At 35.4% G+C, this 72,089-nt stretch overlaps 1 protein-coding gene across 1 annotated transcript; it reads right to left on the reverse strand.

The window, feature by feature from the left end:
- Positions 1–42,836: 42,836 nt before the first annotated feature.
- On the reverse strand, positions 42,837–43,511 carry TGIF2LX (TGFB induced factor homeobox 2 like X-linked; the record flags this gene model as incomplete). Its single annotated transcript, XM_079123621.1, has 1 exon — positions 42,837–43,511. The coding sequence occupies one exon, from the start codon at positions 43,509–43,511 to the stop codon at positions 42,837–42,839; it is 675 nt and encodes a 224-aa protein (XP_078979747.1).
- Between the last annotated feature and the right edge of the window lie 28,578 nt (positions 43,512–72,089).

A 72,089-nucleotide genomic window follows, 5' to 3' on the forward strand; every position in this document is an offset into this window, starting at 1 on the left:
AATGAACACTTTCACTATGACCATTTAGGATCTAAGTTTTAGCGGGTACAGCAAGAAGATTAAGACAATTATATTTCTTTTTAACTTTTGCAATATATATTTTATACTTTATTTTGTAAAGAATTACCTCCTTAGGATCAAATTATCCTGGCTATTAATGTGGCAGTGTATAGTTTAATAGCTTAGAATGGCATGTGTGAAAGAATATATTACCAATCCAATGGTATTTCAAGAAAGCAATCTTTTATTTTTGTACTAGGAACTGAATCCAAGGGCACTTAACCACTGAGCCACATCACCAGACCTATTTATTTATTTATTTATTCATTCATTTTGAAACAGTGTCACTAAGTTGCTTAGGGTCTCACTAAGTCGCTGAGGCTAGCTTTGAATTGTGATCTTCCTGCCTCAGACTTCTGAGTTGCTGGGATTATAGACAAGCACCATCATGCCCTGCTGTGTCATACACTTTTAATCAGTGGTCTTGGCTTTGATTTAAATTGATTTGCTGTTCTGAATAGTAATCCCATCTGTTTCTAATGCTTTACTACCAAGGGTAATACTCCTGTCTGTGATAGTAGATAGCTTTCTATGTATGACTTAAGCACTGTAAAATTCTGAATTAATTTCATCACTGAATTTTTTTCTGTATATTTGACCCAGACTTTTCTTCCTAGGATGTTTGTCTATGTTTGTAAAGTAAACTAAAACTAAATGATAGAACCTTAGTATGATTCTATTTTTCGTCTCAAAATAATTACTATGCATTTATTTAAATCTATAAATACAGAATTATAAAGAGTTCTTATTTCTTTCATAGTGAAATAAGTTATCTAAATATATTAGAATTCTAATTTTTTAAGTATAAATTATGTGGATTTAGAAACAACATGTATCCCATTTGTTTACAATAAAAAAAAATTATGTGGATTTAGATGGTATAAAGACCCAGTTTCAAATTCTTACTTCTTAAGTCTGTGCAAACTGGAACAAATAGCTTCTCATTACCTCTATTCTTGTATATGAACAGTGTAGTAAAACTTTTAGTATTATATTACTTATTAAAGGAAATAAGGCACACAAGAAGCAGTGAATGCAATGCCATACATGTTGTAAACATTCATTAGTTAATTATAATTATTATTATTAATAGGCCAAACAAATTTGATTTATAAAAATGACATGTGTAACTCTAAAACATGGGGGCTGAGGGGAGCAAAAAGATGAGCTGAGAAGTACATTTAGATTAAGAAAAACCTTAGTTTTAAAAATAATGGTTAAGCTACCTTCATTGTTTATAAACGATAGTGTCATTTATAGAACTTTCAGGTTGATCGATACAAAATTTGCACTATTTATTCTTAAAGGTCATTATAGTACATGTCTATCTTTTCTAATGAAATGTATCACATTGTAAAATTCATAAAAGAAAATGTATAGAGTAATATTTAATGAATAATAATACATATAGGATATCTGTCCTTACTCCCAAATATTCATCAGAGATTGCAGCAATATAAAATAAGCAATATGATATATAAGTGTCTAAAATGAAGGTCAGGTTAAGCAATCATAGGTTTACAAACCAACTACCAAGTGGTCTGTTTATTTTGGTTATAGATTAGTCGTAACTAGATGGAATCAATAATTGTTCAATTGCTTTCATGTTAACTTGTTAACTGTCATAATAGTAAAAATGTCTTAAATCGTTCTATAAATCATAAGACACAACTTACATGAGAAAACTAAGAAGGTATTGATATCCATGATCCTATAATTTTATGCACATTTATTCCATTGGTTTACTTTCTTACCTAAAACCCTACCTAAATATCACTATTATTTTTGGTGTTGGGAGAAAATACTTGCACTCGTTATATAATAGATATTCAATGAGTGTTGTTTCAGACAGATTTTTTTGTTGCTCTGACCAAAAGACCACCAAGAAGAATTTTAAGGAGGAGAAGTTTATTTTGATGTTATCAGTCCACAGATAGCAGGCTCCATTCCTTTGGGCTTGAGGTGAGGCAGAACATCAATGTCAGTAAGGTGTGATAGAGAAAGGCAGGTCAGGATATAGCCACCCAGAAGCAAACAGAGAGAACTCCCTTTACCTTGGACAAAATATAAACCACTAGTGCACACTCCCATCATTCCATCTCCTCCAGCCATACTGTGCCTCCATACAGTTACCACGTAGTTAATCCCAATCATTTCACCTCTAAACTCTCATGAATTGTCTCACAAAAGAGATTTTTGGGGGAAACCTAATATTTAAGCCATAACATCCCCCACCCCCCTGACCCCAACAGCTCATGTCCATCTCACAATGCAAAATACCTTTAGTTCATTTCCAAGAGTCCCCATGTGGTGGAAACAACAAGATGGCACTTGGAAAGTAGAAAAAAACAAACTTTATTTTACACCAGTGGACCTAGAGGAGATTAGCACTCCAAAATTCTGAGCCCTGATCTACAGTTTCTCACAATATTTATAGGTTATGTGACATCATCTTAGACCCATCCTAGCATTGGGGTTTTTTCCTCTCTTTTTAAAACAAATCTAATCTATGCAGCTGAAGGCCTGTGCAGGGTCTCTAACATAAAGCATGCTCACAGAAAAAGGTAAGAAGAAACAGCTCTTTTCACAGACATCTGTTACATTTAAGGAGGGAGTAGTCAGACTCTGAATGCAGTTATCGACAATGTAAAAGGTAGGGACCCTCCTGGGGCAAGAGAGGTGAGGGGAACTGATCCCTTCCCCAGGCATTGAACTCTTATCGTAATGTTTTTGTAATTTCATTTCACAACCAGATCTGATTTTGCCACCACACCCACAGTCTCAACAGTTTCATAATTGTCCAAAAGTCCAAGTCCAAAGTCTCCTTTGAGACCCAAGGCAAACTCTCATTGTGAACTCCTATAAAAATCAGAAGCAAGTCATATGTACCCAATATACAAAGGTACAGAGTAACATTTTCATTCCAAAAGTTAGAAATAGGGGCATAGAAAGAAGGAATGCAACCAAAGAAAGACTGAAATCCCACCTGGCAAACAAGTCCTTAGTTGCATGTCTAGCATCTGGAACATCTAGCATGATATCACAATCTCTCCAAAAGGCTTGTGTTGCAGCCCACATGGCCTCTCTGTTAGCTAGACTGTGCTTGATCCCTGCAGCTTTTCTCTGCAGACATTCCTCAGTATTGCACTGTAGTTTCAGCTTCTTTCACACATGTCCACATATTGATCTATCAGGGGCTGCCCACAGGGATTCCACCTGGCTGCACTTTGCTTTGCCCCGAAGGCCTTCCTTCGAAATCCTAGTGGATGCTTCCATGATACCCTAACTCCAGCATTTTGCATTCCTGCAGAACCAGCACCAAGATGTTGCCAAAGTCTACCACTATCTGGAGCAGTCACAAAGCCTTCAGGGACCATAGCTAAAGCAGCCACTGAGTGCCTGCATGAATGAGCATGGTAAAGCAACTTCCTAGGCTCATTTTTTCAAGCAGGGTGCCCCACTGGTATGTGCTCAAAGGAAAATTTTTACTTCTACTCCTTTGAGACTTAAATGGGTGTGGTCTTGCCAATTCCTGAGATAACCCCTAGCCATCTTTCCTATTGTCTCTAGGCAAAGCATTTCTTTAGTGACTGTAATGTCTTTAACTATCACACATTCCTTAACCCCAGTTTTACTCAGTTTTCTGGACAAACTAAGTTTTTAAAATCTTTATACTTTGCTTTCTGTTCCTGATTATTACAATAAATCTGGTTAAAAGCCACCAGCAATATATGTGGAACTGCCTGAATACCATGCTGCTTAGAAATTTCTTCCACCAGATTAAAGAAGTTCTTTGCCCTTAAATTCAGCCTCACAGAAAGTCACAGGACATTGGCAAAATGTAGAGGACTTTTTAGCCAGAACAAAACATGAATAACCTGTAGTCCAATTTCCAGTAGAGTCTTCCTTCTCCTCTGAAACCTCATGAGCCCACTCTTTAATATCCATAATCAGATTGGTATTCTTATCTTCTGAAAGCCCACCAGAATCACCCATTAAGCTCCACTTACACCAATCTAAAACTTTTCCTGCTTGCATAGCTGAACTTTCCATAATTCTTCCCATAAACTCCCAAAACTTTTGAACCACATAATTAGGTTAGTCAATAGCAACAACTTCACTTCTCAGTACCAATTTATGTTGTAGTCAGTTTTTTCACTGCTGTGACCAAAAGATCTGACGTGAACAATAGAGGAGGAAAGGTGTATTTGGAGGCTCATGGTTTTAGAGGTCTCAGTTCACAAATGACTGACTCTATTCCCTGGGGCTTGATGTAAGGCAGACCACAAAGCAGAAGGGTGTGGCAGAAGAAAGTGGCCCAGGACATCACATCAGGAAGAAGAGAGCAAGAACAAGAATTCTTTTACCATGGACAAAATATAAACCCTAAGTGCACGCTCCCATTAACCCAACTACTCCAGCCACACCTTACCTGCCTACAGATACCACCCAGTTAATCCCTATCTAGGGATTAATTCTCTGATTAAAGTTCTTATAGCCAATACATTGTCTCACACATGAACTTTTGTGTGACACTGAATAACTAAACCATTACAAATGTCTATTTTGTCAGAGTTTGTACTCTTGGAAAAAGGTATTTACTAAAGGATGTCATATATATTTATGGAATCTCCAAGAAGGCCAACAAAACAACTTTGGAGGCTATGTAGCCAGAAAACAGTCTCCAAAATGATCCTTGTAGAGCTGGTCTGGTTAGGCATTACTACTACTATAACGGCTAGAGACCAAGTGGTAATACATACAATAGTTAGAAAATCTGAAGCTGGAAACACAGGATCCATATCACCATTCCTACATTCACTGAACTCATATGTTTCCTGTTCCTTCATATCATTAGCTTCTTAAAAAAATATGTTAGGGCTGGGGAGATAGCTCAGTTGGTAGAGTGCTTGCCTTGCAAGCACAAGGCCCTGGGTTCGATCCCCAGTACCGCAAAAAAAAGAAAAATATGTTGCGGAGCTACCCCGCCCAACCAACACACTGAGGTTGGACACCTTCACTGAGTGACCTCGCCTGACCCCCACATGGGGCTTCTTTATAGGCTGGTGCAGGCATTTTGAATTATTCCTGAGGGCATGGCCATCATCATTGGAAGGGCAGCTCCCTTCCTGAGACACCTACAGGAGACTGGAGGACCTTTGACAGGACCCAGGAGTCAAGAAGAAGAGGTATTGAGAGACCCGGGACCAACTCAGAGCCACTGGGTAAGTCTGTCCCACTGGGCAGGCTCCCCCAATGGGGCAGTAGTCACAGAACGCAGGGAACTTAGTGGAGTAGAGTGGCCCAGTGAGCCTACCCCATTAGAGCCGTTAACCCAGTCAACCAGGAGCATTGCAGAGGAGGGCCACACAATCAAGGGTTTCGACACAGAGTGAGGGTCCCAGGCCCAGGCAGCAGGACCAGACCGCAGGCAGCTTCTAGGAGGAGGGCCACACAGCAAGAGGCTTCAGCCCAGGGTGAGGCTCCCTGGTCCAGACAGTAGATCCGGTCTCCAGGGAATGTAGCAGAGGAGGGCCATGCAGCAAGGGAGTACCTCACAGGGCCAGGCTCCCCAACCCAGGCAGTAGGTCCAAACCCCTGGGAACATCGCAGAGGAGGGCTGCCCAGTCCAGGCGGTAGTTCTGGACCAAAGGGAACTTCTCGGAGGAGAGCTGCCCAGCTAAACTTCCCCACTGGGTGAGTCTTCCCCGCTGGGCGAGGCTTTCCCACCAGGGCAGTAGAACCAGAGACACAAGCCCAGATCAGACGTGCCCCAGTCTGCAGTCTAGACCCCCTTTGGCTGACTCAGTCAACAAGTGGAGGAACCTATGCCCACTGACAGAGAATATCCCCCACCTGAAGGCCACCACCCCTAGAAAGGCAGCTTCCTTGAAAGGCCAAATTTAAGAATTATTGGGATTGAGGAGCACCACATTATCAAGTTCCTCCAAGACTTCAGGCTACTGAAGGCTAGGAGGTGAATTACTGGAAATATACAGGGACAATATTAGTCAATAGAGGAAATCTACAATATCCCAGAGTTTCACTACTAGAGGGGTAGATACCTGAGCAATATGAGAAAACAAGGAAAGAAAAGGTCCCAAACAAACCTAGATGCTACATCAATAAAACCCAACGACAGCATGGCAGAAGAAATGTCAGAAAGGGAGTTCAGAATGTACATGATTAAAATGATCAGAGAAGCAAACCATGAGATGAAAAAGCAAATGCAGGCTTTGAATGACCGCACCACCCAACAGTTAAAAGAGCAAATACGGGAAGCAAAAGATCATTTCAATAAAGAGTTAGAGATACTAAAAAAACAAACAAACAAACAAAAAAAAAACAAATCCTTGAAATGAAGGAATCAATAAACCAAATTAAAAACTCCATAGAAAGCATAATCAATAGGATAGAACACGTGGAAGACAGAATTTCAGACATTGAACACAAAATAATTAACCTTGAAAATAAAGTTGACCAAATAGAGAAGATGGTAAGAAATCATGAACAGAATCTACAAGAATTATGGGATATCATGAAAAGGCCAAATTTAAGAATTATTAGTGTAAGGAATCTGGCTTCCCCCACCACCTGTCAATCTGCATTCGCCCACCTCTCACATTACAGGAATTTCCGGCTTACGTTGCCGTAATCTTCCTGCCTCCCATGTTATGTTCTAATATGTCATTGGTCCATCAGTCAGTCTGTAAGAATTCTCCTCTGCCATTGGTTCCTCTCAGCCCACGAAATTCCTATGTCTGAGAGAAACCTTGTGCCATGTTCTCTCCTTTCTTCCTTCCCTTTCCCCCATGCAGACATGAATCATCTGCACAAAATAAAAGTTCCTTGTGTGAGACCTGTATCTGTGGAGCGTTTCTGGGAGCTAGCGACGAACCATAACTGTGCCTTAACGCCTAACAATTAGGATTGAGGAAGGATTAGAGAAACAAACCAAAGGAATGAACCAAATTACATTCAGAGGGAAACCAATATGGATATCAGCAGATTTTTCAACCCAGACCCTAAAACCTAGAAGGGCCTGGAACAACATTTTTCAAGCTCTGAAAGAAAATGGATGCCAACCAAGAATCTTATACCCAGCAAAACTTAACTTCAAATTTGACAATGAAATAAAATCCTTCCATGATAAAAAAAAAAAAGCCAAAATAACTGACAAAAAGAAAGCAGTCGCTACAGAACATTCTCAGCAAAATATCCCATGAGGAAGATATGAAAAACAATGAGGTAAATCAGCAAAGGGAGGAACTACCCTAAAGGAACAGCCAAATAAAGGAGAAACCAAGTCATGTCAAAAAAACAAAAATGAGCCAAATGACCAGGAATACAAGTCATATCTCAACAATAACCCTGAATATTAATGGCCTGCACTCATCAATCAAAACACATAGACTGGCAGATTGGATTATAAAGAAAGATTAAAAAATATGCTGCCTGCCAGAGATTCATCTCACAGAAAGAGATACCCACAGACTAAAGGTGAAAGGATGTGAAAAAATATACCATGCACATGGACACAGCAAAAATGCCAAGGTATCCATCCTCATATCCGATAATGTGGACTTCAAACCAAAGTTAGTCAGAAGGGATAAAGAAGGACATTTCGTACTGCTTAAGTGAAGCATAAATCAGCAACACATAACAATCATAAATATCTATGCCCCAAACAGTAGCTCATCCATGTACATCAAACAAAACCTTCTCAGTTCCAGGAATCAAATAGACCACAACACAATAATACCAGGTGACTTTAACACACCTCTATCACTACTGAATAGAACTTCCAAAGAAAAATTGAACAACAAAACCATAGATCTTAATAACACAGTCAATAATTTAGACTTAATGGGCACATATAGAATATTCCATCCAACAAAGAGCAAATACACTTTCTTCTCAGCAGCACATGGATCCTTCTCTAAAACAGACCATATATTATACCACAAAGCTACTGTTAGCAAATACAAGAAGATAGAGATATTCCCTTGTATTCTATCAGATCATAATGGATTGAAATTAGAAATAAATGACAGAATAAAAAACAGAAACTACTCCAACACCTGGAGATTAAATAATATGCTATTGAATGATGAATGGATAACAGAAGACATCAGGAGGAAATAAAAAAATTCTTCAAGGTAAACGAGAACAAAGATACAATATATCAAAATCTCTGGGACACTATGAAAGCAATACTTAGTACATTTATTTAATGAAACTCATTCAATAAAAGAAGAAAAAAATCAACAAATAAACAACCTAACACTACAGCTCAAAGACCTAGAAAAACAACAGACCAACTCCAAAAGTAGTAGAAGACAGGAAATAATTAAAATCAGAGCTGAAATCAACGAAATTGAAACAAATGAAACAATCAAAAAAATTGACAAAACAAATAGTTGTTTCTTTGAAAAACTAAATAAAATTGATAAACCCTTAGCTACACTAACAAAGAGAAGGAGAGAGAAAACTCACATTACTAAATTTCGGAATGAACAAGGAAATACCAGGACAGACAAGAGTGAAATACAAAACATAATTAGAGCTACTTTGAAAATCTCTATTCCAACAAAATAGAAAATCTTGAAGACATCAACAGGTTTCTAGAGACATACGAACTACCTAAACTGAACCAGGAGGACAATTTAAATAGATCAATTTCAAGTGATGAAATAGAAGAGGTCATCAAAAGCCTACCAACAAAGAAAAATCTGACCAGATGAGTTCTCAGCCAAGTTCTGCAAAACCTTTAAAGAAGAGCTCATTCCAATACTTCTCAAAGTATTTAATGAACTAGAAGAGGAGGGAACCCTCCCAAACTCATTCTATGAAGTCAAAATCACACTGATACCTAAACCAGACAGAGACACATCGAGGAAAGAAAATTTCAGACCAATATCCTTAATGAACATTGATGCAAAAATTCTCAACAAAATTTTAGCAAATCGCATACAAAAAATATATTAAAAAGATAGAGCACCACGATCAAGTGAGTTTTATCCCAGGGATGCAAGGTTGGTTCAACATCTGGAAATCAATAAATGGAATTCGCCATATCAATAGACTTAAAGTCAAGAATCACATGACTATTGCGATAGATGCAGAAAAAGCATTTGAAAAAATACAGCATCCCTTCATGCTCAAAACACTAGAAAAAATAGGGATAGTGGTTACATTCATTAACATTGTAAAGGCCATCTTTGCTAAGCCCACGGCCAACATCATTCTAAATGCTGAAAAACTGAACACATTCCCCCTAAAAACTGGAACAATGCAGGGATGCCTTCTTTCACCACTTCTATTCAACATTGTCCTCAAAACTCTAGCCAGAGTAATTAGACAGACCAAGGAATTTAAATGGATACAAATACAAAAAGAAGAACTCAAACTATCCCTATTTGCTGATGACATGATTATGTATTTAGAGGAACCGGAAAATTCCACCAGAAAACTTTTAGAACTCATAAGTGAAATCAGTAAAGTAGCAGGATATAAGACCAATGCTCATAAATCTAATGCATTTTATACATAAGTGATGAATCATCAGAAAGAGAATTTAGGAATACTACCACATTCACAATAGCATCGAAAAAAATAAAATACTTAGGAATCAATCTAACAAAAGAGGCGAAAGACCTATACAATGAGAACCTACAGAACAGTAAAGAAAGAAATTAAAAAAAACCTTAGAAGATGGAAATATCTCCTATGTTCTTGCATAGGCAGAATTAATATTGTCAAAATGGCCATACTACCAAAAGTGCTATACAGATTCGATGCAATTCCAATTAAAATCCCAATGACATACTTCACAGAAATAGAGCAAACAATTATGAAATTCATCTGGAAGAATAAAAAACCCAGAATAGCTAAAGCAATCCTCAGTAGAAAGAGTGAAGCAGGGGGTATCGCAATACCAGATCTTCAACTCTATTACAAAGCAATAGTAACAAAAACGGCATGGTATTGCCATTTGCTTGATCAACCAAAATAGACAGGTTGATCAAGGGTACAGAATAGAGGACATGGACACAAACCCAAGTAAATACAATTTTCTCATACTAGACAAAGGTGCCAAAAATATGCAATGGAGAAAAGATAGCCTATTCAACAAATGGTGCTGGGAAAACTGGAAATCCATATACAACAGAATGAAATTAAACCCCTATCTCTCACCCTGCACAAAAATCAACTCAAAATGGATCAAGGACCTTGGAATCAGGCCAGAGACCCTGCATCTTATAGAAGAAAAAATAGGTCCAAATTTTCAACATGTCAGCTTAGGATCAGTCTTCCTTAACAGGACTCCCATAGCACAAGAAATAAAAGCAAGAATCAATAACTAGGATAGATTCAAACTAAAAAGCTTTCTCGCAGCACAGGAAACTATCAGTAATGTGAAGAGAGAGCCTACAGAGTGGGAGAAAATCTTTGCCACTCACAATTCAGATAGAGCACTAATTTCCAGAATATATAAAGAACTCAAAAAACTCTAGGCCAAGAATACAAATAACCCAATCAACAAATGGACTAAGGAAATGAATAGACACTTCATAGAAGAAGATGTACAAACAATCAACAGACATATAAAAAATGTTCAATATCTCTAGTAATAAGAGAAATGCAAATCAAAACCACCCTAAGATTCCATCTCATCCCAATTAGAATGGCGATTATCAAGAATACAAGCAACAACAGGTGTTGGCGAGGATGTGGGGAAAAAGGTACACTCATACGTTGCTGTTGGGGCTGCAAATTAGTGTAGCCACTCTGGAAAGTAGTGTGAAGATTCCTTAGAAAACTTGGAATGGAACCACCATTTGACCCAGCTATCCCACTCCTTGGCCTATACCCAAAGGACTTAAAATCAGCATACTACAGTGATACAGCCACATCAATGTTCATAGCTGCTCAATTCACAATAGCCAGATTGTGGAACCAACCTAGATGCCCTTCAATTGATGAATGGATATAGAAACTGTGGCATATATATATAATGGAATATTACTCAGCCATATAAAATAATAAAATTATGGCATTTGCAAGCAAATGGATGAATTGGAGAAATCATGCTAAATGAGATAAGCCAATCTCAAAAAACCAAAGGATGAATGATCTGGCTGCTAAGTGGCTGATGACACATAATGGGGGTGGGAGGGGGGCAAAAATGGAGGAAGGAGGGACTGTATAGAGGGAAAAGAGGGGTGCAAGGGGTGGGGGAGAAGGAAAATATAACAGAATGAATCAAAAACTATTACCCTAGGGTAAATGTTTGATTACACAAATGGTATGCCTCTACATGTACAAACAGAGAAATAAGATGTGTCCCATTTGTTTACTGTAAAAATACATTTAAAAAGAAACAATAAATAATCATTAAAAAAAAAAAGGAAAAATATGGGCTGGGGAGATAACTCAGTTGGTAGAGTGCTTCTCTCACAAGCACAAGGCCCTGAGTTCGATCCCCAGTACTGCAAAAAAAAAAAAAAAAAAAAAAAAGAATAAAAAAGAATAATATGTTGCAAATGTATTACACTGGTGGAGTTTTTTTTTTTTTTTTTTTTTTCTTTCTTTGTGCCTTACCTGAGAGGCTTGGGAAACTGTTTTGGGGTTGCAATTGTGAGAGTTGGTTTCTGCTGCATTACGTAGGGAATTTCCAAAACACTGTAAAGATATTTACAGATTCTCAACAACCAAACTGAGTTATGTGCAACAGGTGCAGCCATCAATTGTTCTCCCTGGCTTTTGCAGTCATCAGCATTGGGCACTGATTGGAATTAATAAAATAATCAAAGGATGGAGCTGAGAGCACCCAGAAACCACTCTGGACACAAGGACTCACACAAGAGATTTTATTAAGTCAACAGGCAGTGTGTACCCACAGGGTGAGAGAGAGAGAAAGAAAATGAGAGAGAGTGATAGCGAGAGTCAGAGTCAGCGTGAGAGAGAGCAAGAGCAAGATCGATAGCAAAAGAGAGCTAGTGAGAGAGAGAGAGTGAGAGTGAGGAGGAGAGACAAAAAGAGAGAGAAAGAATGGTGGAGCCATTCTTAAGTTGTGGAATTTCATGGGCTAATAACAACAAACCAACGACTGACTAGGAAGTTTGTGGGCTAGCAATCTAGGTTGTAAAATGGTGGGGGGAAGGGAGAATAATGGCAGCAGCAAAATAACATTTCCGATGCTAATAGAAGCATTGTCAAGGATGCCACATTTACAATTTATTTGGTTTAAAGGATAGTTCATGGACCAAGATTCATGTTTTGAAGTGACAGCTAAGGAGACTGATTTTTTCTTTATTTCTGAATGAATTTTTAAAACTTGTCATTTTTTCATAGTGCATTTCAAAATCAAGATACATTTTAGTGTCACCCAATGGGAAAAATAGATACTTTGGTTGAGGGAGACTTATAATAACTGAGTTCTTAACTACTTCGAAATAACATATTTTGCACTGTAAGTTTATTGATCACTTTTCATAACATTCAGGTAACTTGCCAAAAACTAAAATAGGAAAGAGATTAATTACATGGAGAGCACAAACAGCACATTTAGCGCATTTTAAAAAAATATTTTACTATTGTCATTGATATCATTTTTTTCTCTTCCCATTGTCATGCTTTCATATTTGGATTCCATGCTAATGGTGTTACATGCAAATTTTGTGATAGATGATATAGCTCCAATCCATTCTTTTCTGGAAATACAGGAAACCTAAATCATTTCTTTTTACTTTTCACAATTTGACATGATAAACTGGGTGAAATTAAGATTGTTTAATGTACCAAATATATACACTATTACCAATCTTTGAACATATTTAAATACTTTACTTCTTAGGAAATTATTCAAATTTAGGCTTATTAGAAGACTTGAAACTTTTACAACAGAATTTTGAGCCTATTTAATCTAATTCTACATTTTAATCTATTGCCAAGCTAAAAAAATATGAGCATGTTAACCTTGGTGCTATGCTAACAGTAATACCTCAAATACTCCTGCTCAGTTACGCATGTTAAGGGAATAGCTGTCATGGTGTTAACACTACCCAAAGTAGTATAGAAATAGATTTTAATCTTTCTCTTATCTAGTCTGTGGCATGAAACTGCAATGCCATAATTCTGTCTGAAGTTCAAGAAAAACTCGGCATTAGGTATTAATTATACTGTTTTAGTTTCTAAGGTATCACTTGTTTCAGTGCATTGTATATTTGTATCTCAAATAAATTAACTGTGACTGGTCTAGGGAAGCAATATATTTAAACAGATGAAATGCAAAGATTCTGTATGGAAAAAGACCATGGCACAAAAGGGAAATAAGTAGAGTAGAAGTGGGGAACCAAGGGGAAGAGAGGAGAGTAGGCAAAGGTTAAGAACTGAGAAATGAAGTTGACCAAATTATGCTAGGTGCATGTGTGAATATACGACAATGCAAACCAATTTTATACATAAGTGTAGTGCATCAATCAAATATAAGTAAATAAATAAATATAAAGGAGACCATTAGAATAGAAGAAAGGGAACAAGGGGAAGGAAGTGGGTAGTGCTGAAATTGAAATGGAGAAAATTATATTATATGCATTAATGAACATATCAAAATGAACCACACTATTATGTAGGTATAATGCACTAAAACCAAGAAACAATACAACAGCAAAAAAATGAATTGTACATGTGATAACTATTACATTTGAAGCCTAGCCAATTGAACTAAATTCCCATTAAAATACACACACACACAAACATGCAAACACTGATATATATGGGGAGAAGGAAAATGGTGAAGAAATGCAATAGAAAAAGGAAAAATGTAAAGTATGAGTGTTTAAAAAAGTAGATTTGTAAATTATTCTTATTTAAAGGGATAATATAGCATTTTTCAGAGTTGCATGTACTGATAATAAAAAGTTGGTATAATAAAAGATAAAGTAGATTCAGGAATAAGTCCTTTTGCACCACAGGTGATGCAGGGTAGTTTATTGCTTGTGTAAAGGAATATATTGGTCAGACCGTAGGTACCCCTCATCATTTTTCAGTCCTTTCTCCTTACTCCAACTAGAAATACGTCATCCCTGGGCAGAAGGCATTTCAGTTTCATATCTCTTCTGAAGGAATTCATGTTGAATACTTGACATTCTAATTAGCAGTGTACCAAGACATTCTGGATATATAACAGCCTGATATGTTTTATTCCTGTTGTTGGTCAGTTTAGCATTCTGATAAAAAATAATGGTGGATTCAGAAAATCTGTTAAATCTTTAAAAATAAGAAATAAATTTTACTTAATAATAAGTATCAGCAAACTGGAATGTCAATAAATATAAAAATCACTTTGTATACAATAAAAGAAAAATCCTACAGTTTTAATTAGGTTTGTTTTACTATACACTAGTTCTATATAGATGATTTCTGTCAGCAGCTAACTGTGGAAAATATTTATTGTACAAACAGTCATTGCATGCCCTTTTTATGGAAATAAAATTGTAGACAATGTCCTGGAACTAATATTTTATTTTGAAAATAGATATATTGTATGGCTTCAAACTCTTGCTTACTGTGATGTCTTTTGTCATAGTTGGAGAGAGGAGAGAGAATTAAATACTCAGTAATAAGTATTCCAGCAAATGGATGCTACCTAGAAGTATTCCCTCAAAAATATTCAAGTCAGAAGAAATTTTGAAAAAAAAATTCAACAACACTGGCAGACAAACTAACTGAAAAAAATTCTTTAACCTTTACTATAATCATTTAGCATTATGTTATTTTTCACTTTTTTGAAATGTGTTGTGGAATAGTCTAAGCCTATCAAAGAAAGTATAGACAGGAATATAAGGAATACTCTTCTATGTGCAACTAAACTTAAGACATCAAAACATATATTTTTGAAGTTTATAGCATAACTATTTTCTTTTTATTGCACTGCCTTTTCCTTAGAGGTAATCAGTATAACTTGGTGATTAGCATTAACAAATCTTTCTTTATTTTTCACTGCACTTGTATATGTCCCTAAACAATAAGTAGCATGTTTTGAATGTTTTAATATTCTTTATTTATAATGGTTTATGTATTTTCTGCAGTATGTTTTTAAATTTAGCATTATCTTTGTGATAGTCATTCACTTTTATAGGTGGAACACTAGCTCATTTTCAGTATTGAATAGAATTAATTTTTTTTTTTGGGGGGTACCAAGGATTGAACCCAGGCGCACTTAACCACTAAGCCACATTATCAGCCCTTTATTTTTTTAATATTTTATTTTAGACAGAGTCTCTTTAATTTGTTCAGGACCTCACTAAGTTGCTGAGACTGACTTTGAACTCACAATCCTCTGCCCCAGCCTCCCCAGCCACTGGATTACAGGCATAGGGCACCATGTCCTGCTATAGAATTAAATTTTATAACTACAACAGAATTCATTGATCTATAGTTAATGTACATTCACATTATTTTCAGTTATTTATGATTATCAAAATACTTATACAGATATTGTTAAATATGCAGTCCATTCCTGAACATGTGAGGACTCTCTAGGACTGAACTTGTAATTATTTGTAGATCTTACACTTAGATTATGCTAAATTATTTTCAAAACTTTAATAGCTGATTATTTTCCTCTAAGGAATTTCTAAAAACTCCTCTAACTCCAAATTATGACTAGGACTAGTATTTCAGACTTCTGAATTTAGTGTCTGTTTTTTAATTTGCTTGTTTTTGATACTGGTGGCTGAACCCATCAACACTTTATCATTGAGCTATATCCCCAGTCCTTTTTAATTTTTATTTTGAGACAGGTTCTCCTTAAGTTGCCAAGGCTTGCCTCAAATTTGTGTTCTTCCCTGCCTCAGCCTCACAAGTCATTGGGATTATAGTTGTGGGTTACCACACAGAGCAAGATTATACTCAAGTGGTTCAAAATCAAAGCTGTATTAAAACATATATACTTACTGGATATTAGTTTTAATTCAGAGCTGAAGGCAAGTGGATCACTGCACACAGTTTACATAATTGTTGATTTCATTAAACAGGAAGGAGAGAATAGTGATAGCATCCTTTGGGTAAGAATTATAAAGCAGTAAATGGTACCTTATTGATCTGGGTACTACAGTGAGCAACTAGGACTCATTCCGGGTGGAAATCCTCTGAAGCATTGTGCAGAATTTGTCTCAGAATTTGAGGTGGGTGATTAAAAATTGTTCTTGAAGAAATCAAATGATTAGACTTGAGCTAAGCAATCTTTCAGGGCTTCGTAGTTTTTAGTGGTAAGTTACAGGCTTTAAACTGGACTCCACTAAATGTGTACAGCAATTGTCAAAAAGAGCTCATTCTGAAATCAGAGGTTGATCAAGAAGATAAGAAAAAAAAAAAAAAAAAAGGATGCCAAAGTGTGTATTACCACATCCCTCCCTTTTCCACATCTAAAATAATTCCTAACCCCTACAGATAACCACTCAATAATTTTTGTATAGAATTATAAAATGTACTATGCAAAGTCAAATAAAAACATATATGGGTGATTTTCCTCTATTTCTTACATAAATCCTGCTATGGAACAACATCTTCTGTATTTTTCCCATCAGTACATGACAAAAGTCCATCTTTTTAAGCAACTGCATTGTAGGAATGTACTATCAGTACACAATAGATGTTTAATTGATTATTTTTTCAATAATTTATATTTTACACTTGTATTTGTCAACAATGTTTATAGTTTTTTAAAATGCATCTTTGTAGAATACCTTCAGGAATGGGACTGTAGAATACTATAGTAAATGAATTTGCAGTTTTGACAGTTATTCTCAAATTATCTAGTAGGAGATCATAACATTTCATAACCCACAGACAAAGAATGAAGAAACCTGCTTTCCTGCAGCTTCACCAACTTTTTGTATTATCAAGCATGTTTGTTTTTGTAAATATCACAGATAAAGTATTATTTCAATGAAGATTTAAATTGCCTTTCTTCCTTATGAGCAAAATTAAATGTCACATGTTTTATAGTTTTATGTGTTAATAAACTTTTCATATGTTTTTATCAGGTTGTTTGTGACTGCTTATTTCTCTGATATATAGATGAATGCATGCATGCATGAATGATGACCTCTGGTATTAACTACACAACCTTTTAACTTTGTTATGATGTTTTATACCATGGAGTAATTTTCATTATATTTTGTAGTGAATATTTGAATTATTTTTCTTCTCTCTGTATTTTGAGCCATAATCATGAATGTGTTTTTACACCAGGACTAGAAATTACTTTCTCCTATTTTCACCTAATACATTAATTGGTTTATTTTGTTACATTCACATATTTTATCTAGTGGAATATTTTCCAATAAAAATGTAGAAATGCAATTAGTTATCCCAATACCCGTTATTAAATTATTCATATTATCTTCTAGGAAAATACATTAATCACTCGTTTTATTCTTCTCAAGATTTAGGCACATATATGCATTTGATTTATATTTCTGCATAATAAAATTTCAATAACTTGGTGTCTTAAAACACAAACAATTTGTTTCCTTATGGTTGCCATTTTTCATGAATTTGTATGTGTTCACAAGGTTTTTGGTGTCTTTTTTTTTTTTTTTTTTTTTTTTTTTGGTGCCAGGCAGGGATTAAACTTATGGACACTAACCCATTGAGCCACATCCCCAGTCATTTTTTGTATTTTATTTAGAGACAAGGTGTCACTGAGTTGCTTAGTGCCTCGCTTGTGCTGAGGCTGACTTTGAACTCGTGATCCTCCTGTCTCAGCTTCCCGAGCCACTGAGATTACAGGTATGCACCACCACACCCCACCTCCAAGGTTCTTTACATCATTTTATATGGTCGAAGTCAAAATATTGCCTGGGCTATGTTCTCATCTTGAGGCTCAATTACAGTTCTGGTAAGTTCCATCCGACTGTTGGCAGAATTAATTTTCTAGAGCAGTAGGACTAGTATTTCCACCGTTATGTTAGTTGTTGGCTGAGGAATGCTCTTAGCAACTAGAGGTCACTCAGGTCCTCACCAATGGCTCCAGCAAGGGAGAACCTCCCAAGCATCACAACCAACACATGCCGTAAATCTCTCTGACTTTCCTATCTGCAATCAGTTGGAGAAATAGATAATCATACAATATTACACTTAACTGAATATTAACCTTTTATTTGCAAAATCCCTTTGTAATGTAATATAGCATAATAATGAGAACAATACCAGGATGGAGACCACAAGAAACATTTCAAGATTATCCTACTTCCCATATCCACCTAAATCTCAAGCAGATATAAGAAAGTTTTACTAAGGAATTTCTTTGATGGTTAACACATTATTTTTACTTTACCATTTCATAGAAGATACAGGGCTTAAATGATGTTAGTTGTGTGCAAGGGCTCAATATTAACTACCCATTCTTCTCAGTTTCAATCCCTTATTTCCTGGTCTCTGAATTCATTCAAACACAGTGATCTTACTCAGTGAGATCAGGACACGATTTCAGAAAAGTGGGTCTGTCTCATTGCTCTAGTCCTATGATCTTCTTTATTTTTGGACCCTAGAATTTTAAAAAAATTTTCTTAAACTACAACTATGCGTTTAGATATGTTAGTATGATAGTTATTTTTAACTGAAATTTTTAGTTTTTTTTTGTTTTGTTTTGTTTTGTTTTTTAGTGTTGATTGAACCACTGAGCCACGTGCCCAGCCCTATTTTATATTTTATTAAGAGACAGGGTCTCACTGAGTTGCTTAGCACCTCGCTTTTGCTAGCCTCAGCCTCCTGAGCTGCTGTGAAATTTCTAGTTGTTGTAGAAAGCTTTTGGTCTGGTTGTAAGGCTATCATATAACACAAAATCTTCAATTATATAATTTTACTTCCCTTATTACCTAGACTATTTATGTTTACAGATGTATACTATGTTGCATTTATTAAAGAGAAATGTAGGCAAGTGATAGATGAAAATTCAAAGATACACTATAAGAAGAGTTATTTAATCAAACCCATGTTTGCAGTAATATAGATTTTAGTTGCTAACATTACCAAATTTCAAATGCAGATGATTGTATAATTCTTTTCCAGTCAGTATTTCAAGTCATTTTTTAATCTAATACTGAAAAAACAAAGTATCTGTTTGAGTGAGTGAAATGGCTATTTTCTATTAAAACGCATTTAAAGAGTGTTTACCAGACATATCATCTCAATACATTTTCAATTAGATAGCACCTTGGAAAATACTGTAGTGACATATGTACATACTTGTACCAGCCCTTTCCATCACACATACAAAGGCATACACTAGCAATTAATATATAGTAAATGTTTTTTAAGTTTTATCCTACAGAAATATCCAGTTTCTTTTCTACATGTGACCGTGAAAAGCAAAAGAATAAGAAATAGTTTTTTTGATTAAAATTACTAGTATTATAAGAAAATTTTCTCATTTCACATATCATCTTGAGCTATGTGAAACTAATTTAGTAGTTTAAAGAATGCCATTTAGGCAATTTCATATGGTTCAGTGTACTTATTATAATATCCAATAAACATTTATTGGTAACACATATATCTTTAATTATTTTAATAGTGAAGTTTCTTAAAATCATACTGAACACTTAACATTGATAACTCTATTTATATTATGTCAAAGCATTAATGTGAAATGAAATATTCAAAAAATTCTATGCTTATTTTCTCCCTGACAAAAACAGTAACTTTGTGTATTTTCTAATATTTAAAACATATAATTATAACTTTAGGATAGTTTGACTAAATATTGTTTTGGGTTCTGATTCATGGTCTAAATAATTTCTGGTCTATATTTTGGCCAGCACAATGATCAAGAAAGGTTTAAATTTTAATTCTAGTGTTATATTTTAGAAATGATATGTCCTTCAAAAGTTCATGTGTAAGATAATGCAAGACAGTTCAGAGATGAAATGATTACATGATGAGTATTGTAACCCAATCAGTGTATTAATCCACTTATGTGGATTAATTGGGCTGTAACTGTAAGCACATAGATTATGGCATGAATTGGTAGGTCACTAGGGACATGCCTTAGGGATTTATACTTTTTCCTTGGTGAGTAGAGCTTTCTCTCTGCTTTCTGATTGCCATGTCCCCAATTGCTTTCCTCTTCATCACCCTTCCACCATGATATCCTACCTCACCTTGGGCACAAAGCAAAGGAGTCAGCCACCTATGGACTGAGAACTCTAAAACTATGAGTGCCAAATAAAGTTTTCCTCTTCTAAAAGTATTCTTGTCGGACTGGGGATATAGCTCAGTTGGAGAGTGCTTGCCTTGCAAGCACTAAGGCCCTGGGTTCAATCCCCAGTACCGCCAAAAAAAAAAAAAAAAGAAAAGTATTCTTGTTAGGTGTTTTGGTCACAGTGGTGAAAATGATGACTAAAACAAATCAGCATTAAGAAGCAGGGTCCTTACTGTGACTAAACAGACCATGTGGCTTTTGAACCATTTGGAAATGCTTTGCAGGGGGAAGAATTTTTATAAGTTTAGAGATGCAGGTTGAAAAAGTTTTAGTATATTGTAAGCAGAGCTTAATGGGTGATTCTGGTGGAAGCACAGAAGACCAGAATGCTAATAAGACTTTGGAAAGTGAAGATTGGGATCATGAAGTTTCAGAGGAGAAGAAAGACTCTATCGGAAATTGGACTGGTTATGTTATGTTCTAGTAAGAAGTTGTCTACATTTTGCTCATGTCATGAGACTTTCTGTGACAGTAAATTTAAAGGCGATAGATTAATTAATCCAGTAGAAGAAATTTCAAGGAAGCACCAAGTTCAGGCAGTGGCATTGGATATTGATGGCAGCATTTAGCCAAGTTTACTGTGATAATGAGAAGCAGAAAGCAAAGCAGAAAATTTTGAAAGACTTGCAGAAAGGCCAGAATGGTGTGAGTAAAACTGGGGCTTAGGAAGGTGTGGGTATTAAAGAGACTATAGCCACTAAAGAAATGCTATGTATTTTAGCCAGAGACAATAAGAAAATGGAATGGCAGCATCTCACAAATTGGCAAGATCCCATCCATCTCAGGCTCAAGGATACAAAAGCCAAAATTCCTTTGAGAAGAGACCATTGAGTTACCCTGCTTACACAGGGAGGTCTAGGAAGTTGTTTCACTATGCATAGTCACCTGGGCACTCAGAGATTGCATCACCTGGGCACTCAGAGATAGCAACAGGCATGATTCCTAGAGGTTTTACTCCTGCTCATGATGGTGAACAACTGTAAAGCATCAGGAATCAAGCATAAACAAGCCAAAAGAGGACACATGGGCTGCAACCAGCAAAGTCAAAGGAATTGAGCTGCACACGTCCTTTGAAGAGAACATCACAATGCCAAGTGCCACAGACGCTGGACGTGGACTTCTTTTCCCCTTTGATTTGGATTTTGCTTTGGTCCCATCCCTTCTTTCTATGCACCTATGTCTCTCTTATGGAATGGAAAAGGTTTTTTTTGTTTTTTTTTTTTGTGGCATTATATATTGGATGTATGTAACTTGCTTTTGATTCTTACAGGGACTCACACTAGTTTGCCTTGAATATCAGAGATTTTAGACTTGGAATTTTAGGCAATGCTGGAACTATTAAGACCAAGTGAACTTCTAGACAAGGACTAATGTATTTTGCATTCTGAAATAGACAAACTTTTGGGGGCCAGGGATGCAATGCTCTGTTTAGATATGAATTGTCTCTCAAAAGTCCCTGTGTATGATAATGCAAGAACATTTGGAGGTGAAATTATTGGGTTAAAAGAGCTCTAACCTAATCAGTACATTAATCCACTGGTATGGATTACTGGGCAGTAACTGTAGGCAGGTGGGGAGTGGCTGGAGGAGGTGAGTCACTGGGGGCATACCTTTGGGGGTTTTATTTTTACTGTGGTGAGTGGAACTGTCTCTGCTTCTTAATGGCCATATGATTAGCTGATTTTCTCTGCCATATCCTTCTGCCATGATGTTCTACCTCACTTTGGACACAAAGGGTAGAGACAGCCATTTTACGGACTAGGACCTCTGAAACCTTGAGTCTCAAAAGAACTTGTCCTCCTCTACATTGTTCTTGTCAGGTCTTTTGATCATAGCAATGAACCAGTTTGGTTTTAAGTCTAAAGACTATGGACTGGAGTCCAAACTCAGTAAGATGTTTGCTTTTAGAGGATCATATTTTGGTCTAATATTTCTTATTTTCTAATCATAGTTCTCTGTGTGTGAAAATCACAATCACTCTCAATTTTTTACAATATTAATAGAATTAATTACTTGGACACATACTTGATGTGTACTGGTTCTCATGTTTTGCTAGTGCTCTCTCATTTGTATCATACACATCATGCCAAGAGGTTGAGTGATTTATATTAACACCTATCAAAGTTACAGATTCCAAAAGTTCCAAAGTTTAAGTATTCTTCATTCTTCCCAAGTATGTCATCATCAAAATAAACTCCTTCAGTTTTTGACTCTAGAATAAAGCATTCTTACATTTAAAATGATGCAACTAGAAACCTAAGGATATTACAAGCTCAACAATTCCATAAACAATTAGTTTTCTGGTGTTAGATTATTGTAGTCTTTTATGACAGGATCATATAGCTACATGTGTTTCCTCAGCATAATATTTCAATGTTTATCATAAATTATTTAATAGTTATCTTCCAGATATCTGTTCATATACATATGAACAATATCTCATATTTCATACAATATTCAATATATACAGTAGGATTACTTGCATAGGAATTATTTATTTGCAATTTATTCTGTTAAATGAAACAAACATAGTGTACATTGGAAAAAAAAACACACATAAGCAAATAAATTAATCATGAGTATGTACTTGCTTTATCTTGACCAACATATTCTTTTCAAAGAGTTAATTGAAAGTATTGTTCAAAGTAGGTAGTTATGTTTTAACACTGAACCTTTATAATTAATTAAAATCAAGATGGCATTCAAAAATTGTTCTATGAGTTGAACCTTGGATAATCTTACCATGGAGCAAATAAACACCTATAATTTTCATATCACATTTTCCCCTTAATTTAAAACATTACATGGAACAAAAAAAATCAAATTACCAATGGTTGCAAGACCAATTCTATTTTTAAAAGTATCTTAAGTTATATAGTTTTCTGCTATTTTCTTCTAAGACATTCTATTTAAATATCATGATTATCAAACAAGTGTGAAAGAATTGTTTCCCTATGTCATCATGTCATCATTGCTGATAATAAAGAAGAATTATATGCACTATTTCCTCCAAGACTAGATTTGCATGACCAAAGTTGAACGGAACATACTCCCAATTTTTATGACCTTTATTTTGCAAAAACATGTTGGATCTGACATTATCATCTTAAAATTTATTGACCTTAAAATATATTTTGAAAATATAACCTGAAGAAAATAATGCCTTAATTAGAAATAAATTTAAAGATAAGTGCAACGTTTACAAATCGTATTCTTTTTTTCTGAAAAACAACTGATTTTAAACTATAATTCCTTAGACTAGAATATAGGAAAATATTGTTAGGCACAAAACATGGAGGCACATACTTATTTATTTATTTATTAAGGCACTGGGCATCAAAACCAGTGCCTTGAGTAGGCTAAGCACATGTTCTACCACTGACCTACATACCATCCTCCAGATACTTGTTCTTGAGAAACATAAATTTAGATGGTCCAATGCAGAACATTGCTACTCAATTAGCCCTTAAATCACATTTGACTACATATAGTTCATTTCATGCTAACCACTATAAAAGTGAGAGTGGATTAATGCTACCTAACAGTAGCAGTTAAACTTCTGAGGTAATTATGTGGGCATAATATGTAACCCAAATATCCTGTTATTTAGACAATGAACATATATAATACAGTAAATAAAGTGATCATTTGTATTTATTCATCTAACAAATAATAAAATGTGCCCGAACCCCTCCTGATATGAATTGTTAGCTTTCTTTTGTGCAATGTTAATCCACAAGATTTGAGGGGAAACTCCGTTATTTGAGAATCGGGGCTTTGAAGTTAAACTATTTGGTTTGTACGTTTCAAATACATTATTTGATAGCTGTGTGACCATAAGTAAGTGTGTCTCATGTTACTATTATGAATGTGAAATAAAAATAGTGTTCCACAGGTGGTTGTGACAATGAAATAACATCTGTGAGGAAAAACTCTATAAAGCACTTACCAGTATCTGACCATGAACATCAGCTATTATTTATCTATGCAAACACCTTATAAAGGTACATTTCTGTTAATACAGTAATGGGAAGAAAAAAAATGGTACAGAGAAGAATTCCAGTAGTGTCTAAGGAAGAAGGAATTGGGGTCAATAATAAAACTTCAACATGATTTTTCTTTTCTATTGGCAAGGAGGGTTACAGAGATAGATAAATCAGGCAATTTTAGCCTAACAGCATTGCATATTTGAGTCCTTTGTGGTTGGATGAACTTAGAAATGTTAAGAAGCATATTTGACAAATAATAGAAGATCTGACTATATGGCAAATTGTTGAGTATTTGTTCTGCAAAGTATGCTAGTTGAATCTAAGAGCAAAATTATCTTGGAATGTAAATTGATATAAGTTATGCTAAGGAAAAAAAGGTACAATAACTTTGGGAAAAGGAGCAGAAATACTTTTATGAGGACTTGGTAAATATTGTTTTGCTTATGACATAAACCTTTTTTTTAAATTATTCCCTCACAAAATAGTCTTCAAATATTTATGCCTTGTTAATGAAGGGAAATTTGAATGTACTTTGAGGATATGTCAAAATGCTGAATTCATCAAGGTGAGTAAAGTGTCATAAAAAGAGATGCCTATGTAGACATGTCACTTCTGGGTCAGACCTCTATCTAATTTATGTTGTTCAGTCAAAGCCCCAAGAAAGCAACATCCTAACTACATATTAACTTCTCATGCAGGCATTTCTAAAAGAGTATGTGCTATTGTTCCAATTTGACTATTTAAATATGTACTATTCCTTTTTTCATTTTAAAAGAATAAAACAAGATCTTAATTTGAAAAATCAACCTCTATACACTTAAGTGATAACATTTTATTCATGAATATGGGTTTTATTTTTGGTTTTGAAAACAAAATCAGGGTAGGAGTCTTTAACATTGAAAACAAAGTACTAGCCGATGTCTAATCCATGACTGTTAATTCTGGCAAGAAGCCCTTTTAGTAGCTAGTGAAGAAATGAAAACATAAACTCACAATGAATCTTTTTACTCATGTTTCTCTATGAAAAATACATAATAGTTATAGTTTTAAGAAATTATAAAGATTATAGAAAGTAGGTCAATAATATCTCATGTGATAGTAGACCAATATGAGAGAATGTTAAGAAGTTAGGAGAAATATAATAATAATATGTTCTTTTTTAAGTTGTATATGGACACAGTTCCTTTATTTTATTTATTTTTTTATGTTGTGCTGAAGATTGAACCCAGCACCTTGCATGTGCTAGGCAAGCACTCAACCACTGAGACACAACCTCAGCCCCCAGCAATGTTCTTTTATCAGGCCTATATTCAGCATATTTAACTTATTTCCTTATCAGCTATTGCTAAATCTATAACAATTTCTTTTTTTTAATATTGAATACCAGTTGTAAAAGATAATAGGGCAGAAGTGAAACTAAGCACAATTTTCACTGACTTAAAATTGCATACCCTTTAAAATCCAGAGACCCAGTATAGCCAAAGCAATCCTTAGCAGGAAGAGTGATGCAGGAGGTATCACAATACCAGAACTTAAACTATACTACAGAACAATAGTAACAAAAACAGCATGATGTTGGCACCAAAATAGACAGGTAGATCAATGGTACAGAATAGAGGACACAGAGACAAACCCACATAAATACAGTTATCTCATACTAGACAAAGGAGCCAAAAACATACAATGGAGAAAAGATAGCCTCTTTGACAAATGGTGCTGGGAAAACTGAATATCCATATTCAGCAAAATGAAATTAAACCCCTATCTCTCACTTGGCACAAAACTCAACTCAAAATGGATCAAGGACCTAGGAATTAGACCAGCAACTCTGCACCAAATAGAAGAAAAAGTAGGCCCAAATCTTCATCATGTTCCTTTAGGACCAGACTTCCTTAACAAGACTCCTAAAGTGCAAGGAGTGAAAGCAAGACTCAATAAATGGGATGGATTCAAGCTAAAAAGCTTCTTCTCAGCAAAGGCAACAATCAATAATATGAAGAGAGAGCCTACAAAGTGGGAGAAAATTTTTATCACATGTACCTCAGATAGAGCACTAATCTCCAGAAGGTATAAAGAACTCAAAAAACTTAACACCAAAAATACAAAGAACCCAATGAATAAATGGGCTATAGATCTGGGCAGACTCTTCACAGAAGAAGATACACATTTCATCAATAGATACATGAAAAAATGTTCAACATCTCTAGTAAGTAGAGAAATGCAAATTAAAATATCTCTGAGATTTCATCTTACTCCAATTAGAATGGCTATTATCAAGAACACAAGCAACAATAAATGTTGGTGAGGATGTGGGGAAAAAGGTACACTTATACTTTGCTGGCAGGATTGAAAATTGGTGCAGCCACTCTGGAAAGCAGTATGGAAATTCCTTAGAAAACTCGGAATGGAACCACCATTTGACCAGATATCCCACTCTTTGGCTTAAACCCAAAGGACTTAAAATCAGCACACTACAGTGACACAGCCACATCAATGTGTATAGCAGCTCAATTCACAATATCTAGATTGTAGAGCCAACCTTGATGCCCTTCAATTGATGAATGGATAAAGAAACTGTGGTATATATACAAAATGAAATTTTACTCAACCATAAAGAAGAATGAAATTATGGCATTTGCTGGTAAACAGATGGAACTGGAGAATATTATGCTATGTGAGATAAGTCAATCCCCCAAAAAATCAAAGGCCAAATGTTTTCTCTGATAAGTGGATGCCAACATATAATGGGGAGTGGGGGATAAGGGAAGAGTGGAGGAACTTTGGATTGTGTAGAGGGAGATGAGGGCAGGAGAGGGGTCAGGGGGAAGGAAAGATGGTGAATGAGACAAAAATCATTACCTTATGTACATGTATGATTACATGAGTGGTGTGACTCTATGTCATGTACAATCAGAGAAATGAAAATTTGTACTCCCTTTGTGTACAATGAATCAAAATGCATTCTGCTGTCATGTATAACTAAATAGAATAAACAAAAAAAATGAAGGTGTAAGAGACTTCAAGAAGAACAAGGAGCTAGGCAGGTAATAGTGAAGTTAAATAGAATTAGTGATTCTCTCTCTCTTTACACACACACACACACACACGTATACACATATATATGTATAGATCATTAAAGTGCATATGTTTTACTCAGATTTTTCACTGCTAAAATTTTCTCCTTTCACAGGACATATTATTTATTTATAATAGTTATTTTAAAATTCAGATATCTGAAAATTATGGGATATATAAAAAGAACATTTTGGTGTGGAAAATATTAGAATTACTATGGCAATTTATGTAATTATAATTAATTTCTATGTTTGTACATACCTCATTTTATATATATAATATATATTAAAGAATGAATGCATAAAATTTAGGAATAAATCCATATTCGTATATTGATAGCAGTTTCTCAAAAATGAAAGGATTCTAGTTGAACAATTTGTAGACTATGGGTTTACAAAACTAGAAAATCTGACAGTTTCTACATAAAATAACTATATATCTGCTTCTATCCATATAGATCAACTCTGACATAGTGGATGATCTGACAACAAAAAACAATATGCTGAAATATTATTCCTATTTCTTATTCTTTGGAGAAAATCATTTGGGTGAAAGGTCTCATTTTAGGAGAATAGATACAATTACTAAAATGTCTTATTGTCACTACAATTTGAATGAAAGAAAATTGTAAACACCTAGCCCTGTATTTTAATCATGACCCACCTCTTTCTTGGTATTTTCTTAATCAAGATAATATACATGCCCATAGATTTTACCTTCTTGAAATAAAAGCAATTTAAAAGAAAATTTTGAAGTAAAGGAATTTGGTTAGTACTCTGATTTAGTTGCTGGGAACACAGCAAGAATTGTGCATTCAGTGAATTAATGATTAGTTCTACCACTTTAGTAATATTAATTTTTAAAAGAAATTTAGGAAGCAAATAAAAGTCAAATAGAAAGGACAACTGATCAAAAGAATATGTATGTTCAAAGATATATGTGCACACACAAACACACAATACAATCTTTCAACAGAAAATTCTCTTCTGTCTTTGGGCTTTACATGGAGTGCTTGAAATGAAGAAAGATAAATAAATTTTATTTATAAAAATGTATGTGGAATTTCCAATTCAGTTGTAGCAGGATAAATCCACTGTAGCATATCTTTTTTGCCGTTTACAATTGTAGACCTCGGACTAATTACAAAAAGCAAATTCCAAACACTGAAAAATATAGAAAAAGCAAGCAAGCAAGCAAGAAGTTTGTGGATAGGAGTCAAAACCTGAATAAGTAACACACACAGGGGTGAATTATTTGTTTTCTTTTGCTTATTTGTGTTTGGTGTCTTTTCTCCCATGACTCTACCCTGAGGGAATGCCTCAGTCATGGAGGTGTGCATTGAAGCAATGGTGCATATGGCTAGAACGTCAATTTTTTTAAAAAACTGTGTATGTTCTGCAGAATAACTTGGAAGCCCCTAGTGACCAGAGAATATAAGGTGGAATGCCAGAGAACAGAGAACTGGAGAAGAGGATTCTTTAATTCTCTCTATAAACCAGCACATATTTTATGCTCCCCTCTGAGCTGTTCATACATGGAACAGATACAAAAATATTTAGCAAAGGCTTTGAGAACTGAACTGAAATTGGAAAAGCACCCACAGAATGAAAGTCACAAACTGTTTTTATTAACTGCTTAAACAAACAAACACAGATCAATAATCTCAAAAGAAATATTTTAAGACCCAAATTTACAGAAATTAACACTCACAAAGTTCGGGAAACAATCCAAAATTACTTGACAAACAAAGAATGAGGAAAAATGACCAAAGAAAATGCAACTGATTTTCAAGGAAAAGGACAGCCAACAGACACCAATCTTAAAATGCCCCAGATTTTGGACCTATCAGGAAACATGATCCATTTTATAACTATGTTTTATAATTAAAAATAACACATTTAAAGTAAATTCAAAGGTAAATGTTCTCCAAAAGAGATGATTAGTTTCTACCCTAAAATAAACTTAAAAGGAATTTGAGAACTGAAAAAGTACAGCAAGAGAAATTCTAAAGTATCAACTAGATAGTCTCAGAATCTAAATGAGAGAGAAAATTATCAATGAAATTTTTTATAGAAAATAGGTTATCCAATCAGTGAAACCAATGATAAAGAAATTCATGTGTACAAGGACTGTCAGAAGCAGAAGATAAAAGTAATGAAAGGAGAGGAAAGCAGAAGGAGGAGAGCTAATTCCCAAAATACCCCCAAATTTCTTGAAGGTATAAATTTACAGATGTGAAATCTTCACAAAGTTGGAAAAAGAAAAATCAAAGGATACTATACATAGAAACACCAAAATAAAACTGTTGAAAATCAAATAGCAATAAGGGGCCAATGCACATTGCACATAAAAGTAACAATCAGCATGAATGCAAATTTCCCATCAGAAAACAAGGAAAACAGGATAATGGAACTACATCATTTAAAGACTGGAAGAAAATAATGCTTAAAAAAGAATTCTATGTAGTGAAAATATCTCTCAAGAATGAAGGCAAAATAAACACATTTTCAGATGAAAAGAAAATTAAGAGAATTTGTCACCAGCATAAGGCATACCTTCTTTATAAGAAATTATAAAGGATAATTTTCAGGCAGAAGGGATATATCAGATGGAAATGTGGATCTTCAGAAATCAAATGAAAGTCATAAAACAATAAATAAATATCTTAATATACATAAAGGATAGATTTTCTTTTAAGTTATTTGAAACAAATTAGTGATGAATACAAACATTATCATGTTATCTATTAGGACTTTCAGTGTACCTAGATATTGGTCATATTATAATTCTAACACAAATATCAATGTAAAGTGATGAGGACAACCATATACTTACAAAGTGTCTATATTTTATTTTAATTGGTACAATATGAATTCTAAATTGCCTATGAAATATTAGGTATTGTATATTTTAATCCTGAGAATAAGCACAAAAATTTAATACAGAGGCACAGCTAAAATCCAGAGATAAATGAGTGTTGACAAAACCAAAATTGTTAAATAATTCTAAAGAATGTAGAAATGGGAGATCAGAGAAACAGAAAAGGGGAGGGTGCTATATAGGCAGAATTCTAAAGATACCCCTCAGATTTTGTATCCTTTGGTTATTTAATCAAATGTGAATCTATTCTTATAAAAGGACTGTGAAGATGGAATGAAGGTTACTAATCAATTAATTTTAAAGTAGGAGGATTATCTGAATTGCCTAGGTGGGTCATATATAATAATATGAGACATTAAAAACAGAAAAGAGAGGCAGAAGCATCAGTAAGAGATAATGTGAAAGAAAAGGCAAAGAATAAATGAGACAGAAAAGAGGTCAGATAAGCAAAGCACAGTAGTGCATGCCTTTAATCCTAGGTATCAGGAGGCTAAAACAGGAGCATCAGAAGTTTGAGGTCAGTCTCAAAAACTTAGTGAGACCTTGTCTTAAAATAAAAAGTAAAAAAAGGGGGGCGGGGCTGGGAATGTGGTTAAATGGTAGTTTGCCCCAGCCCCAGTGCTGAAAATTTAAAAAAATGAAGGAGAAATGTAAAGAGTTCAGAGAGATTCAAAGATGAGACGGACTCCTGACTGTTGCTGGCTTTGAGGATAAAAGAAGATCATGAGCAAAGGAATACTGGTGGAATCCAAAAGGTGAGAGTGGTACCTTGTCAATAACTTGCAAGGAATGGATATGTAGTTCTACAGTCAAATTAAACTGAGTTCTACTAACGACTTGAATGAGCTTGGAAATCAGTTCAGCTTTGTATCCTCTTGAAAAGAAGTTAGTTTAGTTGATACCTTGGTTCCAGCCTTGTAAAATACTAAGCAGAGAATCAGTCAAGTCTTGCTATCCCCCAGTTTTTTTTTTTTTTGGGCGGGGGTGGGCAGAGGATCTCACTGTGTTGCCCAGGCTGGTCTCAAACTCCTGGATTGAAGTGATTGTTCCATTTCAGTCTCACAAGATGGTCATAAATGGAAAGTTGGTTTAACTTTAAAAATCTACCAATCTTACTCACTATTTTAAAAATAATAAAAATTAAAACCATACAGAATATATTAATTGATGCTGAAAATACATTTGAGCCAGGTCCAGGGAGCGAGCCTGTAATTACAGCAGCACAGGAGGGTGAGGCAGGAGGATCAAAGTCAGCCTGAACAATTTAGCAAGGCCCTAAGCAACTTAGCTATATTTGTCTCAAAATAAAATAAATAAATAAATAAAAAGGTCTGGAGATATGACTCAGTGGTTAAGTGCCCCTGGGTTCAATTCCTGGTAGAAGGAAGGAAGGAAGGAAGGAAGGAAGGAAGGAAGGAAGGAAGGAAGGAAGGAAGGAAGGAAGGAAGGAAGGAAGGAAGGAAGGAAGGAAGGAAGGAAGGAAGGAAGGAGCATTTGAAAATGTTCAAATACATTTTGATACAATTTTGATATAATTATAAAAACTCTAAGTCACTAGAAAAGGCGGCAAGTTTACTCGATCTGATGAAGGGCATCTATGAAAAAATCTATAGCTGAAATCATAATGGGGAAATGAAATTTTGCTTTCTGAAATTGGGCTGAAGACAAGGATTCTGGCTTATATTTATTTTTTCCAACATTGTTCTGAAGATACTATACATTCCATTAAGGCAATGAAAAGAAATAAATCTTAGAACTATGAAAGGAATTCCCCAGGGCTTCAGGATATAATAAACCAAAATCGATTCTTTCCAAACATTCTAGCAACAAACTATTGCATTATTTTTAATCTCACTTTCTAATTGCTATTTACAGTGGCTCAGAAACAAATACTTCACAATAAATAAGACTTGTAAATACCTTTTATATGGAAAACATCAAAATCTTTTCTGAAAGAGATTTAATAGTACTTAAATAAATAGAGTTCTATATTCCTTGATAGGAAGTCTCACTATTGTTAAGATGGGAATTCTCCACGAATTGATATGTAGATTTAGCATAATACATGATCACAATCAAAATAACAGAAGTTTTTTTAAAAAAAGAAATTGGTAATATTATTTGAAAATGTTTATGGAAATACATAGGGCCTAACATAAAATGATTTTTAGAAATGCAAACACAATTGGAGGATTTACCTTATCTGATTTACAGGTTTAATGCCACCAGGATAATTAAAATTATTTAGTATGGGGATAAAAATATAAAAGACACATATAAAAATAAAAGAGAAAAACAATTCAGAAGTAAAAGAGATATACAATTGGTCAAGTTTGTCTTTTAATAATATTTTTTTTAGCTCATTATAGTCAAAACATTATCATTTCAACATATAAACACCATGAATAATATTTGAGTCTATATATTTTTTTCAGGCTAAACCTTTGATTCTCACTCTACATTTTCCACTTTTGAATTCATTTTAATTCAGAGTAGTCACATTATAAGTACTCCATTAGGCACATAAGGTTAGTGAGTCTTATAGTCAAAAAGGGACTTTTTAGTGAAAAAGGGTGCTTGAAAATCTATTTTTCCTAATACATAGGATGCCCATTTTCACATGCATATATTAGAAAAGTTCTCTACTATAATCATGAACTGTTCTTCATAAGTGAAGGACAACCTCAGATCAAAGAAAGAGAAACAATTCAAATTCTGTCTTCAAATATTCATTCAGAAGGAATTTGCATATGAGACAGTCTTGGGTGGCAGCAAGAGGAGGGAGATTTCTGTACTTGCAATGTACACATATCTAATCATTTATACCATGAAAAGGGGAAGAAAAAAAGAAAAACACTGTATTGATGGTGTGTTTAGCCACCTGGTCGTTTTCTTAATCTATTTATTTTCTACTTAAAGGGACTGTTTGGGCTATCTACAATCTCTTCAACATTCCTAAGGCAGTATGTTCTGGGCAGCAGCAAATATCTTAATCCCATGGTCACTGTGTCCTACAACTCACTATGTATGTTGTCATATACACAGAACACATTTTTGGAAAAACATGTTATCAATGTAAACAAGTAAAATGTCAGAGAACACCTGCGGGTGTTCTTATTACCCTACCTTATGAGATTTTCCCATCTATACAAAATATTAGTCATACTAATTAGCTTCTCTCTTCTTTTATGGATACATTACCTTTCATATCTATGTGATATGTTCCATCACCCTACTATCAAGTTTATCATAAACATGGTACAGCAATATATACCTTCTACTATTCCTGTTTCCCTGGAGAATCATGAATAATTCAGTGGGATTACAGAATTAAAATTATATGGAACCTCACACACATAATGGGTCTTGTAGCTGCTGTATCAGTTTTATCAGATTTCACTGAGCTTTAAATTGTCCAGAACTCTTTATTATATGTTTTCCAGAATTTTATGACATTAAATTATACTATTCTAACAAAACTAATACAATAGAAACAAGTACATATTCAATAGGTTCTGTATATTTATAAGTGATTGCTACTTTTCCTTTTGTTCAGTTATCAAAAAGGATTTAGGTGGAAGCAAGACATGTAAGTTAAATTTTAACATTTAGAGGGAAAGTAATTTTCTATGTTTTCTGAATTTATATAATTCATCAATCTAGTAGTTACTGCCAGTACTTAATTTTTCCATTTCCTTAGTCATAAACACAAAACAATGTTTTGTAGTAGGGGAGTAGGATAATAACCAATTCTATTTACTTGTCATACTTTTTATTCATATACTAAATTTTTCTTTTTAATGACTGTGATAAAGCTGTTCTAGGTGATATGTAACCATGCAACATGGTCTGTACTGTGACCTGCAAAATTCATATGTTAAAATCCCAACTTGCAATATGACTATATTTGGAAATGGTTCCTTTTAAGTATTAATAAAGGTTAAATGAAGTCAACAGGTTGGGACCAAAGTCCAATACAATTAATGTCCTTATAAGAACAGAAAGAGACACCATGTATAAGCAAACAAAAGGAACAACCCATGAGAAAAATGATGAGACAAGTATCTGCAAACCAAGGAGAAGTTCCTCAGGAAAAATAAAGAAAAAGAAAAAGAAAATCAACATATTGGCACCTTGATCTTGGAATTCCAACCTCCAAACTGTGATAAAATAAATTTTCATTGTTTAAGCCACGAAATATTTGGCATTTTGTTAGGGAAGTTCTGGATGAATAATACATAATGCACAGGTCAGAAGAGAAGACAGACATATTCTGTGGCATCTTCCCATTTCAAAGAGTGTGACTTGGCCTACTTCAGTTAACCCTTGTTCACCCCTGATAAACAAATCAATGACTGTAAGTTCTTCTCCTAACCTGTGAGAAGCCAACAATTGAATGTAATTGGATTCCATGGAAGCAAGCACTTCCTAGACTTCCTTCATTGAAAGAAATAGTAAACCTTTTTCTAGTAATCAGAACAAATTATTATTTTATTTTAAACCATATTGTACGGTACTTATGGTAACATTCTTCAGTATTCTTCCCATTGTCCAGGTCAGAAACAAATTTAATCTGTTTAGAAGTATAATACCAATATAAGAAATATTGTTCAAGGTTTAAATATGTACCAAACTAGAATAAAATTATATCATCTCTTTAGCACTGTGAAAAAGGCAAATAACAAGGTATGTATTTCCTTCCTAGGAAAAGCAGTTCACCCACCCAGAGAAATAGCTATTTTTTTAGTGCCTTGATGTTATTGCCACACCCAATTCCCTAAATTTCATATTAGGCTCAGAGATTAGGTTCTTCTGATTTACTCAAAAGTGACCAACTTAATTGGTATGATTCTGAGGTAAAAAACAATTGCCAACTTTTAAAATACAGCATAAAACATAACTGTAATGCAAATCATTTACTCAACTTTACTGATTATACTTCCTTTCTGTAGTGATTAAGTAAAACAATATGTGATTATTATGGTTATCGTTTATTAACTACTTCCTATTATCCTTAACTGCAAGTGATTTTGAATTTCATGTCCATGATATTAAATCGAGAGACCTTGATTCTCTACCACTTATTTCATATGCTGCTATAACTGATCTACTTTGTATCTTGTGGCAAATTATAAGTAAGTAAATACATATTAGTACTCACAACTCCATTATACTCAAGACTTTTTAGTAGATACTTTGCACTTTTGAGGAATTTATATGATTGTTTCTCTTCCATCATAAATTTGTTTAATAGCATAATGCAGAAGATAATCTTATTTATGTATTCCCAAGGTTTTGAAGCTAGAGAATAAACTAATATGCTAGGGCTCTGATAAGACATTATCACAGGCTAGGTGGCTTAAATAACAAATATGTACTGTCTCATAGTTCTGGAGCCTAGAGTCCCAGACCACAGTGTCAGAAGGGCTGAGTTAATCTGAAGTCTCTCTTCCCTGGCTTTTAGATGGTCATTTTCTCCCTGTGTGTTCCCATCATCTTTTTTTCTATGGGTCTATGTTCTAATCTCTTTTTTAAAAACACTGTCATATTGATTAAGAGATTACCCCAATGACCCTATTTTAAAATAATTACATTATGAACAATCCTATCTCCAAATATGATCATGTTCTGAGGTACTAGGGTTTAATATTATAACATATGACTTTCAGGGAGACACAGTCCTGCCCATAACAGGGAGTTCTTTTCCTCATGTTATGAATAAAACTGGAAGACAGAGAAAAAAAAATTCATAAGTAAAGTCAATAGTGATAGTATTCACTCCAAAAGATTTAAATTTTCTTTTGAACTTTTAAGGGTACTTACAAAAAGCAGAACATATACTTTACACCATATTCTATGGATACAAAATCATTATTTGGAAAAATGTTTTGCTACTACATTCTTTCTAATAAGGCAACAGCATTTTGGTTTTCGCCAATAATATTGTGCTTACCATTGTCAGGTGACACAATTTAGAATTTTGATGTCATGACATAGACGATGTATACATGCTGTATTAATTGAATTAATTATATTCTTCAGCTTGATGTACATTAAAATGCTTTATGATTGAAGAAACCCATGTATATCTAGTTTCAATGATCCATATTCTGATGCAGTTTAATTTCAACATCTCATTATGGATATGAACCAATAAAGAAGCTATATATCAAACTGTTGGAATAACAATATGATGATTCCCTATGTTCCTTGTATGTATGTATGCATTTATTTATTTCCATTTTTGGATAAGTGGTACAATGTGGAAGTCTGACGTACAAGTAGAAATTATTGTTTCACTGAGCAAGAATTCTGGTAGTTTAACTTAGCTGGTGCCATGATTGGAAAAAGAGCAAGAACATAAGTACACCAGGTATTTGATGATAATTTTTAATATACTTTTGGTTATTTGTAATGAAGAAACAACATAATTTTAAGACATTCTGAAGTTAGTTTTATACTTATTTATGGTACTAAGTATTGAAACCAGGTACATTGTACCACTGAGCTACATCCACAGCCATTTTTTATTTTGCATCTTGAAACAGGGTCTTGCTAAGTTGCAGAGACTGGCCTCTAATTTGCAATCTCTGCACTTCAGACTCCTAAGTTACTGGGATAACACAGTTGTGCTACTGATCCCAGTTTAAAGTTTATTAATGTAAACTCTATTCATTCTTATTTAAAAAGTTCAGGTCAAGCCTTTCTCTGATGACTCTGTGAAACAATTGACTGCTGGAATTGACAAGGTGGCAATTATGTCCATAATATAGTACTTTCTTTTTGCAAGAGTTTAGAGACTGAATTTCATAAATTAAAATTACCATTTTAAAGTGTTTTTTTACTCATTTGGAATGTATTTATAAATGTTCTTGACTCACTTCCTCTCCTCTGTATGATAAATTTTTGTGATATTAGCTTTTTCCAGAAATTATGGAAGATTATCTTATAGTATTTATTTATTTATGTAACCTATTGCAGCAATAAGGCATGAGAAGGACTTCTGTGGTGTGCCCAGGGTGGCCTTGTTATTCATAAACCTATCCCCATATTTTTATGGCCTGATGACAGTGAAATTGTTTTTTAGTGATTACTTTTTCTTCTTTCCCCATAAATCAGCCACAGCAGAATAAACGGAATATTTTTTTACCAGATCATTGTAAAATACAAGGGGAAAAGTGTGATTGTCAATATATCTGCTGCCTGATATACTTTTAAAAACTTCTTGAGACTTGAGGTGTTTAAAAAGAAAAATTCTTCCACTACAAATCCCTGCATAGACTGGATATAATGATTACTGCATATTTATAAAATTGGACTCTTTCTAATGCTTGCAAGATGATCCTGCTCTAAACTGGAATGGAACTTGCAAAGCTTTCTCTTGGAATAGCATAAACTTGGTATTTGTAGGGATGAGATTTCTGTACATGAAGGAAAATAGGCATTGCACAGACAGAGATCATCCATAATGTACCCTGTCACAGCAGTAGCTCTTTCACACAACATATGGCAACAGAATTACCTTTGTACACCCAACTGAGGGATATAAATTATCCAGTCTAAGGAACTGTTGTGACAGGCAAAACATTCGATGCTGCACATGTTTTGCATTCATGAGAGTAAACTCTAACAATGAAGTTTTGTTGTTGTTTACTATAACTGAGGTTTTCATTTTATGGGAAAAATATTATTTTATAGTACCATCCCAAATAGCTAAAAAAGGATCGAAAGTCTTGTCTCTGACAATAGAGGGAAGAACATTTAACTTTGTTAACTCAAAGCAACTGAGATTTATAGACCATATATTTCATTGCTGTCATCATAATGAGTTTAACTTACATTCTTTTAATGTTGGAATGTCAATGATGGATGAAACACATTTGATTCTAAGGATGATGATAGTTAAGTTTGAAGTATAGGTGAGATTTACCAGGGGCACATATTTACAAATAGGTAATTAAGTTTGTTAGGAATTTTCCTGAAAATCTATATACTTTCCATAAATTATGATATGGAAAAGTTAATTTAATGTATATATAATTGAACAACTTAATTTCCTTAATTTCTTGTATCCAGTCAATTTGTCATTTGACAAAATCTTGATCCTTTTAGGTACTTTCAAAATTATTTCACATTTGTCAGTAAAAATAACAATGTTCTGAGATGCATATAGGTTCACAATAGCTGCTTTTAGAGACTCTTGATACTTCAGAATCCAGATATATTTGGTTGGAATTCTTGTCATTATTTTGTTTATTAGAGGTCAAATTTTTTCTTATGAAATATCCGTGACAAGTAAAATTCTACTGGGCACCTTATCAACTGAGTTTTGTTTCAGTGAAGATTTTGCTAACACACTGCATTGACTTTAAATCTTGTCCTCTTTTTGATTCTTGGATTCCTTCTAATACACACACACACACACACACACACACACACACGCATGCATGCACACATTACTGTTTCTTAGTCTGATTCTACTTAACATGTGATTGACAGAGTAGGAAGTAGAAAAACTCATAACTTCATCTAAGATATTTATCAACTGTTTACTTCAGACTTGTGTAAACTTCCCCAATTTAATAATGCATTTTGTATTTTTTCAATTTTAGATTTTTATTTTCATCAACAATATTATATGCATATTCTGCAAAACTTAATGAGTAATGAAAACAAAATGAGGATATCTTTATCTCAGGATAAAATGATGGAAGTTTATATTATGCTGCAGAATAAACTACTGTTCATATAAGCACTTTATACTAAATTTACAGTTCCAAGCACCAAAGTCATTTTTTATTCTTTTATATCTTTTATAAAAATTAAGCTCAATTGCAATACTTGCTTGTTTAACTTGCTCTCACATTATATTCCAAAAAGTCAAGACAAAATGGCACATAAGATATACTTAAGACTATCTTTAGTATAACAAGGGAGAGGTTTTAGTATTTTCAAAATGAAAGTAATAATAATAATAAAAACTTTTGTAATATTATATATAAAACAAGATATTTACTAATATCTACTTAGGATCTTAATATCTAAGACCTCTCTGCTCAATTAAATGAATTATCATCCTATAAAGAACAATTATCTGTTATACATGGGTATGATAAGGAGCTGCAGATTGCAACATATAAAACTGGTCACTCCCTGTTATTATTTTTTGTACTATAAATAAACACAAATTAATACAAAATAAAAAGTCTCAATGTCCATATCATTGAGCTAGTAAGAATTGCTGAACAAAAGTGAATATTATTGAAACTGAAAATGAGTTCAAAATATGTTCAAATAAGGGAGTTAGTCTAAAATATAATTATTACATCTCCAATTTGCATTTGAAAGTATTAAGGGGCACTTATATTGGACTTACAGGCTATACAACTGGCAAAAGTATATTGTGAAAGATTGTGTTGCCCATGTGGCTTTCACCCTTAATGCTTTCAGCTGATGAATTTTATTTTTCCTTTATATTTGATATTGGATTAGTTGTTTATAATTTTTGAAGTCTAAGTGTTAATGTGTTCCATATCATGAAGTTCAAAAACATATAGTGATATTCATAACTATTTAACCAAATATAGTTGTATGCCTTATTTGGAAAAAAAAAAAAACCTCTTTGATCTACCTTCAATTTACTTTGCCTGCTCCAAAGGATATCACCTCTTTGCAACAATATGGGAATTGGTGGCTAAATCTGTTTCCTTGCCCTTTATTATCCTTATTTTACCAAAAGGTGTAGGCCAAATTTCCAATAATAAAGAATTATTTTCCATAAAGAATGAAAACACAAGTGTATGGTCATTGAAATATAATAGATGATAATAACTAAAATTAGCCAAATATGAGACTGGGAAATAATTGAAAATCAAAAAGAAATGTGACATCCTTTTCTAGTAACAATTTTAATACATTTGTGGAGTACATATTGATGAATCTCACTTCCACACCATCAGAAAGAGACAGAGAAGGGAGGATGATTGAACAGAGCAACTTTATTCATTACAACATCTTTTTATTAGCCACCTTGTGAACTTTCCATTTATCCAAAATTTTTCCAGATTTCCCTCACTCCAAAGATATTTAAAAAAAAAAAAAATCTACCTTTCTTAAGAAAAGAACCCAACCAAAATTTTTTCTCCATGCTACCTTCACCTTTTCACTTCAACAAAACCATGGTATTAACAATGTAACAATGAACTCTTTACCAAGCTTTATGTAGTTTTTAAAGTCAATAACATTAATGGTTAGAGGTTTTTTTTTTTTTTTTTCTTGCCTGTTTTAGTTTTTATTTGGTGCTGACGAAGTAACCCAGAAACTGGTGCATGCTCGAGTTATCACTGAGCTTTAAGTCCAGCCCACTGGATATGATTTAAAATGTAGTTTCTTTAGAAGTTATCTCCGCTTCAAATTGAAGTAGATTAAAGTGTACTAAGCTTCATTCACAGAAAAGAACAGGTATAGAGAAGCTGAAACTGCAGAATGGTTAAAGCTTGGAGGAATGGCAAACACAGTATCTCATTGTTATATATGAATAATATTAATGAAAAACATTCATTTGACAAAAACCTCAACAATAAAAGTTCTTCCCTACATAGGTATCAATTTAAGTGTTAAAGAAAAAAATAACTTCTCCCCCATGTATGCAGCATAACAAAAGCAAAATCCTCATGTTCTTATTGCACAATGCAGATAAAACTAGAATACAACAGTATTGCATGATCCATTACAAAGTATACAACTGAAATAGAAAAATGGGACTTTCGTCCCAACATATTACCCTTAGAACAGGTTAAACAATAATCATTCTACAATAATCTAACTGGATTTAGCCTCCAAAGAAAAACTAGAAAAGTTTGGACAAGAAGAAACTTCACTTTCTGGACTCCAGCACTAACGTTGCAATAATGGTTCATTTCCAACTGAGCCACAGATAAACTTGAGTCCCAAGACCTGTCAGACATAAAATGTAAAGGACATTGTAGTAAGGGTTCAATAGAGTGTGCACAGGTTAAACTTAGAAATCTCTCCAACCACATAACAAACTTCATGTCCTTGAATAAGAGCCACCTATCCCTCCATATGCAGAAAATGGTTCAAACCAGGGACAAAGAGAGAAATAGTATAGGAGCTTCCTTGAGGTGTTTAGGGGCCCTCCTCAACAATGTTACAATGAATACTATTCTTCCTGCAAAATCCCTCTGAATCCATATGTACCTTATAAACTTGAACTTCTTACATGTGAGTTAATTTCAGGAATAGCAGTGTGATAATGTGGACCTATTTCCTTCCTGGTAACATGGAAACTAGTAATATCCATTTTAATATGAGAAGAGAAGGCTCTCATATTAAAAATTTCCTCTAATTAGATAGAAATATAAAAAAATAGAGCCTAGAAACAGAGACAAAGACAATCTATTTCACTTCAGGGAAGGAGTAAAAATTGAGGCTAGCATTCAGTTTCCAACCCCAGATTCCTCAGGTTTTAGCTCCCTAAAATCAGAGAAGCTGTCACCTCCTTCTGTAGGAATAACATTCTGTTCTTATTGAAAATCTGCCTGTACTTGACACATTAAAAAAAAGCTGCCTAAACAACAGTATTATTTTCTGTATGGAAAGGACTGAAACTTTTTATATTTATACCAAACCCTACCAATTCGAACATTTTAAGAGTAAAATGCATTAAAAAGGTAAATATTTAAAAAAAAGTAGAATACCCTAATATACATTTTTTGCCAACATATTTTTCTTTCTTTTTAAATTACCTTCCCCTGATTTTTCAAGTGAATTTTTTGTTGTTACCATTTTGTAGTGATGTATATAAATAAAACTAACAAAAAGTATTCCCTAAAACAAACTTACTAAACAGCAACCACTAGCATTTGGAGTTGCCTTTTCTGCAGATCTTTCGCTGGTACCCCCACAAAGAATTCACTATTATTTGTAAAATGTTTGTAAATTCCATCTACTTTGCTGTCATATTTACCCCCTTGCAGATATGAACTATTCCTTAAAATAAACTGTACAGAGAGAAACGTAAGAGTTGAAAGTTTCACAAAAAATCCAACATTAAAATGAGGCCAGTGGTGAAATAGCCATCTTTTATAGAGACTTTCTTTTCTATCATTTATGCTAATAAATAGGAAATGTTACAGAGAAAGGGATAAAGAGAGTTGACTTAGTATTTGACCGTAGCTCTGGGATGGTAAAACGTGGCTAGAAAAACAAAATATCCTTCTCTGAAGTTTCAGCATGGTGTCTAATCTCAGATGTATTAGTCTGATTGTCTGAAGAGTACAAATCCAGCAGGGAAATGAAGAGAGAACTTTGCTGAAATGTGAATCATGATGGCTAGTGTCTTCCATTTGAAAATACTGAAATATCTGGCAAAATTCAGTTACAATAGCTAACAACGGCTTTTGTAAACGTTCTAGAAGATGTCACTATAAAAGAAAAACATATGAGTTAGTTGGGAGGAGCATAAATGAACCTATCACAGTAGACAAGAGACTACCTGGGGGTTTTTTGTTGTTCATTTTTTTGGCAGGCGGCGATCATGGATCCAGCTCCTGCTTCTTCTGCAGCTCCAGTTCAGCTGCCTTTTGCACAGCAGCATCTACCAGCAAGTGGAAGCTGCTGAAATCCTCGTCCTCCTCTGGCCACACAGATTCTGGAGAAGACAAGGACTCACTGGTGGAAATCTTGATCTTTTTCTTTGGCTGCTCATTTAGCATTAGCTTCTGGCTTGGGGCAGACTCTGAATCTGTTAGCCTCTCTTCTGATTCCTGGCCTACTGGCAGCAGGGACCCAGGCAAGCATTGTAACTTTTCTAGAGCTTTGGTCCCTGACTTGACCTGCACAGTCGGATCGGTGCACTGCTGTTGGGCTTCATCCGCAGCCTTGTCTTTATGGTGGTTAGGGTCGTTTACGTCCTGTTGAAGCATTTCCGGGAGAACGCGTCTGCGGGCATTTATGAACCAGTTTGAAATCTGAAGAAAAGATAAATTAGTTTGCTCTGACAGCATTCGTTTCTCTGCCTCTGAGGGATAGGCCTTAAACCGGTGCTCATAGAGCCAGTCACGGAGAATCCTCACGGACTCGGATGGCAGGTACCCTTTCCGTTGCCTCTTGCTCTCTGGTGAGGTTAGAACCTTGTCTGTTTTTGAATTGATTGAGGTGTCTAGGACCTGGTCTTGGGTTTCCGCTGGGCTATCCTCAGCGGCCTCCATGTTCTTGAAGACTGCGTTCACAATCTCGAAAATCTGGGAAGGCTAAGGTAGGATTAATGTACGTCCGGCAGAATCAGAAAAGAAGGCATGGACAGTTTTCTAAAGGGAAATCTCACCTGTTGCTTCCCAGGGAGATGAACAGAATTGCTAACCGCACAATCTACAGGCTCTGTGACGTCACATCCCCTAAACGCATTACGTGCGCTGCCCCTCCCTTCCATTTCCTGGCTCGCCCTTTCGCCACTGTTTTTTTCCGTAGTTTCCAATGCGCATGTTTTTAGCCTGTGACTTTATAGCGCTCTAGAATTTTATTTCTCTCTGTCGCCCAATCCGTTGTTTTCTTCCGTTTTGGATTTTACATTTTCCATGTTCAAAGCTAATCTTAAGAATCATTTTTAACTACACTTTTGCACCCTACTGGATTGATTTTTCTTCTCCACGACCTTGAAATCTGTGACTTTGTCATTACAACCATTGTGGCTTTTGGGTCCCGATAACCAACCGAAATTAAGTAACCAACAGAAAGTTTGTTAAAAAGGTGATGCAGTCTGATTACAGACATTACAGACTGACCCCCGTAGTACTGAGGATTTAACCACTGAGTCACACCCACATCTCTTCTTATTTTTTTATTTTGAGACAGGGTTGCTAAATTGCTCAGGCTGGGTTTGAACTTGTAAACCTCTCTCAGCCTCCCTAGCTGCTGGGTTTACAGGTGGGAGCCACTGCTCATGGCTACCAAGTTTTTGAGAAAGAATTGAAGTTGCCCAAGTTGACTTCCAACTTGCAATCTTCCTACCTCAGCCTACCCAGTTGCTGGAATTACCTACCTCCACCACTATACCAAGACAAATATTTTCTTGATATTTCATGTAAATGGATCTCACCCCTTATGTCAGATGAAACTAATATGTAAATTGTGACTTGAAATAAGCCAAAATTAATGGTGTGGTAACTGAGCTTTGTCAAATTGGAAAATAAAAGTTGTCAAGGAGGGCATACTGCTTTTTGTTTTTCTTTAACTTTATATGGATATTTTTACCAGATATTTTACATTTTGAAGCAAATGGAAGAAACATGAAGGATCCAGCAATAAACTTCCCTATTGGAAGGACTGGTGGTATGTGTAATGTGTATGCGTGTGTGTGTATTTATACACACACACACACACACACACACATCTATATGATACATAAAAGAAACCAACAAATAAGGATGAAATACAAGATAATATCAATAATTATTTCCCAATAAGACTATGGATCTTATAGTTTATTACTGACTTTGCTTAATCTAAGGTGCAAATGAACCCCTTTGAACTTAAAATTTGTCATAGCATTAATATAAAGGAATTGGTTTCCAATTTTTAAATAAATCTTGCATGACCTCATGTTAAAATATCATGAAGTAGGGCCAAAAATATGTGACAGATTCACTTATAAAATCATAAATTATTACTCAATAAAATCTTGACTGGGGCCAGGATTGTAGCTCAGTGGTAGAGGGCATGCCTAGCATGTGTGAGGCACTGGGTTTGATCTCATAAAAATAAACAGGTAAATAAAATAAAGGTATTGTGTCCATCTACAACTAAAAAAAGAAATTAAAAAATATTCTTGATTCAAGAAAAATAAAATATGGGAACAAGTGGATTTCAATCCAAGAAAACAAATATAATTTCATTCTTAATATATGTGAACAAGTAGATTTCAATCGAAAAAAGCAAATATAATCTAATATATACACTTAATTCTTCACATTAATGGGTAAAAGAAAAACTATTATCTTGATGGAGGTTGAGTAACTGATTTAATAATTCAAAATGAATTTCTTGATAAACGTCATGTGAAATCAAGCATAGAAAGATGTTTTCTTCACATAACAGATTGGATAGACTTAAACTCTCTCATACATAGCTTCCCACTTAATAATAAAGAAAATTTTCTTTTAGTTTCTTGAGCAAGGCAAAGACGTTTACTATCACTACTATAACAATACTTAGAAGTTTGAACTAATGGAATTAATAAAAAATGCATTACATGTAAAAAGGAGACAATATTATTCGCTGATGACATGATTAGCCACTTAGGAAATATTTAAAAATCAGTTCAGAAACTACTAGAACTACTAGAAATAACATTTAAGTAAGGCGGCCAGTTAACAAACAAAAGAAACAATAACATATACCATCAGACTTATTTAGAAAACACATTGCAAAATTTATGTACTACATAATCATAAGAATAAAAATAAGAAGGCTTAGGTCTAAAATTAGTTATTACTTTCTAGGCCTGTACAAAGACAAATATAGACCCCTATTAAAGAAGATAAAATGAAAGCTGGGCGTGGTGGCACACACCTATAATCCAGAGAGGCTTGAGAGGCTGAGGCAGGTGAATTGAAAGTTCAAGGCCAGCCTCAGCAACTTAATGAGACTGTAAGCAATTTATTGAGACCCAGTCTCAAATCAAAAATAAAAAGAGCTGGGGATGTGGCTCAATGTTTGAGTACCCCTGGGTTCAATCCTTGGTACAAACAAACGAACAAACAAACCATAAAATGAGACATTAATAGATGACAACATTCATTTTGTTCTTGAATAGGAATAGTAAATCTCACTGTATTAATTTTATTTTCTTTACATTTTTATTTTCATTATTGATGTTATTATTATTTTGGTACTGGAATTGAACACAGGGCCACTCAACCACTAGGCCATATCCCCAGCCCTTTTCTATTTTTGAAATTTTGAGTCAGGGTCTTGCTAAGTTGCTGAAGACCTCCCTAAATTGCTTAGGCTGACTTTGAACTTGTGATCCTCCTGTCTCAGCCTCCTGATCACCCAGGATTACAGGCATATGTCATTGCACCCAGCTCTTTACAATTATATTTAAATCTTTTACCTATAAAATACTTCCACTCTGAACTTACTTTTATCTTCTATCTTGTTGAAACATTAAAAAACATTTCTAAACTATAGTTGGAGCAATAAACATGTGATATGCTGTGGCATTTTTGAAAGAGCAAACTGAAGTAAAAACATTTCTCTTACTAGATAATATATTTTTAAGTAGCAAGCCATTAAAATGGTATCATAAATATTAGAAACATATAGGTATAAACTGATCAATGAAACATAATATAAGAACAACCTCAAGGACTTTATGGGACTGTGTGTATGATAATGTTTTCAATTTCATAGATGAAGAATGCTTCTTCACCCCTGAAAATAAAGAATATTGCCAAGAACATACCACAAACTTGGAAACATTACTTTGAATCATTTACAATTTGCAGCAAATTGAAGGATTATAAAGAGAACTACCATTAATTTCACTGTAGTGAAAATGTGGTAGTGTTAGAAAGCATGAGGAATACTGGCAAATTCATTTAATATACTTAGGAAGGATGAAGGTGGGAGTGTTGTGTTTATAAAAGAAAGAACAAGTAAGGTAAAGTGAATAGAAATTTGAAAAAGAAGGAATACTTTTGTTTTTAAAGTAAATATAAAAGTGAGTGTTAGGGATTTTATGTCCTATGTAATACTACTATGAAAGCCCACAAAATTACATATGTGTGTGTATAACTATTATCCTTATGATTCACACAAAAATAATTACAGAAAAAAATCATTATAACATTAAAGGCTATATAATGTAGCCATATAAATGTTAGAAACCTTGGTATAAAAGCAGCCTTGAAACAAACAAAAACCTTTATAACCACACTAAAAAAAAAAAAAGGCAAATGATTAAAATATATTATTAGTAATATATATAACATGTAATGTGTTAATAAATTTAATATTGCCCTATCCTCTACAAATTAATACAGATGTAGATTACCCTGATAGAAAAGTGACCAAAAATTATGTGCAGTTCATCAAGGAATACAAATGGCTGACAAACCTAAAAATTTAGTTTTTACAAATAATCAATGGCATGCATACAAAACAAAATCAGATAGTCTTTTCTCATAGCTTATTAGTAAAGACTAAATTGATTCTGAAAAAACATTTTGTTGAGAGTCTGTTAAAATATGTATATCATTGCACTTTAGATGGCATTATAAAATAGTATATCCTTTTAGAGCTGTTCTTGAAGGATGAATCAAAGAAAAATAACATGTACTGTTCACCCAAGGAATGTTCATGGAGTTGATCATGTGGAAAATATTTGATAAGATTATAAATATAAAATCATCTTCACATAATTTACTATTATTAAAAGAAAGCAGATTATGGGTTTGATTAAATAAAAAAAATTACTTCTTATACTACTAAAAATAATCTACTAATTAAGTTCAATGACCTAGACATGTATTCAAATGGAATGAGTTGAGGAGGTCAGAAAATAATTCAAAAACAGAATACAAAATTTTATCCACTTTTTGGAAAAAGATAAAGTATGTACACACACACAATGTATGCATTGTGCTCAGACCTTCTTTGGGTGTAATTGTGGGTGTAGAAAAATATCAATAATTTAAATCCTTAGGCTCAGATTTCAGTGCTCAGCTGCAGAGAGCACTTGCCTGCTGATACCTGTCTTAGAGATCAGGAATGGATCCTTGTTCCCTGGTGTTGAAGCTTCAACGTCTGAGAAACACTGAGGCAAGCATAGAAAGCAAGTTTTATTTAAGAAAGTGATAGAGACAGATTTCTCCAAAGAGAAGTGGAGCCTTGGAGCCAAGAGCCCGTGCAGGAGGGGAGGCATCATGTTCTTTTATAGACCCCAAAGCCATTCTTTTAATCATTACCCACATGCCTGGGAGCAGGGACTGGAGGTTAATTGTTAGCAACCCAGAGTGCCCAGGAGCACAATCGCAGTTAACAACCTGTTGTCCTCTCTTTAATAACCAGTCTTCATCTTCTCTAGATCCCCATCCTCTATTACCTACACTGATTGTCTGACCTTCACCCCCTGATGCAGTTTGCTGAGAAATGTGACATATCCTGTCCACTCAGGACAGGCAGGGCTTCAGGAAGATTGTTTTTTGGCAAAGCAAGCATGTGGGGGGTCAGCACAGTGGGTCCATCCCACAGATTTATCTTCTCATATTCCCACCATCCTCATCTATCTGTCCCCTTACACTAGCATGCACAAAGCCCTGGGTTCAATTCTCACTATATTAAAAAAAAGAAAGAAAGAAAGAAAAGGAAACACATTATATTGTATAATGAGGGCAATACTTACCTTATATTTCTTACATTTATTTTTATATTAATATTTTTGAGAAACTTTTAACCATTTTAACAGAAGTCAAGAAAAATTTCACATAATTCAGCATTTGTTTCACAAATAGACATCAAGAACAAAATACTGCAAGGACCATGGATGTTGCTCTGTGGTAAAATGCTTATGTAGCATAGAAAAGGTCCCGGGTTTGATTTCCAGCCTGCAAAACAAAACAATTAAAAAAAAAAAAAAAAAAAAAGTGGAATCCAAAACCATGAGACACCTAGATCTCATAACACTTTAACTGGTGGCTGGAAGAAGTCTGTGTGCAGTAAGGCTAAATAACACTTCTAAATATTTTATCCTTATCATTGAAGGTGCAAGGGGGCTGATCACACTTGGCATCCCACAAATTCCCCAGGGCATTAAAAAAGGAAATGTGCATATGGAGTAAAATTGTTCATTTTACAGCATTGATCAAGAGTTATCCAGAAAAAGAGCTAATTTTGTACAAGCTTCTATTCCTGTCATTGGGGTAAATTCAGATTCCCAGAAACTCACCCCACCCTAATGTCCAAACAATTCCACCATTATTATCTGCTTTGAATCTTTGGATAGATTTATCATATATATGTCAGATGTTACAAATAATGTAAAATCCAAATAAAGTCCATAATTTGGTTATTACAGTTACAAAAAGCATGATCCTAGTCCCCGATGCCAATCCAATAATGATGAACAAAAGGAGAAAGAAGGTTTATTGCTTTTCTAGCAAAGGAGAAGAACATGGGACTACTGTCCCAGAGTGTCAGGGTCTTAAGCCCCCTTGCTCTTCTCGACCAGCGACAAGGGAAGGGGACACTCCCCAACAAGGCCAGACCGGTAGGTAGGTAGGTAGGGCCCACTGACTGCCCACATGCAGCCCTCCCACGGAGGACAATCAGACTCGTCAGGGAGACCAGTCACAGCAGGAACTCGTTTATTGAGGAAGTCACACAGCTTTTATGTAGGGTGGAGGCTAGGCGGGAACCAATCAGCTTAAAGATCAGCAAGGCATGGGGTGTTCACACAGGCAAGAGTCCCATAGGACTATATGGCAAGCACGAGCTGATCACGTTAGCGGAACTGTTGTTAACCAATCCCTGACGATGGTCCGATTTATCGTCATTAACTTTTGAAACCGCCTTTGAGGCCTTGATCCTGCTCACTCGCCAGGGAGTAAGGAGTCAGCCTGAGTTAGTTAACGTGTCATTAGTCCTAACACCAGAGGCCAGGATTCTGACTTTAAGGAAGTACAGAGGGCTTTTTAAAGAAGCTCTTCCAGGTGCATTCCAGGTGTGTCTTAAAGAGAGATCGAGATGCACTTGTTAATTTGGGAGATAGCCATTCCTTAGATCTTCAGGGCCATCCCCCAAGTGTGGATTACTTGGTTCTTGTGGTGGGTGTGCGCTCAAATACAGACAACTAGGTCTAGGATAGGTAAATGGTAATCCTGCTCTCTGTACCCAGGTTAGGGAGGTGGAGAGGGAGAAGAAAAGAAAAACAAGTCTCATTTAGAATAAGCAGCTAGAGCTATATTCAATAGGTGAAGTGGACCAATGTTATGTATCCCCACTGTCAATTTCTGCATTCCATTTCTATGGGAAAAAGGGTGAGGACATCTCCAAGCTGCATCCTACTGAGAGAGGGCAAAGTTGGGCGGGGGGAAATGTGGTCCAAGGTCCTCCTTCTCTTTCAGGTGGGGCACAGACAGTTAGGAGTGTTCAGCATCAGGGCAGTCCAGAGGTCCATGCTGGCATTTGGCAGGTGACCGGACAAGGCATACACAAGGCAAGGATGCCAGGACAAAAATTAGCAAAGACAGCAAAGCATTACTGTTTTTGTAAACAATTAATACAAAAACAATTAGTATTTCAGTCAGTTTCTGAAATGCAGGACAAGCTTGGAAATTCAGAGTCCTTTGTGATAGTTAAATATTAGGCTTTCCAATATAATATACCTTCCTTTACAGCTTCCAGCTTTGCTTACTTTTTGTAGGACTAACACAAGTGTGTATCTTATGTTACATCAAAAAAATTATTCTTTAAATGTCCATGTATTAATGTGCTTTGGTCATAAGTTCAAAATTGACCTTTTCCTATCTACTATTAAGGGTCAGCTGAGATTCTTCAGGGGTCACTCTTGGGAACATGTGAAAAGTCTCTGGCCTTCTCTAGCTTCCTCTACCAATACCGCCATCTGCCAGGATTGGTTCAGAGACTTGATGATCATGGGTGGCTTCCCATGAAAAAATTAGGGACATTTCTCTCCTTTCCAGTAACCCTCCTCTTTGCAGAATGTGCACTAGTTGGCTTCCTCATATTCTCTAGGGTCTTCTTGATGACTCAGAGAGGGTTACCATTGTTCCCTGGAACCTGATTGACCCTAGAGGGCAAGGGCCAAATATTGGTTGCATTTCTCCTTGACCCTTTTACTTACTTGATTTAGTCTCCAAGGAAGACTAAACAGGCCAGTTTTACCTGAAGTAGGAATAATGGATTTTAGCATTCATGTCTATAATTTTACAGTTACCCTTCCATTTAATTAAGGTTTGTATTAGTAGTGGAAGTCAGCCTGTTCTATAGGTGATAGTTTATTATCTCAAATTAACTCGAGTTGTTCTATTAGAAGAAGTAACTCTGTAAAATACTAACAGGCAAGAGTTATAAAGTTTATGAAAAAAAATGTAATTAAGAATAGCAAAAACATGTTCAGTTTGTATTATAGCTATGATCAATAAACATGATTTTTATAATCTTAAACCTTTACTTAGTTATGTGTTATAGCCCTTGTTTATTTTTAGATCACAATAATCTTTACAACAAATATTCTTTGAATGTGACTTTAAATGAGCTTAAGTCTAGCCTACTTCAAATTGATCCTAACATGGAGTAAGGTGAGAGGCAGAATCTTAACTCAGGTGAGGTGGGGCTCCTGACAAATCTTAAGGTGTTTTATTTTTGAAGCTGATCTTTGCATATTTCTTAAATAGCTCATACCTGTTTCCTGAGTCTGTATGAATGTCAGTTAACACAATACAACATTTCGTTTTAAACATGAATCAAATAAGCGAAGAGAACTTTTAGCCCTTTTATTGGGAAAGTGACAAAATATTTCATGTTTCACACTGTTAATCTTTAAATGAATTAGACTTTTTTTAATTACCTTCCAAAATACATTTAAATTTCCATCCCACTGTAAGGAATAATACAAAATGTTACACATAACTTATTGATGACAGGTTATATTTTTCCAATTTAAAAATGTTAAATATATAAATAAATCTCCAGTTAAATTTATTATTTCTATATTGGTTTGAAAGATACCATTTTTATAGAAAACTTTAGTTTGGAGAACACAAGCTTGGTAAAATGCTCTTCTAAACATTTTATTTTAAAGAATTGTATACTTAGAGGACATGAATACAGCTAGTATATGAAGAAGCCAGTAACAGTACTTCAATTACATTGATGTTTTTATATTAACCAAGTTTAACTTTTAGAGAAAAATTTAGAATCTGTAGTGTAGTTTAATACTCTAAAATAACAGTTGTTGTTTTACCAGAGTTGTACAAACCATAATTCCTATAAGATTAATTCCCTGAATAATAAAACTCAACAGACACAAGAAATTATCTTAATAGACAAGAGCAGATGAATGTTTTAAGAAATCCTTGGGGAGGATTCAAGATGGCGGACGAGAGGGTGGCTGCCTTTGGTGTTGCTCCAGGACTCAGGACTCAAGAAGAGGAGATATAGAGAGACTTGGGACCAACTCAAAGCAGCCGGGTGAGTGTCTCCCATTGGGGAGGCGTCCCGGATGGGGCAGTAGTCCCCGAACGCAGGGAACTTTGTGAAGTAGAGCTGCTGGCGAGACACCCCTCCCCCCGCTGGAGCACTGAACGTGGACAACTGGGAGCATTGGAGAGGTGGCTGCTCACCACAGCGCTTGGACTCGGTGCAACCCACCCGGGCTCTGGGAAGCTGCACAAAGGAGAGGGTGCTCGGTGAGCTGTTTGGACTGAAAGCGACCACCCCTGAACACAGGGGGCTGCCCAGAGGAGAAGGAGAAATATGGGCTCAGCACGTCGCTTGGACTTGGAGCAGCTGCGCCAGGGCTCCGGGCGGCTATCCGGTGGAGCAGCGTGGTGAGTGATTTGGACCCAGAGCATCCGCTCCTAAACACAGGGGGGTTGTCTGGAGAAGGAGGAGGAGCGCGGCGGGGTGCTTGGGCTCGAAGTGACTGCACCAGGGCTACGGGTGGCAGTCGGGACAAGGAGGTGCACAGTGAGTTCCTAGGACGCGTGACGAACGCACCAGATCTCTGGGTGACTGCCTGGTGGAGAAGGAGGTGCGTGCTGGGTCACTTGGACTTAGAGCGACCACACGGAACACCAGGTGGCTGCCGGAGGAAAAGGCATGTGGCGGGTCACTGGGACTCAGAGCGATTGTAAGGGGCTCCAGGTGGCTGCTCAGAGGAGGGGCCGCATAGCCAGGCGAAAAGTGCAGAGCAGGGTCCCAGGGCCTAGGCGGCTTCTTGGTGGAAGAGCCGCACAGACAAACTGAGGGGCGGAGCAAAGGCTCCAGGACTGCAGGCAGCTTCTCTGAGGAGAGGCAGCCTAAGGAGATTCGTCTGTGAAGGGTGAGGCTTCCAGGCCCAGGAGGTAGGTCCGGGCCCCTGGGAACATTGCAGAAGAAGGCTGCCCAGCCCAGGTGGTAGTTGTGAATTGAACAGAATCTCTGGGAGGGGAACCAACCAGCGAGACCTCCCCACCGGGTGAGTCCTCCCTGTCGGGTGAGGTTCTCCCAAAAGGACTGTAAAACCAGAGACACAGGCCCAAACTGGCCTTGCATTAGCCCACATCCTACTTCCCCTGTGGATAACTATTCATCAGCAAGTGAATGTACCTCTGCCCACTAGCAGGGAATATACCCCACCGGAAGGCCACCACCCCTAGGGAGTCAGCTTCCTTGTGGAGCACCGCATTATCAACTTCCTCCAAGACATCAGCCTACTGAAGGCTAACAGGGGATATACTAGAAATCTTCAGGGATATTTTAAGTCAATAGAGGAAATCTATAATATCACAGCGGTCAACTGATACCCGAATAATATGAGAAAACAAGGAAAGAAAATGCTGCACACAAATCTAGATGTTACATCAATGAAACCCAACGACAGCATGGCAGAAGAAATGACAGAAAGGGAGTTCAGAATGTAGATAATTAAAATGATCAGGGAAGCAAATGACGAGATGCAAGAGCAAATGCAGGCACTGAATAATAGCACCAATCGACAGTTAAAAGAGCAAATACAGGAAGCAAAAGATCATTTCAATAAAGAGTTAGAGATATTGAAAAAAAACCAAACAGAAATCCTTGAAATGAAGGAAACAATAAACCAAATTAAGAACTCCATAGAAAGCATATCCAATAGGATAGAACACCTGGAAGACAGAACCTCAGACATTGAAGATAAAATATTTAACCTTGAAAACAAAGTTGAACAAACAGAGAAGATGGTAAGAAATCATGAACAGAATCTACAAGAACTATGGGATATCATGAAAAGGCCAAATTTAAGAATTATTGGGATTGAGGAAGGCTTAGAGAAACAGACCAAAGGAATGAACAATCTATTCAATGAAATACTATCAGAAAATTTCCCAGAACTCAAGAATGAAATGGAAGATCAAGTACAACAGGCTTATATGACTCCAAATATACAAAATTACAACAGACCCACACCAAGGCACATTATAATGAAAATACCTAACATACAAAATAAAGACAGAATTTTAAAGGCCGCAAGAGAGAGGAATCAAATTACATTCAGGGGGAAACCAATACGGATATCAGCAGATTTTTCAATCCAGACCCTAAAAGCTAGAAGGGCCTGGAACAACATTTTTCAAGCCCTGAAAGAAAATGGATGCCAACCAAGAATCTTATACCCAGCAAAACGTATCTTCAAATTTGATGATGAAATAAAATCCTTCCATGATAAACAAAAGCTAAAAGAATTTACAAAAAGAAAGCCAGCATTACAGAACATTCTCAGTAAAATATTCCACGAGGAAGAGATGAAAAACAAAGAAGCAAATCAGCAATGGGAGGAACTATCCTAAAGGAATTGTCAAATAAAGGAAGAACCAAGTCGTGTCAAAATAAATAAATAAATAAATAAAATGAACCAAATGACCGGGAATACTAATCATATCTCAATAATAACTCTGAATATTAATGGCCTGAACTCATCAATCAAAAGACATAGACTGGCAGATTGGATCAAAAAGAAAGATCCAACAATATGTTGCCTGCAAGAGACTCACCTCATAGAAAGAGATACCCATAGACTAAAGGTGAAAGGATGGGGAAAAACATACCATGCACATGGACTCAGCAAAAAAGCTGGGGTATCCATCCTCATTTCAGATAATGTGGACTTCAAGTCAAAACTAGTCAGAAGGGATAAAGAAGGACATTACATACTGCTTAAAGGAACCATAAATCAGCAAGACATAACAATCATAAACATCTATGCCCCAAACAGTGGCTCATCCATGTATGTCAAACAAGTCCCTCTCAATTTCAGAAAGCAAATAGACCATAACACAATAATACTAGGTGATTTTAACACAACTCTCTCACCACTGGACGGATCTTCCAAACAAAAATTGAACAAAGAAACCATAGATCTCAATAACACAATCAATAATTTAGACTTAATGGACATTTATATAATATACCATCCAACCAAGAGCGAATACACTTTCTTCTCAGCAGCACATGGATCCTTCTCTGAAATAGACCATATATTATGCCACAAAGGTAATGTAAGCAAATACAAGAAGACAGAGACACTACCTTGTATTCTATCAGATCATAATGGATTGAAATTAGAAATAAATGAAAGAGTAAAAAACAGAAGCTACTCCAACACCTGGAGATTAAACAATATGCTATTACATGATGAATGGATAACAGAAGTATTAGGAAGGAAATTAAAAAATTCTTAGAGGTAAATGAGAACAAAGAAACATCATATCAAAATCTTTGGGACACAATGAAAGCAGTACTTAGAGGAAAATTTATTTCATGGAGCGCATTCAATAAAAGAAGAAAAAATCAACAAATAAACAACCTAACACTACAGCTCAAAGCCCTAGAAAAAGAAGAACAGACCAACACCAAAAGTAGTAGAAGACAGGAAATAGTTAAACTCAGAGCTGAAATCAAGGGAATTGAAACAAAAGAAACAATACAAAAAATTGACAAAATAAATAGTTGGTTCTTTGAAAAAATAAACAAAATTGATAAACCCTTAGCCACTCTAAGAAAGAGAAGACGAGAGAAAACCCAAATCACTCAAATTCGGAATGAACAAGGAAATATCACAACAGACAGGATTGAAATACAAAACATAATTAGAAGCTATTTTGAAAATCTATATTCCAACAAAATAGAAAATTTCAAAGACATCAACAGGTTTCTAGAAACATATGAATTGCCTAAATTGAACAAGGAGGACATACACAATTTAAATAGAACAATTTCAAGTAATGAAGTAGAAGAGGTCATCAAAAGCCTACCAACAAAGAAAAGTCCAGGACCAGATGGGTTCTCAGCCGAGTTCTACAAAACCTTTAAAGAAGAGCTCATTCCAATACTTCTCAAAGTATTCCATGAAATAGAAGAGGAGGGAACCCTCCCAAACTCATTCTATGAAGCCAACATTACCCTGATACCCAAACCAGACAGAGACAAATCGAGGAAAGAAAATTTCAGACCAATATCATTAATGGACATTGACGCAAAAATTCTCAATAAAATTTTAGCAAATTGCATACAAAAATATATTAAAAAGATAGTGCACCACGATCAAGTGGGTTTTATCCCAGTGATGCAAGGTTGGTTCAACATCCGGAAATCAATAAATGTAATTCACCATATCAATAGACTTAAAGTCAAGAATCACATGATTATTTCAATAGATGCAGAAAAAGCATTTGATAAAATACAGCACCCCTTCATGCTCAAAACACTAGAAAAAATAGGGATAGTGGGAACATTCCTTAACATTGTAAAGGCCATCTATGCTAAGCCCATGGCTAATATCATTCTAAATGGTGAAAAACTGAAAGCATTCCCTCTAAAAACTGGAACAAGACAGGGATGCCCTCTTTCACCACTTCTATTCAATATCGTTCTTGAGACTCTAGCCAGAGCAATTAGACAGACCAAGGAAATTAAAGGAATACGAATAGGAAAAGAAGAACTCAAACTATCCCCATTTGTGGATGATATGATTATATACTTAGAGGAACCAGGAAATTCCACCAGAAAACTTTTAGAACTCATAAGTGAATTCAGTAAAGTAGCAGGTTACAAGATCAATGCTCATAAATCCAATGCATTTTTATACATAAGTGATGAATCCTCAGAAAGAGAAATTATGAAAACTACCCCATTCACAATAGCATCGAAAAAAATAAAATACTTGGGAATCGATCTCACAAAAGAGGTGAAAGACCTCCACAATGAGAACTACAGAACACTAAAGAAAGAAATTAAAGAAAACCTTAGAAGGTGGAAAGATCTCCCATGTTCTTGGATAGGCAGAATTAATATTGTCAAAATGGCCATACTACCAAAAGTGATATACAGATTCAATGCAATTCCAATTAAAATCCCAATGATGTACCTTACAGAAATAGAGCAAGCAATCATGAAATTCATCTGGAAGAATAAGAAACCCAGAATAGCTAAAGCAATCCTTCGCAGGAAAAATGAAGCAGGGGGTATCACAATACCCGAACTTCAACTTTATTACAAAGCAATAGTAACAAAGATGGCATGGTATTGGTACCAAAATAGACAGGTAGATCAATGGTACAGAATAGAGGACACAGACACAAACCCAAATAAATACAACTTTCTAATACTAGACAAAGGCACCAAAAATATGCAATGGAGAAAAGCCTCTTCAACAAATGGTGCTGGGAGAATTGGAAATCCATATGCAACAGAATGAAACTAAACCCATATCTCTCACCCTGCACAAAACTCAACTCAAAATGGATTAAGGACCTTGGAATCAGACCAGAGACTCTGCAGATTATAGAAGAAAAAGTAGGTCCCGATCTTCAACATGTCGGCCTAGGACCAGACTTCCTCGACAGGACTCACATAGCACAAGAAATAAAAGCAAGAATCAATAACTGGGATAGATTCAAACTAAAAAGCTTTCTCTCAGCAAAGGAAACTATCAGCAATGCGAAGAAAGAGCCTACAGAATGGGAGAATATCTTTGCCAATCATACTTCAGATAGAGCACTAATCTCCAGAATCTATAAAGAACTCAAAAAACTCTACACCAAGAATACAAATAATCCAATCAACAAATGGACTAAGGAAATGAACAGACACTTCACAGAAGAAGATGTACAAGCAATCAACAAACATATGAAAAAATGTTCAACATCTCTAGTAATAAGAGAAATGCAAATCAAAACCACCCTAAGATTTCATCTCACCCCAATTAGAATGGCGATTATCAGGAATACAAGCAACAACAGGTGTTGGCGAGGATGTGGGGAAAAAGGTACACTCATACATTGCTGTTGGGGCTGCAAATTAGTGCAGCCTCTCTGGAAAGCAGTGTGGAGATTCCTTAGAAAACTTGGAATGGAACCACCATTTGACCCAGCTATCCCACTCCTTGGCCTATACCCAAAGGACTTAAAATCAGCATACTACAGAGATACAGCCACATCAATGTTCATAGCTGCTCAATTCACAATAGCCAGATTGTGGAACCAACCTAGATGCCCTTCAATTGATGAGTGAATAAAGAAACTGTGATATATATATATATATATATATATATATATATATATATATATATATATATACAATGGAATATTACTCTGCCATAAAGAACGATAAAATTATGGCATTTACAGGCAAATGGATGAAATTGGAGACCATCATGCTATGTGAAATAAGCCAATCTCAAAAAATTAAAGGAGGAATGATCTCACTGATAAGTGGATGATGACACATAAGGGGGAGGGTGGGGGGAGTTCGTGTTAGGGTTAGGGTTAGGGTTAGAGTTAGGGAGGGGGACAAGAATGGAGGAAGAAAGGACTGTTTAGAGGGAAAAGAAGGGTGGGAGGGGTGGGGGGGAAAGGAAAAATAATAGAATGAATCAAACAACATTACCATATGTAAATTAATGATTATACAAATGGTATGCCTTTAACCCATGTACAAACAGACAAACAACATGTATCCCATTTGTTTACAATAAATAAAAAAGAAAAAAAATGCAAATAAAATTAAAAAAAAGCAAAAAAAAAAAAAAAAGAAATCCTTGTTACTTTAACACATAGAGATTAAATTTTGGTTTATATCACTACATTAAAAATTTAACCTTAGGAAAAAAATCTTAAATAATTTTAACTGATTGGACTAATTATAGCCAACTTAGTTACAAGCAACCTTTTTGAGATTTGCCCTCCACAATCCTTGCACAATTTACTTAGCCATTCTACAGCTTTTTTACTTTACCATACAAAAGACTTTCTCATCCAGAAACATATTTTCCTTCTACTTTTCATATTAAAATATATTTCTATACCTAGAACCTCCTTATACCTCTTTCTTAGTTGTTGAATCCTTTTTTAAATTGACATTCTGAAACAACCCTTTTGAAATTTCTGAATTTAGACTAATAACTCCACTTTAATAAGATGAAATATTTTGTTTTTAAAATAGTACTTTAACTGAAACACAACTGAAACCTCTAGTACAGTTTGCATATAGAATTACACCTGATAGAATCTTAACTTTTAGCAACCTTGCTTTTAGTGAAGAAATAGAAACAAAGCAATCTTAAAGTCTTCTTTTTCCATTTACCAATTTATGAAAATACATTTAATGTTTAAATATATTACCTTATGGAATTTAAGAAGTCAAGGGTACTTGGTTTTGTATTTAGCAGTTGATGTTTTAGCATTATTTGGGGGAGTTACCAGGGATTGAACTCAGGGGCAATCAACTGCTGAGCTACATCCCCAGCCCCATTTTTGCATTTTATTTAGAGACAGGGTTTCACTGTGTTGCTTGGTGACTTGCCATTGTGAAGTTGGCTTTGAACTTGAGATCCTCCTCTCTCAGCCTCCTGAGCTGCTAGGATTACATATATAACTGTGTGTGTGTGTGTGTGTGTGTGTGTGTGTGTGTGTGTGTGTGTATCTTAGTGATAATAGAACATTAAATGGCATAAATAAATCCCCAATTTAATTTCCTATTTTTATATAAGTCTAAAAGAGATTACCATTATAGACAACTTTAGTTTGGAGAATTCCAACTTGGTGTTCTCCTAAGCTTTGTATTTTAAATACTAGAAAAACATGAATATATCTAGTATACAAAGAAACCAGTAATAGTTAGCTTCACAGTTACACTGATGTCCTTATATTAACTGTTTAATGTTTACAGTAAAATTTAGAATTCAAAGATAATTATAAATTTGTAGTTTAGCAGTTCTAGAAAAAAATCAAGGATAGACTTAAATCTCTTATACATTAAGTAGACAGTGTCAATGATCAGAAATAGACTTAGTCAGACAGATATAAGACAGTTTTCAAATGGCAGTGTGGCCCTTTTATGCCAGAAACAATGTATAAAAGAGAGCACTTATTGGTTAAACCTACATGAACTGCTTTTTTTTTTTTTTCTTTTTTTAATTTTTAGTTGTACATGGACACAATACCTTTATTTTGTTTATTTTTATATGGTGCTGAGGATTGAACACAGTGCCTCACATGTGCAAGGCAAGCCACTTTACAACTGAGCTACCACCCCAGTACCTGAACTTTTATTTTAAAAAATTTTACAGAAAATTTAGATAAGGCTCAGAAAAACATAGTTTCAGATGTATACATATCTCTAGTCATATATGTTTAAGTTATTCATGAAAAATGTCATCTGCTTCTCTGACAAAGAAACATCGTAAAAGCAATAGACATAACACTTTAAAAATATTTTTAAGCTCTCAAGTCATGTACAAATCTGTACTCATTAGCATGAGGTTTTTTTTTAACAGTTTGAATAGGCATATTATAGGTTATCTGGCAAAGCCGACTCGATTCATGTTTTAAACATTTGTCCAGAAGAGAATGAATCTCTATTAATGTATCTCTATTAAGTGTTTTTCCCCCTCCTGGGACAAGTTATTTCCTCCTTAAACAAAATCTTGGTTAAGATAAGACTAATCACCTTCCTCAGAGTCCCTTTAGCCCAAATGGCCTTACTCAATTTTAATAGACCTCCTGCAGAGCATGCTCTGTTTCCTTTTCCTGGAAGGCACTTGAAAATTAAGTCATTGTTTTTGGGTGATAATGTTATCTGTACATTTAATTTAGACAACAAATTTTATCCCAGGAGGGAGATGGGGACATCCAACATATACAAAAATTTTTGACTTAATTTTTTTCCAGTTTGCATTCAAGGGGTTGGAACACAGAGTGTTGTTTGACAGTCTCCTTTATCTTTATCACAATGCCATCAACTTTGAGTGCATTCCCCACTGACAATTGTACCCAAACTCTCTCTCTCTTTTTATTTAATAAATATATTCAGGGCACTCTGTCCAATGAAGTTCACATTGACCATACAGAGACTATTAGGGAATATCTCTGTAGAAAACAGCAGGGTCAATACACAGGTGCCTGTGAACATGGGGATTCTTGGAGGCCTTTGTAATTTAGATCTGTAGGTAGCAGGCAAGGTTACACCCAGAAGTGTTACCTGGCCAAATGGGGCATCCTATCAGATCTTAAAAGGGGAGACTATTTTGTCCCAAGATTTTAATTTAATAGTACTGGAACCCATTGCCATATCCTTTGTGACTGGCAGCTTTCATCATTTACCCCCATAAATAGGCTAGATAAAAGTTAGACAAAGAGGGTAATGTGTTCTGATTAAGGTTTTTTCTTTTCAAATGTAAAGGCCACCCCATGAGTTTAAGCATTCTAGTTCACTCTTTTGTCCCAGAGCTGCAAGAAAATGGAAATGGGGGTGAACCCAAATATAGGTTACAAAAATAATTCAGAATTCAGAACTAAAAGCGCACAACAACTGGAAAGTCAAGGGCCAAGCCAATGGCTGCGGTACCCTCCCAACATTTATACAGCATAGATTCCAACAAGTAGCCCCACTGCTTTTTAATGTCTGTTCAGCATGGACTCTCATCAGTGCCTTTATCCAGAAGCCATAAATCCCCAGACTAGTACACTCAAGTGGAAAAGCTTTCCTCCAGTTTCCCCTTCACATTATGGGGAGTTCCATCTTTTCTCCTCACATTCAAAACAAACTTTATTGCTTTCATTTTTGTCCTCTGACAACATTTATGGCTTTTATTCTTTGAGCCCACGAGACAAGAACCCAGAAAGAGGTAAGTACTGCCTTCAGTCCACAAGTCCACATAGATTTCATTCATTAGCAGAAGCAGCAAACTAAGCTCCATTCTCAAACGCTGATTGCAAAAAGTGGCTGGAAGGCAAGGTAGAGGCAGGTCCTCTTTACCCATTTCTTTATAGATGAGGCAGCTTTTCCGGGGTTTCTTTTCCTTTAGCAAAGGACTAGCATCCCTGACCTACAGTTGAATAATTTGTAGCTGCCTGGGGCCAGGCTGAGAAACAGTGCTGGGATTGTCAGCACTGAGTTGAAGGATTAAAAATTTTTTTCTAACCCTTTAATCTGGTGTCCTGCTCTTCTCACACATTATAGGCATTGCCTTTTTGCAGTCTCACCTTAGTTTTTGACCATTCAGACTCCTTATTATGCAGTTGTATACATGCCTGTAAATACAGAATTCCTTTCATTATTTTATCTCTAACAGACCAATTCCAACTGCATGATTATATAATAATTCAGAAAACCATTCAAAGGTCACATTGTTACAGTAAAACGTCTTTTGCTTAGACAGGTGTGTATGTACAGGTGACCCACTCAGTCAAGATCTTTTCCAAGAAACTACCTATAAGATCAATGCAGTATTGCCCATGTCTTGTCTTAAAGGGCTAGTAACAGATACGAACAAAAAACATAGAGACAGAGGATCTCCCAAACCAAGGCTAACAGATAGGAACCTTGAAAATAGACTAGATAGTGGAAACCCCTCCCAAGTTTCAAAAGCCCACTTAACCATGACTTCTACATTAGTGGTGCCACAGATGTCCCCAAGAAGAGAGACCAGATGTTCTCAGACAGGGAAACCAGATGTGTAGAATCAAGAGTCTTGGTGTGCACACAGAAGGTACTTACCAGATGGCCAAGGTGTCAGGACTTTACTGCATTCAGTTTGCTTTTCCTCAAAGTAGACCAAGATGGAGAAATCTACATAATTCAGGGAAGGAAGCCAAGAGTTCTCCAGAACAAAAGGGGCTTTGCAGCTGCTGGGACAGTCCTTAAATCCCTCCCTTTACTTGCAGGAATAGCTTCTCTGGTTTCACCCAAAGCAAACTCACTCATCTCCTAACTCTCCAGCAGTCATCTCTCAACATGTTTGCCTAACATCCTCAGCACAGAAGTGGGGTTGCTTTGAATGCCAGGCCTGCCCAAGAAAGCTGGCAGCGGGGGCTTCTCTCCTGTCCCATCTGGGTCACCAATTTTGTTACTGAAAGCTTAGACCTTGTCCCCAATGCCAATCCAATAATGAGGACATGGGTTTGAGGAAAAGGAAAAAATAGCTTTAATGCTTTGCTAGCAAAGGAGAACATAGGACTCCTGTCCCAAAGATCAGGATTCTGACCATAAGGAAGAACAGAGGGCTTTTAAAGAAGCTCTTCCAGGTGCATTCCAGGTGTGCCCTGAAGAGAGATCGTGATGCACTTGTTAATTTGGGAGATAGCCATTCCTTAGATCTTCAGGGCCATCCCCCAAGTGTAGAATACTTGGTTCCTATGGTGAGTGTGTGCTCAAATACAGATAACCAGATCTAGGATGGGTAAATGGTAATCCTGTTCCCTGACCCCAGGTTAGGGAGGTGGGGAGGAAGAAGAGGAAAATAAAAACAAGTCTCATTTAGAATAAGCAGCTAGGGCTATATTCAAAAGGTGAAGTGGATCACTGTTACATTACCATTGTTCAAATGTCTGTGTCCTGATTTTGTTAGTGTAGTGTTTTTTTATGATGTTATCAGTGCAGAAAGCTTGGTCAAACATACACAGGATTTCTTTGCATAATTTTCAGCATTTTGTAAGCCTTGAATTATTTCAAATTTTTTAAAAAAGAAGAAAATATGTGCAAACTGTTTTCAGGCTAGTTATATAATTTTGTTTTTTAGTGAGCAGTGTTTGAGAGTTCCAGTAGCTCCTCATCTTTACAACCACATGATCACATTGTATGATAAAACTTTTTAATGTTCATCATACTAAGGTGTGTGAAGTGATATCTAATTTTTGTTTTATTTTCTTTATGAGTAATAATGTAGACTGGGGTTTCTAAATGATATCTAGAAAGGCACAGATAACAGATTAGTTTTTGTCTTTGAGGGCAAAAATTCTGTTACAGAATAGATCTGGAATGTCCCCCAAAGTCCATGTCCAAATACCATAATGTTCAGAGCAGTATTGTTGAAGTTATTTATTCATTCATATTTAATAGCCCATTATCATTGTTGGATAAGTTTTATAGAAAAGATTATGTTTTCCACATTGATTTTTCTTTGTGACTATGTTGGCAATCAATTGACTTATATGTGTTGGTCTACTTCAAGACTCTGCTGTATATCATTAATCTTTTTTGTTTGTTTTGTTCTTAAGGTGAATTCCACATGATATTAAGAGCTGTAAATTTATTTTACATTTAGTAAATCTGACAAGTTAAGTCATTCAGACTTGTTATATTTTTCCAACTGCTTTTTGCTCTTCTAGATCACATTGTTGTATCATTCTTCTACAGTTGACCCTCTTATTAACATCTTACATTAATGTATTATATTTATTACAATTGATGATTCAATATTCTATATTGTCATTAGCCAAAATTCATAGTTTTTTTTTTAAATATTTTTGTAGTTGTCAATGGATCTTTATTTTATTTATTTGTACATAATGCTAAGAATCGAACTCAGTGCCTCACACATGCTAGGCAAGTGCTCTACCACTGAGCCACAACCCCAGCCCCCAAAATTCATAGTTTTTATTACAGTTAATTTTTATTGTTGAACATTCTGAGTTTTGAATATCCTTTAAATTTGTTCATAATTTGGCTTTAAACATTATGCCATATAATTGGAATCAGAATATAGAGTTTTCTCAGAATGGCTTCTTTCACTTTCTCATTTTCATTTAAGGTTGTTTCATGTCTTTTTGTGGTTTAGTAGTTCATTTCTTTTAACACTAAATAATATTCCATTGTAAAGTGATACCACAGTTTATCTATCCACTTTCTGAAGAACATTTTGGTTACTTCTGAATTTAGACAAAATATTCATGTGTAGGATTTTGTGTAGGAATAAGTTTTCACCTAACTTTTATAAATAACAGAGATTACATGTTAAGAGTATATTAAGAGTATATGCGAAGTCTTTGAAGATTGCACAGACTTAAGGATACACAACAAAATAAAAAAGAACTCTCTAAAATTCAATTTTACACCTAAAACCTAATGGTTTTCAATATTAAATTATGATGGGGAGTATGTTCCATGTCTCCCTCCAAAGGGCTCTTGTCCCTACAATTCTTATATCCCCAACTCTAAGGACCCAATCAGGCAAGGTGTTGGGAATCAAGCAGCCTTTCTGCCAAGGTTTTTTATAGAAGAGCCAAAAATTAGAGTGTCTGACTCTAGTTCCTTCCTAATACTTCCCTCCTGCCCCCTTAGAGCAGTGCTAGTCTCAAGTTTCATGGCTCAGATATAAAGGGTCACAGGAAAAATGTGTTATTTAATTCTTCTCTTGTCCCAAGACAACGGATGTTCCTGGAGGACGGATGTCAACTTTGTCAAAGCTGCACAAAATTTGAGAACAAAGAGGGGGAAATGAGATATGGCATTTCATTTGGAGATTAGGAGGCCATGAGTATCTTTAAGAAATAAATTTTAGGGCTTTGGTAGAGTAGGAATGGAGGAAGAATGGAAAGATGGTAAACATTGCAAACAGTTGACCAGGATGTTTAATATCTCACATTTATTGAGTGCTTACTATGCAATAAGTAGTTTTAAGTGCTTAGAGAATCTTTTAGTTCCCCAAACAATATCCCCCACACAAAGAACCTGTGGTATAGATAGGCTTAATTTATTTGTCCAAGGACACAGAGTTTGGAAGTGGAGGGGTCAGCCTGGCTCCCAAGCCCATGAGCTGTGCAGTGGGTGAGGATCTTACACTAGCTCAAGAGGAGAGCAGAATAAAGGGATTTATTTTAGAAACCAGTGATTTACTTTAGAATAAGGATGCCTGGACTACTGTAGAGAGGAGACAGAACTGGTGGAATAGGAGGAAAGCTTACCTTCAACAAATAGTCATTTAATCACAATATAGAAGAGAGAAGGGGAAGAAGAGGTAGTAAAAGAAGCAGGAATAACACAAGATCACAGTTAGGAGGTGAGGCCAGGGAAGATACAGTCGGAAATGCAGGTCTGAGTAGGGGTACCAAGCAACTCTGAGCCTAGAGCAGGGTGTTGGGACTGCTGGTGGGGGAGGAGTCTAGGAACCATTAGTGGGGTGATTGATCTCAGTGGATAGAGATCAAACTGGCTGCAAGTGAGAAGGAATCCTGGGAATCCTGGGGCTGTATAAGCTTTCTGGAGTCATGTCATGAGGAATGCAGTAAGCAGTCAAACAGAAAGAAGGGAAAAATCATTAAGTCATGTTGAAGTTTATTATTATTATTGTGATTACCCTGTTATGTACCAGAGACTACACTGTGTATACCATGTATACATTTTTTCATATTAACCTTATCTAATAAAGATTATTACCCTGATTTAACCCAGGAGGAAAGTAAGAAGTAGAGAATTTTAGTAATGTGCTCATGCTCACTCAGTCAGTAAGTGTTGAGATTTATATTAAGATTTAGGTGTGATGAAACCAAGGGCACTTTCTGGCCCAGTTGGCTGTGACACAGAGTGCCAAGACATGACACCTGGGGCTTTGAGCAGGAAGGGAAGGCTGGGGGAGACTGTAGGGAAGATGGTTGGTCAGTCTCCACACCTCAAAAAAAAAAAAAAAAAAAGAGTATATTTAATTTTATTAGACAATGTCAAACTGTCTTCTAAAGTGCCTTTACCATTTTGCATTTCCATCAGCAGCAATGAATGAGAATTCCTATTGTGCCACATTCTCTTCAGTGTTTCATGTTATCACTTTTGTTGAATTTAGCCATTCTATTAGGAAGTAGAGTTGTAACTTATTGTTTTATTTTGAAAATCTATAGTGGCTTATGATGTTAGGCATTCTTTTAAATACTTATTTGTCATTTGTATAACTTCTTTGATGTGATATTTAGTCAAATATTTGGCCTCTTTTTAAATCAATTGTCTGCTTTCTTACTATTGATTTTTACAAACTATTTGTATAGTCTGAATTGTACCAGATATGGTTCTCAAATATTTTCTGGAATTTGTTTCTATTAACTGTCTTTCTTAGAGCAAAAGCTTTAATTTTAATGAAATTCAACTTATTATTATTTTCTTTCATGAATCATGCACATACTGGTGTACTCCAGATGTCATTGCCAAAACCAAGGCTGTCTAGATTTTCTCCTATTAAGTGTGTTTTATAGTTTTGCTTTTTATATTTGGATCCATAAGCCATTTTAATCCTTTGTGAAAGGCTTAAGGACTGTGTATTTACTTTCAATCAAACTGTCTTTATAACATGTATGTCTTGTAGGATGTATAATATTTATCTTACTGTTTTATTTACAATTTGAAAACTCCATTTTAAATACCTATATAGTTAATAATAGTTATATTATGATGATCTGTTGTTTTAATACTTATTTTATTTTCCCAGCATATTTTTCTATTCTCTTTTATTATCTTGTTGAGTTAATTAATATGTTATAATTTAATATTGAAAACCATTAGATTTTAGGTGTAAAATTGAATTTTAGAGAGTTCTTTTTTATTTTGTTGTGTATCCTTAAGTCTGTGCAATCTTCAAAGACTTCGCATTATACAGCTTCACAAAAAATATGATAATACTGTTTTGATATGTTCATTTTCTTCATTCTTTAAATTCTACATTATGTTTTCATGCTTGTAATATAGGAATATGTTTTAAAAATGCTTTAATTTTTCTTTGATTAATCATATATCTATTTATGAAATTAACAAGAAAAGGTGTTAGTTTACTTACATACCTAAATTTTTTTTATATTTTTTTAATTTATAATTTTTTTTGTTTATATCTGAAGATCTGGTTTCCATCTAGAATATCTACTCTTCAACCAGCAAAAAATTTCCGTTGAGGATCTTGTTATACAGTTCTGTGGATAATGAATTAGTTTTTAGTTTTCATTTTCTAAATATATATGCATTTAATTTTTGTTATCGAAAATATTTTGCTGGATATAGAATCAAATAGCTGGATGATATATTTTTTTCATTGAGCCCATTCAAAATCTCCTTCAATGACCTTCCTATCTTCATTTTTATTTGAAATATAGTCATCATTGATAAACAATGTTGAACTGCATATTTGTGATATATCATTTTTGCTTAGATCATTTTAAGGTTCTCTTTTCATATTGGTCTCTAACAGTTGGAACATAATTTATTTTTGTTTATCTTTTCCTCAGGTTCTCTGAGCTTCTTGAATCTATACATATCTGCACTTTTCAATTTTGAGATGCCTTTGTCTTTTATTCCTTCAGACAGTATTTTCTGTCTCTCATTCTTCTTTCTCTGGTACTCCCAGCAACTGTTATGTCCTTTAAATTCTTTTAGCCTTACCTAGAGTGTATGGGGTCTGTCATACTATTTCAGATGTTCTTAAATCAGCAAGAAATCAGGGCAAAATGTATACAAAGATTTTCAAGACTATTCCTCTCTGGAATTACACATTTCAGCATTTCCTCCTTACCTTACAGCTACAATGGTAACCTGAACCCTGTTCTCTGGATTCATGAGAACCAGACTGTGGAAATATCATGTATGTTTTAGCTATGCTATGTGGAATTGGCTAGAGCCTGCCTTCAATTTTTTAAAAGTAGTCATTTTAAAAAATCAGAAACTGGCTGGGTGCAGTGGAGGTAGGAGACTCACAAGTTGGAGAATACCCTGGGCAATTTAGTGAGACCTTGTCTCAAAATGAAAATAAAGAACAGTTGTGGATGTGCTTGCCTAACCTCTTTGTACACTAAGTGTATGGATATCTTCCAGGTATACAAGTCTTTAAATTATTAGGTTAAAAAAGCATTTTATCAAGCTGGTGTTCTCCAAAGTAAAGTTGTCTGTAATGGTCACCAATTCTGTACTGACTTTACAAAAGCAATTGGATTCCCTGGCACCTGTTGTCCTGCAAAATCATTGGGACCTAGATCTCCTTACTGCCAAACAGGGTGACCTCTGCCTCTTCCTCAGGGAAGAATGTTGCTTCTACATTGATCAATCAAGACTGACACAACTTCTTAGTATAGGATACTTTTGGTTCAGATAGCTTCCCAGGGACACATCAAAGCAATTCTCCTCCTGCATTCACAATTGGATTTCTAGAAACCACCATGGGAAAAGACTGCCTGAGGCAACTCTGAAGCCTGTTTCATATACATCCTGCTTCAGTCCCAACTGCCAGTCTCTGTATCCTCTTCTAGGATTCTGAAAGGGGATTCCCTCCCCCTCCACACACACTTCTCCCCTTCTCAACAGGAAGTAGCCCAATATGATGATGTAGCCTCAACTCATTATACCCCTTTCAGAGTCTGGAATGAAGGACATGGAGAATAAACCCCAAGGCATTTCCCCTATCTTCAACTGTTCCCCCACTTTCCTCCCTGTGCACAGGGAGATGCTTGTGGTAAATTGGAGTTTTCATCATTTAGAAGCCCAGGCCTCAGCTGGAGGGAAGGCAGGAAGGGAAAACACAGAGAGATCTTGCACCTGCCCCCACCCCACCTGACTGAATCAGCTGGCTGCAGGTCCCAGGAACTTCCTTACCTGCCTTCCTATCCCACCCTCCAATGAGCCTGCCAAAAGTAACTGACCAACTCATCCCATGACCTGGCTCTGCTAAACCCTATAAAACCCAGACCCTCCTGGTGGCCTGCCACCATCACCTCTTCCCCCAGGATGTGCCCCTCCAGGACTGAATGAAACTTTATTAATCTTTGAGGTCTGTTTCTGTTATTGTTTTTCTTTCATAAATATGTATTGCTTTGGATTGAATTCCCAGCAACACAAAATATAACAAACAAACAAAAACCTACAGAAACTTACCCACTGATATTCTATTACACATGTGTTATGGGGTGCAACTTAAGAACAGACCCGTCACCACTGAGAAGTCCAAATTTGAGAGTCCTTTATTAAGCCGGCTGGCTGACTGTCACACAATGCCCCAAAATATGTCTGTTGGGAGAACAGCCATGACCACAAGGTTGTAGGGGTTAGGTACAAACTAAAGAATGGTTACTAACATTCACACAATCACTGTTCACATGGTACATTGTTTAAGAGCAATAAGAATCAAAAGAGAGCGATTTTTCTTTACATAGGAATTATCGTTCTGTATTGTTAAACATGTCACACTAAGTAGCTGATGATGGGCACAGAGGCGGGGTGTTCCCATGAGAGAAGCTTATTTCCTACATATCATGGAGTCTCAGAGCAAAATGGAGTCTGTTTAGTCATTTCCCTTAGAGTCTGGCCTATAACATTCTCATGGAGCCAGATCTGTCAACCCATCACACATGCATCAACTACACTGCAATTTTAGTATGTTTTTGATTATTCTCCAGTATTGTTAGATGATTTTTATAGTAGTTTTTAATATTTTGGTCATAGTTTAGAGTTATCTGCAGAAAGTATGGTCTGGTCCAGTTACTTTTTCATTACCAAGACAGAATTCTTCATATCTATAAAATACATAGATTATTATTTTATAGGCCTTAATCAGAATTATTCTAGCTTGGAGAATAATTTTTTATAAAATGTTATACTTTTATTAATCTTTTATCTCCATTGCTTATGTTCACACCATTAGAGAAACTTTAGATCGGGATGAGATGTTAGAGATAAACTGTGTATGTATTAAACAAAATCAAGGCCCTTAAATGGAAACTAATTCCCACTATCATTAAGAACATTTTGGGAGAGCAGCTCTGTGCAGACTCAAGTGTGCAGTGCACTGCAGTCCCAGTCCTGGGCCCCCAACCTATGTGCTATGTTGCCTCTGCCAGACTCCAAAGGTAAGGACAAAGCTGCTGCCTGGAAGGCCCCCCTGAGTGGAATTTACCTGAAGCTGCCAACAAACACAGGCTCCAAGATGGTTTGTGCCGGCTCCAAGTATTCCAAGAACTGCCTGTTCATTCCCAGCCTGCTCTACATGTTGGTTAGTCTGTTGCTAATTGGAATTGCTGGCAGAGGCATTTGCTTTGGGCTGACACCAAATCTCCAAGTGACTGCATTAGTGGGGCTAATTGGAGCTGTAAAACAGCGTCCGGTGTTGCTTTTTTTTTTTTTTTTTTTTTTTTTACATGATTATTCCCCACTTTGTATTTATCGTTCAGTTTTCTGTCTCTTTTGCTTGTTTAGGTCCTGATCAGGAGTAACGGAGGCAGCTTTTGGAGGTTGGTTGCAACAATATAGCAAGTGCCCAAAATGACATCCAAGGAAATTTAAACTGCTGTGTGTTCTGAAGTTTTAACCCAGATTACACCTGTCTGACCAGCTATGTTCAAAAGCAGTCACCAGTGCTATGTGCTCCATTAATAGGAGAATATGCTGGGACGATTTTGAGATTTGTAGGACGCCTCGGCCTCTTTTTCAGTTTTAAAGGGATCCTGGTAGTGTGACTGAACTACAAATATAGGAACCAGAAAGATTCTCACACTAATCCTAGTGCATTCCTTTGATGAGAAATCAAGGAAAATCCTTCATATTCTGATTTTTATTCACTTAGTCTAATTTTAAGTTAAGCTAGTTTGCCCATTTAACAAAAAAAAAAAAAAAACTATTTATAAAATTACATTATCAGCAGTGGAATTATGTATTTTTTTCCTTATGTTTCTGTAGATGTTTTACTTTTTTTCATTGCTGAACAAAAATTGAAATTTGTGGTCTCCTCTGGCCCTCAGTGGTACCTGTAATCTACTGTACTCAGTGTCTAGCACTGTCCACTGTGGAATTTC

The sequence above is a fragment of the Sciurus vulgaris genome, assembly GCF_902686455.1.
Source record: "Sciurus vulgaris genome assembly, chromosome: X".
NCBI lineage: Eukaryota > Metazoa > Chordata > Mammalia > Rodentia > Sciuridae > Sciurus > Sciurus vulgaris.